General features: G+C 43.8%; 1 protein-coding gene across 1 annotated transcript; it reads left to right on the top strand.

Annotated features, from left to right (window-relative positions):
- The first annotated feature begins 26,276 nt into the window (after window positions 1-26,276).
- Window positions 26,277-59,260, top strand: RIMKLA (ribosomal modification protein rimK like family member A). Its single transcript, XM_043461692.1, has 5 exons — window positions 26,277-26,566; window positions 42,859-43,089; window positions 48,567-48,653; window positions 54,075-54,278; window positions 58,562-59,260. The coding sequence occupies exons 1-5, from the start codon at window positions 26,404-26,406 to the stop codon at window positions 59,050-59,052; spliced, it is 1,176 nt and encodes a 391-aa protein (XP_043317627.1). The 5' UTR covers window positions 26,277-26,403; the 3' UTR covers window positions 59,053-59,260.
- Window positions 59,261-69,523: the final 10,263 nt, after the last annotated feature.

Below are 69,523 nucleotides of genomic sequence, written 5' to 3'. Positions count from 1 at the left end.
TGCCAAGAGATACCCAACATCCCTGCAGGGGAGCAGCCAGAAATGGGCGAAGCGTGTAGACTGACCTTTCCTTTCTCGGTCAGCTTTTCCTGGTCTCTTTGACTGTTTCGTAATTGCATGGAGAATTAGAACTACTAACCTAATCTGTTGGATCATAGACTTTCAAGGGACTTGTTGTCCATGCTGTTACTATGCACTTTTACTTAGACCCCATGTATGAAAGCGCCTAGCCTTCCTAGGAGTACATTTGGGAGCAATGGAGAACTCTAGCTCCAGGAACGTCTCTCAGGTTAGAGGTCACTCTCTTGGCTGCCTGCTTCAGGGGCCAGAGACCTGAAAGTGAGTCTTTGGCATGGCTGTGCCTCCAATTTATGTGGGGAGAAGCATTGCTGGTCACCATGAGGTTTTTGAGGACACAGATTGGGAATTACAGAATCTGGTCAGACTGGAAATGAAATGGGTTTCTTCTTTTGGTAGTACTAGCTCTTAGCAGACCAGAGAAGGTTAGAGAGCTTGTGTCTCAACTCCCTAGATGGTCTTTTTGTGGAATCTGTGGAAATAAACTGGAAGGGTTAGTCCTAGTAGTTTGAGGACAGAAATCACTTTTTTCTTGCTGGCCAACCCTCCACAACCCCTTTTGCTATCACATATACTGGTGTGGCGACACTCAGAAGAGACATCTTGGGTTTTTTAATTCGTCCCTTTATAACTCAATGCTTCTATTGTATTCGGGACTGTACTTGGGAATGTGCACATGGAACATGGATGCGTCCCCTAGTAGTTCTAGCTTCCAGAAAGCTACTCTGTTACACTCTGGGTGTCATCAGAGAAAAAGGCAAATCAAACAAAGGTCTTGGCAGTAAGGAACTGAAAATCAATCTGGTATGCCATCAGGTCTACCCTGGTGCATCTCCACCCCACCTCGGTGCTAGAACTGGGAGGGATGAGTATGGTGCTTGCGTCAGTGAGGGACAGGCTTAGTCTGACCAGGGAAGGAAAGCTTTGGTGGAGAGTCCGTCTACACCCCCATCTAGAGCAGGGAGGGATGCTTCTGGTGGAAAAAAGCCACATCTGTGGATGCTGCTTTTTTCTCTCTTACAGATGGGAGCTAACAGTTTCAGAACCACTCCTTTAAAATGTATTTTAAAAAGCTGGGACAGGTTTGATCCCCCAAACTTTAAAAAGACACACCTGATCTTCTTCTGTGATACTGAAATGGCCACAGTATCCTTTGGAAGACGGGAAATGCTGGCCAGTTGAAAGGTCTCAATTAATACTGTTTTACAATTAGACCAGTTCTGTAGAAAACAAGGGACATGGGTAGAAGTGACATAAGTGTTGGTCTTTATCTCCCTGTGAGCCATGTCAGACTTGTGTCCTAAGGGTGCAGATTTGGCTGTGAAACCGTCAGTTCCCTTCTGTCCTCTTACTTTGCCCCCGTATCTGGGGCTCCCAAATGAACAGGCTGAGAATCAAGGTACCCCTCCAGGAGGGGTTGCCTCAGTCTTGGTAGCATTTCAAACAGTACCAACTGCGGTCGAGACTATCGAGAGGATTCAAAAAGTACATAGAAGCCTTTACGGGACTGCCTTTACTTTATGACCTTACTTGGAGAGATATAATGCATGTCTTGGGACAGAGGCTGACTCCTAACTCTAGAGCTCGAGTTTTGGGGGAAGCTACTACTTTTGGAGATGAATGGCTTGAACATGAGACAAAGGGAAAGAGGGAACACAAAATAGCCCCCCTCCCTACTGGGAGCCAAGCAGTTCCCATAACAGAGCCACTTTGTCAGATGTAGTCTTGAAGGACTCAAGCGAGAGCTGCAGGCTGAGACTTCAGACTATGCTAAGTTGACTGACATAGAACAGGGAGAGATGAAAATTCCTGGTAAATTCCTAGATAGACTACGGGAGGCTCTCCGCAAGTTTACTGACATTGATTCCAAATGTTCAGAGGGAGAAATAATCTTAAAAGATAGACTTCTCACTCAGTTGGCTCTAGATATCTGCTGTAAGTTACAAAAACAGGCGTTTGGACCAAATCAGTCTTTAGAAAAGCTGTTACAGCTGGCTCAGATGGTATATAATGGTAGAGAATACAAGCAGGAAAATAAGAAGCAAAAAAATAACCAGACGAAAGACTGAAGCCCCAACAATGGCTGTTAGATCCACTCTAAAACAGCCTGAAGAAAAATGCCCAGAGGAACCCAGGTGAAAAGGGATGGACTTGTTATTACTGTAGAAAGGAGGGGCATCTCAAGAGGGATTGCACTCAGGCATCTAAGCCACCCTCGGCTCCATGTCCAGTCTGCAAAGGACCATACTAGAGAAGAGACTGCCCTCCAAGGTGTAGGCCCCAGGAGGTGGATTCTTAAGGCAATCAGGACTGACTGAAGGTGCCCGGGGGTCCCCACACAAGCTCCCATCCTAATTACACCTGAGGAACCCTGGGTATTAACAACTGTGGAGGGCCAATCAGTTGATTTTCTTTCGGACACTGGGGCAGCTTTCTTCATGCTCACTGAAGCCCCTGGTCCACTTTCCTCCTGATTCACTACCATAATGGGACTCTCTGGATGAGCCAAATGCTATTATTTCAATCATCCTTTAAGCTGCAATGGGGACTCTATGCTGTTTTCTCATGAGTTTCTGACCGTACCAGAGTCTCCCTCACTCTTTCTGGGGAACGATATATTGAACAAGGTCCAGGCCTCTGTTTTCATAAATATGGAACCCACTCTTTTAATTGAACAAAATGCAAGTCCTAAAGTGTGGGCTGATGGAAACACTGTGAGTCAAGCACAAAATGCTATTCCTGTCATTATCAAGCTCAATGAATCTCACTTATTTCCACATCAAAAGCCGTACCCACTAAAGCCTGAGGCTAAGGAAGAGTTAAAACCCTTTTAACCCATCACTGAAAATTTAAAGGAACAGGGGCTATTAATTCCCTGTAATAGTCCATGCAATACTGCTATTTTGGGTGTAAAAAAAGTCAAATGATAAATGGAGACTTTTCAAGATATACAAATAATAAGTGTCTAATCCTTATATTTTATTGTCTGAAATTCCTAAATGAGCCAAACCTGACTTTAAGACAATTGAGTGGATTCTTGGGCATTACAGGCTACTGTAATTTGGATTCTGGGTTATGGGGAACTTGCCTGGTCTTTATATAAACTTATAACTGAGACTCAGTGGGACCAACCCAGCTTGTTGGTCTTAAAAAGGCTTTTAAGACTCTTCAAACTGCTCTCTTGCAGACTCCTGCTTTGAGCTTGCCCACAGGATCAGAGTTTAGCTTATTTGTTACTGAAAAAAGGTTATGACCACATTCCTTAAGGGTAATTGCTACTATTGTTTTGCTAATGCCTAAAGCTCATAAGTTTACTAATGGGCAAAATCTTACTGTACTGACTTCCCATGATGTAAGTGAGATCTTAAACTCTAAAGTTCAGAGCAACAATGCTCCACCTTTAAAGCTGCTGTAACTCAAAGGGTCTCAAAAGCTCTAGGAATATCACTTACACTGTTCCTGGAGACCCCAATCCTCAGGAAAGTTGAAAAGGCTAATGACATTATTATGAGGCATCTGTGTAAGCTAACTCAGGAAACACAAGATGGTAGGTTTAAAATTTTACCCATACCTTTAATGAGGGCTCAAATGTGCCCCCCCCCCCCAAATGGGATTATCCAATGACAGACTGCTTTTGTACACAGATACTGTCATAGATCCTGAAGCCTTAGAATTAACTATGTGACTCAGCTTTCAGCTTTTCAATCTCCTCATCAATTGAAGGCTTCCCATGGTGGGATTCTCCACTTCAAGGAAAGGACTTTCTTCAGCTGTGCAACTACCTTCACCAACAAAAATCATATGTGGTGCCTCTTCTTGATCTGATGACATCTAACAATTCTAAGATGGACTGATGTAACTATGGACATAATGTAACTTTTAATTTTAATTATGTTTTAGCTTGGCTTAATGACTATTTTGCCTTACATCTGTAACTGTGTAACTGGATTTGTTTCTCAGAGCTTTTAAGTTACAAATGGTTGTCCAGGCTCCTACAGGTGCCACAACCTCCTCCAACCATTACTTGCAGCCCCTGGATCAGAGACCCTCAATGTGATGGTTAGGAGAATATGTTGCCTCAACAATTTAGGGACAATGCCCCTCAACAGAGGGAAGTAGTTATGGGACAAAAACAATGCCCCTTTCCCTTGGAAACATAATTCTCCTAAAAGAAAAAGGGGGAATTAGAGAGTCAATTTCTAGGCAGGTTGATAAGAAGTCCGAGGTTCCTGAGGAGGAGAGAGGGATCTGGGGCTCTCAAAAAGGAGATAGGGCTCTGGAATTCTCAAGGAGGAGGGAAAGACAAATGTCTTTTTTCTCTCTCTCTCTCTCTCCCTCTCTCTACATTCCTTAGTCTTAGTCACATAAAACTTTTTTTCTCTAAGTCCAGAGCTGATGATTGCACAAGAAAAAAAAAAAACAACTCATCTTGCTCAGTTCAGTTAGTTCAGTTGCTCAGTCATGTTTGACTCTTTGCAACCCCATGGACTGCAGTACGCCAGGCTTCCCTGTCCATCACCAGCTCCCAGAGCTTACGCAAACTCATGTTCACTGAGTCAGTGATATCATCCAACCATCATCCTCTGTTGTCCCCTTCTCCTCCCACCTTCAATCTTTCCCAGCATCAGGGTCTTCTCAAAGAGTCAGTTCTTCACATCAGGTAGCCAAAGTATTTCAGTTTCAGCTTCAGCATCAGTCCTTCCAATGAGTATTCAGGACTGATTTCCTTTAGGATGGACTGGTTGGATCTCCTGGCAGTCCAAGGGACTCTCAAGAGTCTTCTCCAACACCACAGTTCAAAAGCATCAATTCTTCAGTGCTCAGCTTTCTTTATAGTCCAACTCTCATATCCATCCATGACTACTGGGAAAACCATAGCTTTGACTAGATGGACCTTTGTGGGCAAAGTAATATCTCTGCTTTCTAATATGCTGTCTAGGTTCATCATAACTTTTCTTCCAAGGAGCAAGCATCTTTTAATTTCATATCTGCAGTGATTCTGGAGCCCCCCCAAAATAAAGTCTGTCAGTATTTCCATTGTTTTCCCATCTATTTGCCATGAAGTGATGGGACCGGATGCCATAATCGTAGTTTTCCGAATGTTGAGTTTTAAGCCTACTTTTTCACTATCCTCTTTCACTTTCATCAAGAGGCTCTTTAGTTCTTCTTTGATTTCTGCCATAAGAGAGGTGTCATCTGCATATCTGAGGTTATTGATATTTCTCCGGGCAATCTTGATTCCAGCTTGTGCTTCTTCCAGCCCAGCATTTCTCATGATGTACTCTGCACAGAAGTTAAATAAGCAGGGTGACGTAGGCAGCCTTGACATACTCCTTTCCTGATTTGGAACCAGTCTGTTGTTCCATGTCCAGTTCTAACTGTTGCTTCTTGACCTGCACACAGATTTCTCAGGAAGCAGGTCACTTGGTCTGGTATTCCCATCTCTTTCAGAATTTTCCACAGTTTGTTGTGATCCACACAGTCAAAGGCTTTGGCATAGTCAATAAAACAGGAGTAGATGTTTTTCTGGAACTCTCTTGCTCAAGGAGAGAGTTGTTTTTCCTTAAACTCTGTACCAATGACTATATAACAACAATGTATCCTGCTTGAGGACATGTTTCTCCTCCTTGAGAACCTTCTGAATAATCCTGTCATCTTAAGATGTATATTATTGGAGTGGGTCAGGTAAGACCTTTCTATTGTTAGTTCTAATCCCATTATCTTAAAATGTATATTGTGGGAGTGGGTCTGGTAAGACCTTGACAACCTTGAGACATTCTTTTGACTTATTGTAATAACCAATTGAAAAAGTATATAACTCCCTTTTCTAAGACTAGTGAGGGGGGCACTCTCCATCCCCCTTCTGATGTTTATGTCAGAAGCTTTCTCTGTCCATTTTTTACTTTAATAAAACTGCTATGCAAAAGCTCTTGAGTGATCAAGGCTGGTCCCTGGTCCTGAAGCTAAATCTTCTTTTTCGGAGATCATGAATCCAACATCATTCACCGTAAGCTATCAGTAGCATAGATTAAGAAAGGCCAGGAGGTCTTGGTAAACTTTGGGCCACATTTTGGTACATCAAGAACGGCCACAACATAATTATTACATTAGTGTTACCACTGATTTTTGTACATCACCTCTCTAGGGACCACAAAGAACTTTACTGAGTGGATATATTACCCTTGAGATGTGATAACAGACCAAATATATACACATATATATATGAAACAAATAATGGGAAACATTTAGTTGTACCTCAGATCTCACACCTAGATTGAAAGGGACATTTGTTAAGCCCATGACTAAATTATTTCACAGTGCTATCTGCCACTGCCCCCGTGCCAGCCATCACACAGCTTTCTGGAAAACAAGTGGCTTTGTAGCCACACCTCTGGTCTTCCACCAGCGTGGGTTCTTTTCCTCATGGGAGTTGGCTCAGTTCAGCTAATATGTGCCTGATTCAGGTGTTTGTTGATGAGTTTCTTAAACACTTTGTGACACTTCCACTGAGACTCTGGGACTAGCATTTTAAAGCTGGTGTTATAAGTTATTTAATTTAAAAGAAGAGACATACAGATCTCAAAGAAGCCCAAAGGAAGCTAAAAAATTCCACCTCTGGGAGGAGCTTTTCCTAATAAGGGAAAGTAAAAATATTTAAAATAAATGGATAAGAAAGCTATGGTACATATACACAATGGAATATTACTCAGACATTAAAAAGAATACATTTGAATCAGTTCTAATGAGATGGATGAAACTGGAGCCCATTATACAGAGTGAAGTAAGCCAGAAAGATAAACACCAATACAGTATACTAACACGTATATATGGAATTTAGAAAGATGGTAACGATAAATCTGTATCCAAGACCGAAAAAGAGACACAGATGTATAGAACAGACTTTTGGACTCTATGGGAGGAGGCGAGGGTGGGATGATCTGAGAGAACAACATCGAAACATGTATATTATCAAGTGTGAAACAGATCGCCAGACCAGGTTGGATGCATGAGATGAGTGCTCGGGGCTGGTGCACTGGGAAGACCCAGAGGGATGGGATGGGGAGGGAGGTGGGAGCGGGGTTCAGGATGGGAAACACATGTAAATCCATGGTTGATTCATGTCAATGTATGGCAAAAATCACTACAATATTGTAAAGTAATTAGCCTCCAACTAATAAAAATAAATGAAAATAAAATAAAATAAATGGACACCAATCTCAAAAGATACAGGCAAAGAGACACAGTTTCCTGATGACTTTTAGAAAAGATACTTTTAAAAGATGACAAAGTAATTCTCTTAAACCAGCAGCCACCTTTATACCTAATGATTCCCCACCAGACACATCTCATTAGAAGCCAGACAATATAAGAATATTTACTCTAACCATCCGATCAGGCTATTATTTCACAGAGCTGAAGCAATCAAAAGAGAATGTTCACAAGGTCCCACTACCACAAATTTGTTCACCCAATTGTATGTATGACTATTACTCTTTCTTGTTTTCTATTATTATTTAGGAACTGCCTATGTTCCCACCTATGTCAATCCTGCCACTTGGGCATCACAGCCCACCTACTCTTGCCCACTTCAGAATATTGCTCGAGCAATTTTCCCCATCTTGCATCATTATTTCCCCCTGTATACACTGGCAGAGAAATAGGCTGTTCTTTTCCCCATTAAAAACATTCTCTTGATTTGAAAGCTCAGTATCATAAAGAAGTTATTGTTTAGTCACTAAGTCGTGTCCGACTCTTGTGATCCCATGGACTATAGCCCATTGGCTCCTCTGTCCATGGGATTTCCCAGGCAAGAATACTGGAACGGGTTGCCATTTCCTTCTCCAGGGGATCTTCCCTACCCAGGGATCAAACCTCCTGCGTTGGTATGGGGAGTCTTTACCACTGGGCCACCAGGGAAGCCATCATAAAGATATTAATTCTTTCCAAATTGATTTAATGATTCAACATAATTCCAACAACAGTATTCACTCTTTTAAAAAGAAGTGATTTAATTTAAATAGTAGGTTATATAATTTTAAATACTTTGTTTTACACTAACGGCTAGTGAGGTTTAAGCGACCTTCCTAGCGTGACATTGCTGGCTAGTCGGCAGTGCGAGGCAGGACGTGAACCAGGTCTCCTAGTTCAGTGTTTTTTCCCTACTTCCTATGCTGCCTCCTCTGTACTCCAGCTGGTATCTGCTGTGTACATTCACTTCCACTGAACATGACCAACTTATTTGATGCTGTCAAATAAAAACCATTCCTAGGAACCTGTATCTGGCTTCAGGATTTAAAAAAAAAAAAATCTGAAGGCTTCAGCAAGGCATGACAAGATAAATACAAACACTGATAATATGTTGTCAGCTTTCCAGGTAAGAAGAGCCACTATTAATTTTTCCAAGAAATGAGTCACCTAACTTTTTCTTTTTACCAAGAATTTAGCTCAGTAGGTACAGGACTGACTCTCAGTCAGCAGATCAGTTTGAAAGGCAATTATGCACAGTTGTTTCATTTCCATTCCTGAAATTATCTTTTATTTCCCTTCATCCCAGCGGTAAGAACTAAGTTCCAGTGGTTAGGGCCATCTACTTCACAGTTCTTACTGTCTCTACACTGTGTGTTAGTCTCTCAGTCATGTCTGATTCTCTGCAACCCCATGGACTATAGCCCACAGGCTCTTCTGTCCATGGAATTCTACAGGCAAGAATACTGGAGTGGGTAGCCATCTCTCCATGAGGTCCTTCTAATCCTCTTTGCTATAGTCAGGAACTCCTCAGCACACATCCCTTCTACACCCCCTCTTACCCTTGTCTTCTCCTTGGCTAGAACCCCCATCTAGTTTTACTGATGGTAACACATAAGGAGGACAAAAAGATGTCTCTGGGAGGTAGATTAGGAACCACCCTGACTTCTTCAGCTTCATGTTCTTCTGCAGAATATCAGGGTCATAGGGCAGCAATATGAGAGACACAGGTTGAGAAATGTGCACATGTGTTTGACCACCTTTGATCTCACTGAGTCATCAGTCCAGAGGACACACCACGTGGCATAAGCAGCCACATTCTTGTCTACTGCTATTGAAGGGAGTGCCCACTGGAATGAAATTGTGATTTGGATGTTGCTACAGTAGAGTGAGATGACACCTCTTATATATTTCTACTGCACGCTCTGTTGTGCAAGTTGAGATGACTTCCAGGTTCCAAAGAACTCAAACCATATCCACAATCCATGTATAGGTATGTCTGAGGAAAACAGGCAGGAAGAGAAGCTGACAGAAACAAACTGCAGGCAGGACTCCAGATTCCTAGGAGAGCAATCATCACAAAGGAAACAGTGTGGTGTGACCAGCCACAAGCAGCACCAGGGCTGCAGGACTGGTCAGCATGGTAGTTCTAGAACCAATATCATATTTATTACCTAAACTTACCTAGACCAGCTATTGCCCATTGGTATCTTGCATAAGTTCTGGGGAGGAAGGTGAGTGGTACATTTAGGCTGCAGGTAAAACTGAAAGACCTGCCTTTAAGAGCTATTACCATCCAAGTTCGCTGATTCCTAGAATGTCAATATTCACTCTTGCCATCTCCTGTTTGACCACTTCCAATTTGCCTTGATTCATGGACCTGACATTCCAGGTTCCTATGCAATATTGCTCTTTACAGCATCAGACCTTGATTCTATCACCAGTCCCATCCACAACTGGGTATTGTTTTTGCTTTGGCTTTACCCCTTCATTCTTTCTGGAGTTATTTCTCCACTGATCTCCAGTAGCATATTGGGCACCTACCGACCTGGGGAGTTCCTCTTTCAGTATCCTATCATTTTGCCTTCTCATACTGTTCATGGGGTTCTCAAGGCAAGAATACTGAAGTGGTTTGCCATTCCCTTCTCCAGTGGACCACATTCTGTCAGACCTCTCCACCATGACCCGACCATCTTGGGTGGCCCCACACAGCATGGCTTAGTATCATTGAGTTAGACAAGACTGTGGTCCTGTGATCAGATTGGCTAGTTTTCTGTGATTATGGTTTTAGTGTGTCTGCCCTCTGATGCCCTCTCACAACACCTACTGTCTTACTTGGGTTTCTCTTACCTTGGACGTGGGGTATCTCTTCACGGCTGCTCCAGCAAAGCACAGCTGCTGCTCCTTACCTTGGACAAGGGGTATCTTCTCACGGCCGCCCCTCCTGACCTTGAACGTGGAGTAGCTCCTCTTGGCCCTCCTGCGCCCGCCCGTGCAGCAGCTGCTCCTTGGAGGTGGGGTAGCTCCTCTCGGGCGGGGCCCCTGACCTCCTGGGTGGGGTAGATCCTCTTGGCCTCGCCCCTTACCTCGGACTGACCTGGGAAAGCTCCTCTCCGCCGCTCCTGCGCTGTCGCAGCCTGGCGCTCTTGGTCGCTACCCCTGACCTTGGGTGAGGGGTAGCTCCTACTACTGTGGACAGGAATGCCTTAGAAGAGATGCAGTAGCCATCACAGTCAACAAAAGAGTCCGAAATGCAGTACTTGGATGCAATCTCAAAAACGACAGAATGATCTCTGTTCATTTCCAAGGCAAACCATTCAATATCACGGTAATCCAAATCTATGCCCCAACCAGTAACGCTGAAGAAGCTGAAGTTGAATGGTTCTATGAAGACCTACAAGACCTTTTAGAACTAACACCCAAAAGAGATGTCCTTTTCATTATAGGGGACTGGAATGCAAAAGTAGGAAGTCAAGAAATACCTGGAGTAACAGGCATGTTTGGCCTTGGAGTATGGAATGAAGCAGGGCAAAGGCTAATACAGTTTTGCCAAGAGAACGCACCAGTCATAGCAAACACCCTCTTCCAACAACACAAAAGAAGACTCTACACATGGACATCACCAGATGGCCAACACCGAAATCAGATTGATTATATTCTTTGCAGCCAAAGATGAAGAAGCTGTATACAGTCAGCAAAAACAAGACCGGGAGCTGACTGTGGCTCAGATCATGAACTCGTTATTGCCAAATTCAGACTTTAACTGAAGAAAGTAGGGATAACCACTAGACCATTCAGGTGTGACCTAAATCAAATCCCTTATGACTATACAGTGGAAGTGAGAAATAGATTGAAGGGACTAGATCCAATAGACGGAGGTTCGGGACATTGTACAGGAGACAGGGATCCAGACCATCCCCATAGAAAAGAAATGCAAAAAGGCAAAATGGTTGTCTGAGGAGGGCTTACAGATAGCTGTGAAATGGAGAGAAGCGAAAAGCAAAGGAGAAAAGGAAAGATATTCCCATCTGAATGCAGAGTTCCAAACAACAGCAAGGAGAGATAAGAAAGCCTTCCTCAGTGATCAGTGCAAAGAAACAGAGAAAAACAATAGAACGGGAAAGATTAAAGATCTCTTCAAGAAAATCAGAGATACCAAGGGAACATTCCATGCAAAGACTGGGTTCAATAAAGGACAGAAATGGTATGGACCTAAGAGAAGCAGAAGACATTATGAAGAGGTGGCAAGAATACACAGAAGAACTGTACAAAAAAGATCTTCATGACCCAGATAATCACAATGGTGTGATCACTCACCTAGAGCCAGACATCCTGGAATGTGAAGTCAAGTGGGCCTTAGAAAGCATCACTACGAACAAAGCTAGTGGAGGTGATGGAATTCCAGTTGAGCTACTTCAAATCCTGAAAGATGATGCTGTGAAAGTGCTGCACTCAATATGCCAGCAAATTTGGAAAACTCCGCCATGGCCACAGGGATGGAAAAGGTCAGTTTTCATTCCAGTCCCTAAGAAAGGCAATGCCAAAGAATGCTCAAACTACCGCACAAGTGCACTCATCTCACACCCTAGTAAAGTAATGCTCAAAATTCTCCAAGCCAGGCTTCAGCAATACGTGAACCGAGAACTTCCAGATGTTCAAGCTGGTTTTAGAAAAGGCAGAGGAACCAGAGATCAAATTGCCAATATCCGCTGGATCATCAAAAAAGCAAGAGAGTTCCAGAAAAACATCTATTTCTGCTTTATTGACTACGCCAAAGCCTTCGATTGTGTGGATCAGAATAAACTGTGGAAAATTCTGAAGGAGGTGGGAATCCCAGACCACCTGACCTGCCTCTTGAGAAACCTGCATGCAGGTAAGGAAGCAACAGTTAGAACTGAACATGGAACAACAGACTGGTTCCAAATAGGAAAAAGAGTACGTCAAGGCTGTATATTGTCACCTGCTTATTTAATTTCTATGCAGAGTACATCATGAGAAACGCTGGGCTGGAAGAAGCACAAGATGGAATCAAGATTGCTGGGAGAAATATCAATAACCCCAGATATGCAGATGACACCACCCTTATGGCAGAAAGTGAAGAGGAACTAAAAAGCCTCTTGAAAGTGAAAGAGGAGAGTAAAAAAGTTGGCTTAAAGCTTAACATTCAGAACACTAAGATCATGGCATCTGGTCCCATCGCCTCATGGGAAATAGATGGGGAGACAGTGGAAACAGTGTCAGACTTTATTTTTTGGGCTCCAAAATCACTGCAGATGGTGATTGCAGCCATGAAATTAAAAGACACTTACTCCTTGGAAGGAAAGTTATAACCAACCTAAATAGCATATTAAAAGTGGAGACATTACTTTGCCAACAAAGGTCCGTCTGGTCAAGGGCATGGTTTTTCCAGTGGTCATGTATGGATGTGAGAGTTGGACTGTGAAGAAAGCTGAGTGCCGAAAAATTGATGCTTTTGAACTGTGGTGTTGGAGAAGACTCTTGAGAGTCCATTGGACTGCAAGGAGACCCAACCAGTCCATCCTGAAGGAGATCAGTCCTGGGTGTTCATTGGCAGGACTGATGCTGAAGCTGAAACGCCAATACTTTGGCCACCTGATGCGAAGAGTTGACTCGTTGGAAAAGACCCTGATGCTGGGAGGGATTGGGGGCAGGAGGAGAAGGGGACGACAGAGGATGAGATGGCCGGATGGTATCACCCACTTGATGGGCATGAGTTTGACTAAACTTTGGGAGTTTGTGATGGACAGGGAGGCTTGGCATGCTGTGATTCATGGGGTCGCACAGAGTCAGACACGACTGAGCGACTGAACTGAACTGACCATCCAAGTGTGTGATTTAGTGTGAACATGGGTTACCTGGGTGTGGTAATGGTTAGTCTCTGAGATGAATCCTATAGATTTTCTTAGTTTTTCTTTTCTATATTGATGAAAAACTTTGCCAGTGTCATAAAAGAGAGAACCCAAAAAGCTTTACAATTTACATAGCTAATTTCTGTATGCTTTTGATAACACAGTCACATTTGTGACAGTTTTTCACTATTTTTCGCCCTGGCATATTGGGAGGGCATATGAGGATTTTATAGTTAGATGATGGGGTGGGGAGCCTGTGATCCTTGCTGTTCTCCCAACATTGTGCTTGTGGTTGGCACCCTTCTGATATAATGGCAAACAGAGGAGAGGGAGCTGTTGGTCTCCTTTTCAAAGAAAAAGGCAAGAGCTGAGCTACTGCAAGCCCTTAGAGAACCTTCATCTGAATTAGAAAAAATCATCTGGGGAGAGTTACAGCTCTAGGGAGCATAGATTGGTGCCCTTGCACAAGCAGAAAAAGTGCTTCATTCTCCTGGAACACACATGAGGGAAGGTGTATAATTTGAGCTTAGTGAACTGCATTTCACACTAGATTTTAGTCCCCACGTGTGCCCTTGTGCACCCAACAACCTTAACAACTGTGCATAATTGCACAACTGTGTGTATTGGTCCCTGTCAGAGCATCTGAGAAGCTCATACGGAGAGGAGACCTGTGAAAAAAATGCAGCATAAGCATTGACCTGAGCGGCAGAGTGGCCAAGAATGGTCCAGCTGAGCGGTACCAGGGTTAAGTGGTAGTCTAAGGGAACCACTGAAGCAGAGATCCACACAGAAGGTAAGTGGTGGTCAGTGTGGAACAGTAAGGGTAGAAACAGGAACAGTATGAAGTGAAGCCTGGGTTGTTCGGTGGGAACACTTAAGATATTTACTGGGGACTCTCAGGCATTACACATGAGAATGTGGTGATTATGTCTTATATTGTTTACCAAAACCTACACAAACTGTGTGAGTCTGGTGAAGCTCCTAATCACACCATCTGACTTCACAGTCATGGTGCCAAGCCAACCAAGGTACCACAGAGCCTTGGCCAGAAGAAGGGGTAAGTTGATCAAATTTCTTTGGGGAAGTCTTTTGATTTAGAGGTAGAAAAAAGGGCATCTAGTCTTCCAGATAAAGCACACTGAGACTGTGAAGAGATCTAACTTCCTTGCCACGTGGAAGAAGGTATATCCTGTAGAGGAGAATGGGATCAACACACAGTAAGAAGAATGAGAGTAAAAGTTAGAGAATGAGAGTGAGTAAGAGAGAAAGAGAGATAGAAAATGGAAGGGAGAGGGGTTGAGAGGTGAGAAAGACCAATTTGGAAAATGTATTTTAGTCCCTAGATCTAACTGTGACTGAAGTCTACTCCTACACTTCCAAGGACTGAAAGCCAGGATATCTCCTTTTCACTTACACTAGTTTAAACTGGATTTCTGACATTCTAAATGAATGACTTCTAACTAATACAGGCAGGGAAACTTGGAAGGGCTATGAGCCTTGAGTTATGCAACTTGAGCTATGCAACTACCTCTAATTCAAGAGACCTTTTGAACCTGGGAACTTTCAATGCATTACAAATTGCCAATACATCTTCATCTCATCAAGAACACTAGAGGGGGTGTGGCCAGGATGGCAGAGTAGGAAGACCCTGAGCTCATCTCCTCCCATGGACACACCAAAATTGCAACAATCCACAGAACTATTGATGAGAATGACCTGAAGACAAGCAGAACAGATTTTCCACAACTAAAGCTATAAAGAAGGAACCACAATGAGACAAGTAGGAGGGATGGAGGTACAGTGGAGTCAAGACTCAGACAGGTGAACCACAAATGGGAGGATAATCACAATTGCAGAGATTTTCCCCAAGGAACAAGGGAACCAAGCCCCACATCACGTTCTCCAGATCTGGGGTCCTACACTGGGATGATGAACCCCTAGAACGTCTGGCTTTAAAGGGGGCTTGAATAAGGGAGAGTCAGAGGGTTGTGGGGAACACAGGTTCTACTCTTAAAGGATTCCTACAAAATCTGATGCTCTGAGATTTAGTATAGAGGTACCAATTTGAAAGGAGCCTGGGTCAGACCAAATTGCTGATCTTGGAGAGCCTCCAGGAGAAGCAGGAAGCAACTGTGACTTTCCGTAGGACAGAAATGTTGGTGGGAGCCATTTTGGGGAGCTCACTCTAACATTAAGATACTGGTGCTGGCAAGCACGATTTTGGAGTCCTCTCTCCCCCCTATTAGCACTTGCCTACCAGCCAGTTGGTACCAGTCCTGGGGCCCTTTGGGCTACCAGATGCCCCAGGATCCAGCCCTGCCTACCAGTGGGCTGGCAGCCTCTGCATGAAGCAGCACCAATATGCCCAATATGGCACTTACCAATATGCCCACAGCAGTTGACCCTTTTAGGACTTCTCAGGTGGCACTAATCGTAATCCACCTGATAATGCAGGAGATACAAAGACATGTAGGTTCAATTCCTGGGTCAGGAAGATACCCTGGAGAAGGACATGGCAACCCACTCCAGTATTCTTCCCTGGAAAATTCCATGGACAGAGGAACCTGAGGGGCTACAGTTTATGGGGCTGCAGAAAGTTGGACACAACTGAGTGACTAAGTACATACACTCATACACAGTTGACCCTTTCACACAGCCCACATAGAGGGCACCCCTAGAGCATGGTGACTAAAGAGGCAGTGCTGCAAAGGATGTCTCCTACAAAAGGTCACTTCAAGATTGGAAAAGAAAACCAACCTACCTAATACATAGACATAAAAACAGAGAATTAGGCAAAATGAGGTGACAAAGTCTATATTCCAAATGAAGTGAAGTCGCTTAGTCGTGTCCAACTCTTGGCAACCCCATGGACTGTAGCCTAATAGGCTCCTCCATCCATGGGATTTTCCAGGCAAGAATACTGGAGTGGGTTGCCATTTCCTTCTCCAATTCCAAGTGAAGGAATAAGATAAAATCCCAGAAGAACGAAACGAAGTGGAGACAAGCAATCTACCCAATAAAAAGTTCAAGGTGATGAGCATAAAGATGTTCAATGAACTTGGGAGAAGAATGGATGAACACAGTGGAAAGGTTAGCAAAGAGTTAATAAAATACAGAAGAATGGATGAACACAGTGGAAAGGTTAGCAAAGAGTTAATAAAATACAAAGAAGAACCAAACAGACACAAAGAATACATAACTCAAATAAAAAGTACGTTAGGAGGAAGCAACAGTAGATTAGATAATACAGAGGACTGGATCAAGAGTAAAAAAGAAGACAGAGTAATGGAAATCACCCAAGCTGCACAGAAAAAACAAACAAACAGAATTTTTAAAAGAATGGTTTAAGAAACTTCTGAGAAAACATCAAGTATACATACTAACATTCACATTATAGGGGTCCCAGAAGAAGAGAGAAAGGGACAGAGAACTTATTTGAAAAGATAATAGCTGAGAACTTCCCAACCTGAGAAAGGAAGCAGATATTCAGGTTCAGAATCAAAGAGAGTCCCAAGTAAGAAGAATCCAAAGAGATCTACTCCAAAACACCATGTAATTAACATGGCAAAACTAAAGATAAAGAGAAGATGTTAAAAAGCTGCAAGGGAAAAGCAACTAGTTACATATAAAGGAACTCCCATAAACCCAATGAATTTTCAGCAGAAACTTTGTAGGTAAGTAGGGAGTGGCACATTATATTTGAAGTGATGAAAGGGGAAAACCTACAACCAGAAATACTCTACCTAGCAAGGCTATTATTCAGATTTGAAAGTGAGATAAAGAGTTTTACAGACAAGCAAAAATTACGAGTTCCACATCACTAAACTGGTTTTACAAGAAATGTTAAAGTGACTTCTCTAAGTACAAATGAGAAAACTAAAACTAGAAATGTGAAAATTTCAAAAGGAAAAATCTCATTGATAAAGGCAAATATACAGTAAAGGCAGTAGATTAACCAGTTATAGAGCTAGTCAGAAGGTTCAGACAAAAGTAGTAAAATCATGTATAACCAAAATAAGTAGTTCAGGGATATACATTCAAAAGATGTAAAATATGAAATAAAAATATTAAATGTGGGGCCGGGGTAAAAATGCAGGGTTGTTAGAATGCATTCAAATTTAAGAGATTATCAACATAAAATAATCACATATACATGGGTTGTTATATACCACATGCGTGCGTGCATGCTAAGTTGCTTCAGTTGGGTCTGACTGTGTGACCCTATAGACTGTAGCCTGCCAGGCTCCTCTGTCCATGGGATTCTCCAGGCATGAATACTGAAGTGAATTACCATGCCCTCCTCCAGGGGGATCTTCCCAACCCAGAGATCGAACTTGTGTCTCTTACATCTCCTATACTGGCAGGCAGGTTCTTTACCACTAGTACCATCTGGAAAGCATGGTAACCACAAATCAAAAATCTAGGATAGACAGACACAATAAAAGGAGAAAGAAATCCAAACATAACACTGAAGACTACAGTCATCATACTAAAAGAGAAGAGTGTAAAACAAGAAGATAGGACCAAAAAAGAACTACAAAAACAGAAAACAGTTAACAAAACAATAATAAGGACAACATCAATAATTATATTTAAACGGACGAAATGCTCCAATCAAAAGACACAGAGTGGCAAAAAGGATGAAAACAAGACCCATGTCTATGCTGCTTACAAGAGATTCACTTCAGATTTAAAGACACACAAAGACTGAAAAGTGAGAGGATAGAAAATATATTCCATGAAAATGGAAACAAAAAGAAATCTGGAGTAGCAATACTGATATCAGATAAAACAGACTTTAAAACAAAGACTAGAACAAGAGACAAAGAAGGACATTACATAATGTAAAGCGATCAATCCAACAAGAAGATATAACAACTGTAAATACACATTCACTCAACATAGGAACACCTAGATACATAGTAAATATTAACAAACATAAAGAAAAATTGACAGTAACATAATAAAGCTAAGGGGACTTTTAACACCCACTCACATCAATGGACAGGAAAATCAATGAGACACTGAACTTAAATAACACATTAGAATAGATAGACTTATTAAATATCTGCAGAAACTTCCATCCAAAAGCAACAGAATACACATTCTTTTCAAGTGCACATGGGACATTTTCCAGGAAAGATCATAAGCTGCCTCACTGAACAATAACAAAATTACACCAAAAAAAATGAGAGATTAATTCCTAAGATCTTTCTGGTCAACCCTTTTGGAAAATAAAGAACATTTACCAAATGAGTATCCCTCTTAATATATTGGTTTTGCATGCTCAGATATTCATATTTTAAAGATACATGTATTTAAAGATATACAAATAGATACCTTCAACTAAATAAAGTTTATACAGATTGCATTTTGTTTCAGTGATACGTCACAAAACTGAGACTTTTATTCCCATCTTGGACCAGTTAGCTTCAAACAGAAGGTATCAATGACAATTATTAAGCCTAACATGGGCAAACTTATTCATAAGTCAGGCACAGTAAAGTCTTAGCAGGATGAACCAGTGATAAGGGGCAAATATCCAGAGCCCACTAGGAGCAGAACTGGGAGAAACTAACCTAGCCGTGGCTGTCATGGCCCCAGTTCTGTGTTAGCAGTTGGCCCCTAAGGAGTAACAAAACAGGTCTTCGGGCCCCCCGAGGCAGGAATTCACAAAATCTAGGAGGATCGGTATCCTAGACCAGCAGGGGTTTCAGGCTAGTGCTTCCATTCAAATGGAAAAAATGCCCACTTACACAGGTTGGCCATTATGGATGAAAGCTACAACTCAGTGGACATGCAGGGATCAGGCAAAAGTGCAATTTATTTTACCCACTGGTGGGTAAAAGGAATTTAGCTCAATTAGGTGCTAAGGATATAAATGAGACTGAGACATAGCATATTTGCTCTCAAGTTGCTTACAATCTAGATGGAGACAGAGTCATAAAGAGGTGATTTCAAACTTGTGTAGATAGTGGAGGAATTTGACAGGAGAGAAAAGGAATGCATAGCTTGTTATGAGAACACAAAGGAGGTTCACTTATGCCAAACAAAGTAAGGTTTAGGAGGACTTCTTGGAAAAGATGCTGCTTGAGCTGGTTGTAGCAGGCAAAGAAAGATGAGCAAGATTGACCATGAAAAGCCATGTAGGTCAGACACACAAAACCATATTCAGGGCAGTTCAGGTAATTTGATATTATTAGAGGGGAAAGCCAAAGATCCAAAGGGTCACTTATGCCATGCGAAGTTTATCTCATGCAGGGATAGGGAGGTATGCTGGAAACTGACCATAATCCCCACCTCCAGTTCTCCTCTTCCTTTTAGTAATAGATACCCAAGGCTTCCCTGGTGGTTCAGACAGTTAAGAATCTGCCTGCAATGCAGGAGACCCAGGTTCAACGCCCTGCAGAAAGGAATGGCTACCCACTCCAGTATTCTTGCCTGGAGAATTCCATTGACAGAGGAGCCTGACGGGCTACACAGTCCACGGGGTCGCAAAGAGTCAAACACGAATGAGGAACTAACACTTTCACTTTTGCACTTTCCCCTCCTCCTCCACTGAGTTTTAGGTGAGCGCATATCTGTCCAATTAAGGAATATATTCCAGCCTCCCTTGCAGTGGATGTCACCATGGGACCAAGTTCTTGGGCTGTAAATGGAAGTTAGGAGCATATTGTTCATTTACAACATTAAAAGGAAGCTACTTGTCTCCACTTTTTCTTTTCCCTCACCTTCCAGAGGTCTGAAATACAGGTGCAGTTAATAAAGCCAGCCTCAAACATGCCAACAATGACCACCCCCCGGAGCAGGGAGCATACTATGATGAAAGCAACCTGGATCCCAGGTTGAACAAGGAGAGAAGAGCTACTTCTTCATCCTGGACATCACCTTACTGGACTATTGAGTGAGAGAGAAATAAATTCCTTGTAGAGTCACTGTCTTTGGGGCCTTTGTTACAGCAGTATAGCCTGTATCCTAACATGAGAGGGAAGCAAAGAGAGTGCTGAGGCTTCTAATATAATTCTTGACTTGTCAGAAATGGTGAAGGAGCTAGAAAAGGCTGAGACAACAAACATCTATCTTTAATGATTATAGCTGAGTGAGACTAGGGCTGGCCAAGAACAAGATAAGCAAATATGCAGCCTTGCCTCAAGAGAGATAGAGAAAGCCCCTTGAAAACTATAAACTTCTCCCCGACTCTGAGAACCTAGTTCATCCACAGCATGACAGCTGCTAGCAACCACCCCACTGTTTTCCTTGCACTCTGCCCTGCAAAGCTGTATCTATTCTCCTCTTCAAAAGCTGATTAAAAAGAAAAAAAAAAAAAAAGTTGATTCCAACAAGCTTCTAATGAAGACTTCATTGACTAACCCCACTTAGTCATTTTGTATTAACCATACTTGCAACAGGGAAAATTTATTTGTAACCCCCCTGTATTTCTTGAAGAAGATGGGTCTGCTAATTGAAAGGCCTATTTTGCTAAACAAGTAACTTGTCAGAAGTGAAAGTCTGGAAGTAGAAGCTGGGATAAAATGCATTCCTCCCAATAATAAAAGGTTGAGGAATCTGCCTAGGGTTCTGGGAGGCTGGGCAGTAGGGTGGAAAAAGATCCCTAGTGGGAGAAGCAGAGAGTACTCTGGGAAAAAGAGGCACGTTGTAGGCAATTTTCAAGTGAATTGCTACAGTTTACATGATGTACATCATGTCTCCCCTTCAGTAAATTCTGCCTTATTTCCTAATACCCTGGTGGGAGAAGGAATAAATGGTTAGCAGCTTGAATAGAGGATGCAGGAAAAGCTGACATCTGGATTACTAGACCAAGAAAAGTGAGAATCAGTGCCAGTGGTGAACAATTCTAGAATTTGAGACACTTTCCTTTAGTTATCAATTCAATAATTTTGAAATTATGTATATTGGATTGTCATAATCTGAGACTTACCATTCACCCAATAATTAATGAGAGCCCATGAATAGAATAAAATTAATCATATTTTATAATTATAATTAAATACATATTAACTCTAATTAAAGGAAGCTAGCAGTTATTAATTGCTTATGAGGATTTGGAAATGGAGCACTTTCTTCTAGGTGAGCGTAGGGTAAATTTTAGGAAAGATCACATGGAAGAATTGCATCTGAGCTGGGTCTTGAAGTGAAGATAGGCATTGGTCATGCAAAGGCTTTGCAGAGGAATGGAATATTATGAACAATCTGACCAAAGCCATACTTTTTTCCCAGTAACTACTTATCAACGCTCACTCTATGCCAGGTACCAGGCTAGGTCCCAGGGATAAGAAGATGAATTTGGTTTCATCGACTTCTGTTAACATGAAAGAGAGAAAGTCTGAGTCACTTAGTTGTGTCTGACTCTATGCAACCCCATAGACTGTAGCCTGCCAGGCACCTCTATCCATGGGATTCTCCAGGTAAGAATACTGGAGTGGGTAGCCATTCCCTCCTCCAGGGGACCTTCCCAACCCAGGGATCAATCCAGGTCTCCCACACTGCAGGCAGATTCTTTACTGTCTGAGCCACCAGGTAAGCTACTGCCAATTTTCTATTTGTTCTGTTACTGCTCTGCCACATCTATCAGGTCTTCTTGGACACATTTTTTCTTGTGGCCAGTTTTTTCTCTCTTGAACCTATGAGTGTGTGATGCTTCTTTTGCTCCTTCAATGTCCTACTTTCCATTTATCTTTTTAACCTACTATTAATGATCATTTCTCTAATTTATTGAGGTCAATTAAATCTTCTAACTTGGCATATCAATCTGTTTGGGGTCACATGTAATATTTATGAAGACTTTCACTTTCTCTCCACTGTGCAGACCCACATTTCAGTACCCTGTTGTGCCAGTATATAGTAAAGGTTGGAAGTGAGACAAGAAATAGGGCTCCAGAATCCCAGGTCACAAAAACCTAGTACATCTGTAACTGACCACAATTTTGTGAACTGAAATTGCAGTGATGTCTCTTACATGACAGTCATAACTTCATCAACATAAACTTGAGTACCTACCACATGTGGAAACATGATGCTCAATGCATTGGCCTTTGTTCCTGAGAGGCTTACAGTCTAGATGAGGAGGCAAATAGACAACGAATACTCATTTGTTTACCCCTCTTCCTAATGGTTAAAAGAGAACAAAAGTGAGAATGTGAGAACAAGAAGGAATTCCCTTTTCCTCTGCCCTACCCTGTGACTAGCTACCTTCAGAAAGAAGCAGTTATTAACCCGATTGGTCAGAGCCCAGGACACTAATGAGTCCACACTTCAACAGTGGTTGGGATCACTTTATTTTGAGGGGTCACATGGTCAGAAGTGCTGCTCTTGCTCCAAGTAGGACCAGTTCACTTTCTATTTGATGCACACCTGGATGAATAAAGCCGGTCTGCTAGCATACCTGATCATCTTCTCTCTTTCTGCAGGCATGCTTATGCATGATAGTCCCCAAATCTAGAGGGTGGAGGTGGAGCAGGGAATCACGAAGCTTCACTTCAGCCTTAAACCTAAGCCATGTGATTCAGTCTTTTGGCAGAGTTCTTCTCTGGAGGTTATTGGGTGCTAGCTCAGCTATGAATAAAATGATCCTTTGGTTCCTATTCCAATTTCTTTCTTCTATATAGTTCCCTCGGGAACTCTAAAGAGAGGAGAGATGATCAGCGGAGTAGGATTTGCTTATTTCTCATCCTTGAGTGTGGCAATCCACATTGTTGGTCACAGTTTTGTGTTCTTTGTTACAAATTTTTGCTGCTCTTTCCAGGAAAGGATCATACTTCCCTAACCTTAGACTTGGTCCTACTGATGTCAGATTTGACCAGGTGAACTTGTTCTGACCAACAAAATGTGAGCTCTAATATGTAAAAGTGCCAGGCAGAAGTATCAAGAATCAGCATGTGATTCACTATCATCATTTTCCCCCTTTTCATGAGACCAACATTGTTCCAGATAAAGCTTACTCTAGGGCTTCCCTGGTGGCTGAGTAGTAAAGAATCTGCCTGCCAATGCAGAAGACATGGGTTTGATCCCTAATCTGGGCAGATCCCACATGCAGTGGAGCAACTAAGACTCTGTGCTACAACTATTGAGCCTGGGAACCACAACAACTGAGCTCATGGGCTGCAACCACTGAAGCCCACATGCTCTCTAGCCTGTGCTCTGCAACAAGTGAAGCCACCGCAATAAGTCCACACACCACAACTAGAGAGTAGTCCTCACTCTCAGCAACTAGAGAAACGACGTACAGCAATGAAGACCCGGCAGAGCCAAAAAAACTAACTAAATAAATACGATTTTTTTTTAAAAAAGCTTACTCTATCAGTCTGAGTCCCAGCATGAAGACAACCTCAAACATGCCAAACTGATCTGTTATGGGCATGTTTGGCATTTCAAGAAATAAAACTTCATTGTTGTAAGCCACTTTGGAATCACTTGTTACCACAGCCTGACCTGGCTTTTCCTGATACATTTTCCTTGTTACCCATCTGTATCAAACACCATTGTTTGTCCTTCCAACATCTATCTTCCGTCCTCTAAGAGAACCCCAATTTTTGCCTAGGGATTCACCTAACTCTAAATGTGCTTGTTGAGGATGGTGGGATTTCAATTCTCAGCCACAGAGGGAAATCATGATTAAATAATTCATGATGGCTTCTTACTCCCTGCTGGTGACTGGTTCAGACGTGGGAAGAGCGTGAGAAGTCTGCTTATAGGCTTCTGAGACAGGTTTTCCCTGCTAACTAAGAAACACATGGGAAGAAACAGTCTCTCTACTTCCACTGGACGTGCACGCATGTGCCAGCTGGACTTACGGCAGCCATTTTGTAACTATGAGGGACAGTGGCCTTAGGTAGTCAGAGTGGAAAGATGGAAAGAGTTTGGGTACCTGAGAAGGTCACTGAGCTGTTAAATGAACAAACATTTGAACTACCTACCTCTAGATCTTCTGTTACATGAGATAATACATTTTCCTTATTGTTTAAGATGGCTGAATCAGGAATGAAGGGGAACAGAATGTGTTTAGCTCTAGGGACAGTGAGGTGATCGCAGGACAGCATGTTTTTTTTTTATTGTTGAAGCTCAGGAGATGTCAGGGTTAAAACTGAATCTGGGAGTCATCTATGAAGAAATATTGTCTGTGTGCTCAGTTGCTCAGTCATGTCAGACTCTTTGTGGCCCCATGGACTGTAGGCCACCAGCGTACTCTGTCCACGGAATTTTCTGGGCAAGAATACTGGTGTGGGTTGCCATTTCCTATTCCAGGGCATCTTCCCGACCCAGGGATTGAACTCGCATCTCTTGCATCTCCTACATTGGCAGGCAGATTTTTTTTTTTTTTTTAACTACTGCACTGCCTGGGAACATAAGCTTAGCTATCTCCTAACTGGATATGTTACTATCAAGGGCCTCACTTATCATCGATCCTAGAAAAGAGAGATCACAGTGGTGATAGCAACCTTCTAGGGAGGGTGAGCAAAGACAGTGAAGAAGCGATGATAACATCTGGATCCCCAGATTCTGTTCTCCTCAAACCTGGGTTTTCGAGAAAATTGGAGATCTTAGTATCCATTTGCATATAAATTAAACATTCTCGACTTATGAAGATGACTATGAAAATGGATTGTAAGCAATTCCTAAATTTACTGACTCATACACACATTACCGTTCCAGACAACTATGGTTCTGATCATCTTATAGCCATCCTATGTATGATACTGCAGAAGCCAAGGAGAAAGCATTAAGGTCTGCAAAATATACACCATGGGACATTAAGGAAATGGTCAATGTAGAAGATAGAGCCTCTAGTCCCCAAGTCGATCTGTGGTTAGAAGATAGTTTTGAAAGTTACTAAGTCATGGGGCACTAGGTTCCTGCTACTTTATTAATTCTTGATAAAGAATTAATTTTTGAAATTCTACTTAGAACTTTTCCAACGGCATAAGGCACATCAAGACATCAAGTGGGTAATAAATGAACACACCTGCAAACTACATATATATAGTGAAGCCTATGCCTTACCTGAGGTATCTTAACCCATTTCTAAATTGTTATTGCTTGGTCTGCTTTGAAATTCCTCTTGCCTCCCTAAGCCAAAAAACAAACAAACAAACAAACAAAAAGGATAAATATTTTAATGAGTCGGAAGAGCAAATGCAATCTCCAAAGATGGCTAACTTCAGTCCTGCAGTTATTTAGAAAGGAAAGTCTGGCTACAAACACTGTTGTTTGCTGGCAGAATTTGCAATTGGCTAGGGCCAAGGACAGTGTTTAATGATGACTCAGTTGTATGGTCTAGAGGGATGGGGGAAGACCAACTAGTGATCCTTCTGACGAAAAGGACTCATATCTGTTTTCTTCACATTGAGGTTCTACAGACCCAGAACTGCTGCAACCTGGGAGCGGGTGTCCGAGGGAAATCCGGAGACCCTGAGAAATGCACCTTCAAATTATCTGGACCCTCAGCCCAAACAACCCAACTCCCTCCTTCTCTCCCCCCTCCCCAGCTCCAGGCCACGATTTGGGCAGAGGAGTCCAAGGCCAAGGGGCTAACCGGGGGCCTAGCTGGATGACCTTCGCCAGGCCCTGGAGTCTCCCTTAGGAAGTCCTCGGGGCCCTGCTCGGGTTCCGTAGGGGCCGCCGATGCACCCAGCCCCTAGGTGTTCGGGATGGCCTTTGGGAAGCATCCTGCTGCCCGCTGCGGACCATTAGTCCGTCAGCCGGGACACCCTCTCCGCTTCCCTGGATAGCAGCCCGACCCCTCCCGCTCGGGTCGCCCCACCCAGGCCGGCAGCGCCACGCCCACCGGGGTCCAGCGCGGGGCAGGGATGCCCTCGCTCAGCCTCGCCGCCGCCTGTCTCGCTCAGGGCTCCCCCCGGCCAGCAGCCCCGCTCGGGTCCCCTCCCCCGGCCGCCGCAGGCCCCGGCCCCGCCGCCCTTCCCGGGCGCCGCCCGCCGCGGCCGCCTCTGCAGCTGGCCCCGTGGCCGGCCCGCGCCCGCCGCCGCGCGCTGATTGGCTGGCCGGGGCCGGCGGCGGCGCTGAGTGGCCGGGCAGATTCGCTGGGTCAGGGCTGCAGAGGCGCCTGGCGCACCGGCGGGAGCGGAGCCGCGGCGCGCGCTCGCCGGGACGCCGGCCGCCCGCCCGCCAGCCCGAGCGAGCGGCCCGGGGCGCCTAGGGGGCCCGCGCCCCACCGGGCGCCGCCGCCCTGGCCGCCATGTGCTCCCAGCTCTGGTTCCTGACGGACCGGCGCATCCGCGAGGACTACCCGCAGGTGCAGATCCTGCGCGCCCTCCGGCAGCGCTGCTCCGAGCAGGACGTGCGCTTCCGGGCGGTGCTCATGGACCAGATCGCCGTCACCATCGTCGGCGGCAACCTCGGTGAGCTAGGTGGGCCCGGGTGGGTGGGGTGGCGCTCCGGGATCCCCGAGAGCCAGCGAGTGGGCCCGCGCATCGGGCCTCCCCCGGCCAAGTCTCCTTTGGGTCACCCAAACCTGCCGCTCTCCCCCGAGAGACCTCTTCGGGTTAGAGAAATTCCCTAACCTTGGGAGCTTTCTTGACCACCAGCATCTGCCCTGAGGCCAAGATTTGAGAACGGGGTTTAATTCACTTAGGAGACTTAGTCTGGAAGGAACTTGAATTCACCTGAAGTCGCCTGGAGGTCCGAGGAAAATGAAGCTAACCCCAAATTAGCAAATTCTGCTCGCTTCAGTACCCTGCCAGTTTAGATTTATAAGAGCCAACACTAAATTTACAAAATTGCCATTAAGATGAATGTTTTTAAAAGTTTTCCAAGAGTGTCTAAGCATCAGCAGTGCACTGCATAGACCATTATTCCCAAGCTAGGAACCTGCAGATGGGGAGAAATCTGAGAAAGATTAGAATCACCTCTTAAGTATAAAGTAGGAGAGGAGACCTTTGATGGGTTTTCTTTAAACTGATCTTCCTCTCTGAAAGTATTAAATTCTGATTTCAGAAAAGTCACGATTTCAGGTAGAGACCATTCTGGCTGCATTGATTTCTCCACCACTGAGTTCGAGAGATTTGGAATGTAGGGAATGGGAGGGGGGCAGTAAGACATGGTTATCAGCTGTGACCATGACCTCAAAAGGTTGTGTGTTTTTAGATATTCTTAATTATTCTAATATAAACAGTTTCTGGCTTAAGAATCCTAGTTTAGGAGCCTTCCCCTGGCTTGCAGTATTTGAGTCTCTGCAGCCTCTAGTATGGAGGTATCCAGAGGGGTCCAGGACCCAAGGAGCTTTGGGCCCACTGAGAGTGCTTCTTGGAATATCATTTATATTATTTCAATCATGCCTGGTTAAATAAACTCATAATTTGTTACTTTTCTTTGGCAGGGGAAAAGGGTCCCAACTTCTGAACAGGCTACATACACATGAGATTTTGAATATGACCTATTTCTAAGTGGACCATATCTGTTCTAGATGTTTCATCCATAAATTAATCAAAAACCTTCATAAGTGCTATCAGAGTGAATAGTCTGTTGGAGAAATATACTCCAAACACTGGGTGTCATATGCATTTAGTCTAAAAGAGTGGCTGTCAACCATAAAGGGCTCCCTCTCTCTAGTCTCAATTTGCTAAAAATTCTCAGTTAACGCTGAACTGGATTCCTAGACGAGGAATCAGCAGAATTGGATTATTACAGTTTTGCTGCTAACAAGTATCTTGGCTTTGCCTTGGCCGGGTCTCTTTATGTTTTTGAATCTCAGCTTTCTCATTTATAAAGCTAAGGGTTAGGGTTCCTCCAGCTGTAAAATTATCTGTCAGTACTATACTTAAATGGAATGATCTGTCATATTTTCCTGATCTAGATCTAGTATATACATCTTTCCACCCCTAAGAGTTTGCTCTTTTTTAATTTTTTTTTTCCAGCCTGTAAAATTGCCTTTTTTGAGATACAGGCACATCATTCTACATCATTTTCCTTTTTATAGACCCATCATGCATTCCATGAAAGAGTAGGGGAATGCTCTCTGTTTTGTATCTAGAACCCCATTTTAAATAGTCAGTCATAGGAAAATAGAAAATTAAATTCTAATGCTGCAGGAAACATTTCCACTCTTTTGTTTAGTGTCTTAAAATTTTGCTGGAATTCATGTGTGAATGTATCTGTCTATTCAGAAGCCAGTAGTTACTTCTTTCTAAACTACAAGAAGATCTACGTAGTTATTTGCCTAGTCGATCAAGAACATGAACACAGGTACTTTTTGAAGCAGTTTTAATTTTTTGCTAATTCAGTGATTGCCCCACACAAGTCACAACGCATAAAACAAACCTTTTAGATCACTGTTTCTGCTGTCTAAAGCAGTCAAAAGACTTACTCGGTGCATGGTGCATGGGGGGATTAATTAAAGCACAAGTAAGTGAGTTCCATGAGAATACTGGGCTCCTTTGCTTTGCTCAGTGCTTTAACAGTGTCTAAATAGTGCCTCTCAGGTAATAGGCACTCAATAAATGTATTTAAATGAATTAAGATATACAGTCTATTTCCCAGTTTCTTCTAGAGTCAGTTATAGAAAACTGTTGGTAATTTGTTAAGCCAAAGTATTCCTCTGAAATAAACTCTAGAATTTACTGGCTTTGAAATCCAGAAAGAGCTACAATGGTACTGATGTCCTTGCCTATTTGAGAATTATTGTGGGAGCTGGGAAGGAGTTTGGGATCATCCATTCTGACCCCTTCATTTTATAAATGAAAAACCTAATGATCAAAGAGATGGAGTGACGTGCTCAGTGCCATCCAGCTAGTTAGCAGCAAATGAATGCTTAACAACCAGATCTAATTCCCAGCCAGTGATAATGGAATAAGTGTATCCTTGGACATCTGCAACCTATAGTATTGCCCAAAAGTTCAGAGTTTTCTGTAAGATGTTATGGAAAAACTCGAATGAACTTTTTGGCCAGCCCAATACTTTTCTCAGTAGATATGAAACTGAACAGAATTACATTAAATTGAGGCTAGACAGTGATGTTGCAGAGTAATGTGATAGTTTAGGAAGTTAAAGTGTCACCTTTACTCAGGCTTCATATCTTTGCTTCTTTCCATTCTTTATTTAGATTCATGTGGGAGTAGATAAAGGGGTCATTTTGAGACAAGAATGGGCAGTGACTCCACCAGTTCCTTAAATTCATTGCCCATCTTGCCTCCATGGAGGCTAGTGGGAATCCAAATCCAGAGATAAGAATTTCAGGTTATATCTGAAGTAGAATTCAGACAAGAGGATCAAAGTTTTGCGTTTAAACACTGCAGTTATTTTAAACAGAATAATACAAGTAAACTGAAGAAATGCTGCAAATACGAGGTTTTATGGTTATTCTTTTTAACCCAGTGGTCTGCTCTACTGAGCGTAGATTCGGGTGGGGAGACTACTGGGAAGACTGAATGACCTTCAGGTGACTGAAGCAATCCTGTAGAAAACACTTTCCCTTCACCTTCCTGCTGGATGTAGCATTATGAGAATCTGTGCATCGCCATGTCCTTCTTAGAAACCACAAGTTCTTCATTCGTTCAACACATTTTTATTAATTATTCTCAATCCTGAGGATACAGTGGTGGTGAATATGGCACCAAAATGCACGTAGGAATATTCAAAACAAAACACATGGAGTTTTTATCATATGCCATAGGCCAAGTTTCTTTTTACATATTAATCTGATAATTATGTGCCCAGTCAGAGTGTCTGGGCATATGGTGCTGGTTGGCAGTTGGGGACCAACACTGAGTAATTCTGGGCTCAGCACTTTCTGTTTCCTTTGCTTCCACTGCATCCCATGCATCAGCCCGCACTGACTTCAACTTGCCCCTTGCACTGAAATTGCTTCTGCCTGAGATGCTCGTCTGGTCCAGCTCCCTGCCCCATGGGGAACTCTTATTCACCCTTTGTTTGTTTTTTTGTTTTTTATTATTTTTATTCACCCTTTATATGCAGCTCAAGTCTTTTCTTTAAAGTCTGTCTTGACTCCTTACCTGGCCCCCAAGCATCTCTCCCATCTGCTGCCAAATAAGATAGCATTCATTGTATTTTATTGTAATTTACCTATTTACAAAGTTCATCTCCTCTCACCCCCTAAATGACTGGATATTGCTCAAATGCATGCTCCAGAATAGGTACATAGTAGACCTTCAGTTGACATTTGTTGGATGACTGAATGAAGTGCCTTTAAAGGCTAATACAGCTATGTGAGAGGCTAATGCAGGTATGTGAGACTTGTGCTGTATTTAGCTGCTGTGTCTGGGATTTCATGATTGGATGCATAACTGTTTTCGTGATGAGGATGTTTATTTATTTGAGGGCAGAGTCACTGGTGCAAATCAAGTATTTTGACCACGCACAGGACTTTACAAAAGTCTCAAGAAACAAGTATAGCCCCAAACTCAGGAACAGAAACCAAGACAGAAGAGATGAGTTGACCTGGAAATGAGGATGTGTTACAGTTTGGCTCCTAGGAGCAGGATGATTCAGCATTCTTCCCTTACTTTCAGAGCTAAAACCTTGTGGCTGCATGGCAGTTTCTAGGTCAGGTTCTTTACATTAAGGTGTTTTGGGAGATTCTCACGTGGTTCTTTGTAGGAATCAGGTGTGTAAGATTTAAAATGTTTGGGTGGGGAGAAATCTTAATTAAATTTGAATGAGGAAATGGTCTTATCTCAGCCTTCCAAAAGAGAACAGGGGCCTTGCAGAGAAAGGATGGATTCCCATTACTGTGCAAGAAGACACTAGCAAGAAAGGGTACCAGGCTCAACTTTGTGCACAAAGGTTAATCTTTAACCTTAGTCCATGCTAAAGGCCTGTGCCTGACACCCTGTAATCTGAATAAACCAGTATCCAGCACTAGTGGAAAGATCAGGGAGTGGGTGGAAGCACCGACCATATAATGTTTCCAGACTGACGTGAGTGCTGAATGGATATGCTTTACCCCATGGGTCCACACTTATTACTGTGGGCTGACCTCCAGGACTGAGGATGGGTTGAAGTGTGGTTTATGTTGATGTTTCTAACAGCTATTTTTAGGGACAGCTCATGAACTGTGTTGGAAAATGTTCTAGAACTAATAGATGGGGATCCTTAGTGGGTCTCAGAGCCCTACTTTATAGGTTTCTGAATCATCCATTGTTACTACCATACCCTCCACCAGATTGGTTAAGCTTGCCTGATAGAAGGGATACAGCCATCATCAGAGAGGTCCAGGTCATCTACATCCATCCATCCCCCTTGTCATCCCCCTTCTTAGTAGAGAGTCCACTGACATCCAGGTACATTACTGCTAGGCTTACCCCGCTCCACCAACTTCTCCAGTAGATAGGTGGGCCATAGGACCTATTTCCCAGAGAGACTTCACCTTATTCGAATTTTATATTGTTTTGTTACAAAGCTACAACAGGACCCAAAATTCTCAATCTAATTCTACTTGATCCTTCACTATTAAAAAGTAACTCAAGATTTCGTTGTGAGGAAGGGATACAATTAAGTTACTGTGCATCGAAGAATAAACAGGAATAATGGTTCCTTATTCTGATAACTCTGGTATTGTTATTGTCGTTGCTGCTGTTTAGTCGCTAAGTTGTATCCAGTTGTTTGCTACCCCATAAATTGCAGCGTTCCAGGCTTCCCCGTCCTTCACTATCTCCCAGAGTTTGCTCAGATTCATGTTCATTCAGTCAGTAATGCCATCCAACCGTCTCATTCTGTCGCCCCCTTCTCCAAATAGTTTAATATCGTTTATGTGTCAGTTAGTCTTCACAACGATCCTGTTCATTCCTTTACTTCGTTCCACAAATATCATATGGGTGCCCACCCTGTGCCAGCCCAGGTGCTGTGCTAAGCGCTGGAGACACAGTGGAGAGTAAGAACAGACACACTCTCTGTCGTCATTATGATTTTGTTCATTCATTTGCTCGATAAGTATCTGTTGACTGCCTACTATGTGTGGAGTATTGATCTAGGCATCAGAACAAAACAGAAGTCCCTGCCTCTCGAGGAGAGGACATTCTAGATGGGGAAACAGAATACAAACGAGGTAAAATATATTAGCATTTGGTGAAAAGAGCTAAGGAGGAAAGAAAGAAGAAGGGAGAAAAAGCAGCACATTTCTGGGGGCGAGAGAAAGGGTTGTAATTTTAGATAGGGTGGCTGGAGTGATCTTCACCCAGAACAGGAGGTTCAAGTAAAAGACCTGAAGGAGATAAGGGCACAGGCTGTTTGGGATATCCAGGAATAGGGGGCTTCAGGGAGAGGGAAGAGCAAGGAAACCAGTGTGGCCGGAGCAGAATGAGTTAAGAATGAGCATCAGGAGAGGAGGTCAGAGAGGTGAGGGTGGGAGGGGAGCCCGTATATAGGGCCTTGTGAGTCATGGATTTCTTTCTACCTTACCCTGGAGTGAGCTGGGAATCCACTGAAGAACTCTGAGCAGAGAGGAGATGTGACCGGCCCTATGTGCACAGAATCACACTGGCCATAGTGTGAGAACAGACTGGTGGCAGCAAGGGCAAAGGCAGAGAGATCGCCTGAGGGGGTGTTGATGCAGCTCCCGTGAGAGATGAAGGATGCTGATCGCTGGACTAGAATGATTTCGGGGGGAAGGGGAAAAGTGACTGGGTATATTTTGAAGACAGAGTTGTCAGGATTTGCCTACTGGATCAGACATTGGACATGTAAGAAAGACTAACCAAGGAGGCCTTCAAAGTTCCAATGTCTGTCCTAAGCAGCTGTGAGAATCAGGTTTACTGTTTACTCATATGGAAAGGGTGTGAGGGGAGTAGGTTTGGGTAGGTGGTGAGGATCAGGACTGCCTGAGGTGCCCATTAAACATCCAAATGGAAATGGTAAGTAGGCAGTTTATCATATCAGTTGTAATTCAGGGGAAAGTCCTGGCCTGAGGATAGCAAAAGTAGGAGCATCTCTATACACCTATCCCAGGAGTGACTACAGAGAGAAAAGAGATCCAAGGACTGAGCTCTGGGACACTCCACTGTTTAGTGGTTGGGGAGAGGGAGAATGCATGCTAAGTCACTCAGTCTTGTCCGACTCTTGCAACCCCATGGACTATAGTCCACCAGGCTCCTCTGTCCATGGGATTTTTTCCAGGCAAGAATAGTGGAGTGGGTTGCCATTTTGTCCTCCAGGGGATCTTCCACACTCAGGGATCGAACCCACTTCCCCTCCACTGCAGGCATATTCTTTACTGCTGAGCCGTTGGGGAAGCTCTGGGGAGAGGGAGAGGACCCAGCAAAGAATCCTAAGTAAAAGAAGTAAACCCTGGAGAGTGTGGTGTGCTGGAAGCTGAGTGGAGAAAATATTTAAAGATAAAGAAGGAAGACATGATGAGACTCTTTCAGCTGTGGTTTGTAAATCAAGTAAGATGAGGACTGAGAATTGACCATTGGATTTAAACTGTGGGCTTGGCATTAGTGACTCTGATAAGAGCAGTTTCAATGAAGTAACAGAACACAGTGAGTATACACACTGTCTTAGGAGTTTTATTATAATGAAAAGGTGAAGAATGGATTGATAACTTGTATGGACTGAATTGTGTTCTCCCAAAATTCATATATTGAAGCCCTAACCTCTGATGTGATGGTATCTCGAGGTAGCGCTTTTGAGTCATGAGATTTAGATGAGATCATGAGGGTGGGGTCTTCATGATCCGATTAGTGCCTTTATAACAGGAGTTGAGAGAACTTGATCTTTGTCTCTTTCTCCTTGCCATGTGAGGATACAGCAAAAAGGCAGCTAACTGCCAGCAGGAACAAAACGCAATAATGCTGCCACCCCAATATCAGACTTCCAGTGTCCATAACTGTGCAAGATAAATGTCTATTGTTTAAGCCACCCAAGCTATGGTACTTTGTAATAGCAGCTTGAGTTAAGATATTGCTCAAAGATGAATTTGAGAGGCTTTTATTAAAGAAGAGAAATAACACCATATTTTATGTTAGTGTGAATGATCTGATAGAGGGAAATGGAGATTTAGGAGGAGGAGGTTAATTGCTGGAGCAGTGCCTTACATGCCTGAGAGGGGTTGGGATCGGATGCATATTTCAAGAAGTTGGCTTAAGCTAGGAACAAGGACACTTCAGCCACTGTATAACAGAGGAGGTAACCTATTGACACAGGTACAGGCAGGTGGGTAGATATGATAGTGGAAACTTACAGAGAAGTTCTTTTCCGATTGCTTCGGAATCATTGAAATAGGAAGAGTCAGAATGAGGAGGTAGGAAGAAGTAAAGATTTGAGGCAAGAAGACAAAGTGTGAAATAGTTGTTTGGGGTTGAGGGAGAGTGAATGAACTAGGGAAATAGAATAGCTTACCAGGCAGCAGTAAGCATACCCTTGAAACCAGCCAACAGGTTTGTGTGTTTTTTCTCCAGCCATGCTCCATTGCATAGGAGGACACATGAAGTAGGCAGAGTGGGATCAGGGTTACTGGGATTGTGGTTTAGCCAAGCAAGAAATGGGTGCAGGGACATGAAGGTACATGTGTGGTCCTTCACTGTGGAATTTAAATAGTATAAGGGAGGAAGTGAGGGCATGAAGGGGGTGAAGGGCAGTAAAAAGATGGGGGATCCATGCATGGGAGTTCCAGATGGTATCAAAGTGTGGCTGGAGTTGGAGTATGAGAGAGTGAGCTGGAAAGATAGGAGGCAGTGGTTGGAGATGGGAGTTATGATCACTGCATAAAGTCTGGAATGTAACTGGGAGTGGTGGCTGGGCTGGGGTGATGGACAGGATCCTTGGAGGAAAGGAAGTCAAAAAGTGGAGAGACCTGGGCATTGGAAGAATTCTTTTTTTTAAATTTTAATTAATTGACTTCTTTCTTTGGCTGCACTGGGTCTCAGTTGCAACACATGGGATCTTTGATCTTCCCTGCAGCATGCAGCATCTTTAGTTGCAGCATGTGGGATCTAGTTCCCTGACCAGGTATCAAACCCAGGTCCCCTGCATTTGGATATTGAAGTCACCAGTATCTATGACAGTGCAAGAGAGTCAGTGACTCTGGAGCTAAAGCTTCAAGGACAGGGGAGTGACTGGGAGCCTTAGAAGACCTGCACAAGTAGGGAGATGTGGTGGTGGTGGATGAGAGTCAGACTGGGTGTTTTAGGAGGAGAGAAGGGGGATGGTCAAGCCACAGTGAGAAGCAAGGAGCATGTCTCTCCTACCTCCAGGCCCAGTGACCCCAGGCATGAGAGAGAGAAAACCTCCGTAGCTTGGGAGGGAGTAAGAAGCAGTACCACTGGGGAGAGGCAGGGGTCAATTAGACTCAAAGAAAGGAGAGGAAAGGAACACTCATGAAAAGGTCAAGGATAGGGGATTTGCCGCCCACTGAGTCCCATTGACTGAATCCCGTAGGAAACAGGGGAGATGGAAGGTGTGAGTAGAAAAGGCAGTGTCAGAACTGGGCTGGGTGTGGATCAGAGTCCAAGGACATGGCCTTGGAGACTGGAGTCTTGAGAGACTGATCTGAAAGGGGGAAAGGGCTTGATGAGAGTTGTCTTTGTGGTTGCAAGAAAGATTGTGTTGGTGAGGTGAGGGAGAGAGGAAGGTTTTCAAGTTCTGTTTTACAGAAGAGGAAACTGAGAACCAGGGACATTTTTTTGTCTTGCCAAGCTGTTCAATGACAGCACAAATTAAATCAAGTCTCTGACTTAGAGGCCAGGACTTTATCCACTTTGCCATAATTGCCTTTCATCTCTTGTGGCCTCAACTTCCTGAAAGGCCTTTGCAAATAGCCCTGGGATATTCCTAAACTCAGCATGTATGAGTTGCCATGCCTTTGCAACAAGAGATAGACATCAAGCTTTTATTAGTTATACATGTTTCTTCTGAGCGAGAAGCACTGTGAGTTGACATCTTCTTTCTGAAACTTGCCTTGATTCTCTCAGAAATAATCACCTAGCTGTTCCCTCCTCCTCTGCTGTCACTGTACCGATATATATGCCGGCTAGAGCACTTCTAATATTGTATTAGAATCTCCCCAGCCCCTGCCCAAACCAGGCTGATAACTCTTCTTAATACCCAGGTGCTCTGTAGAACCTCACAGACATTAATTACAGTTGTCTCTCTTCTTTCTTCTTAAATCCCAGGGATGTTGTCTCACTCACACACCTCAGCCCCTGTGCCCAGCCCTTGAGACCGTGCCTGGGTGCATGTTCCTTCACTGTCAGGGGCTCTCCCATGGCGCTTGGCCCTTACACTTGATGGCACCCCTACCCCACCCCCTGTCTTGCATCTAACCATCAGTACATGAATCTCTGCCTGAGGGCTTTCTCTGGTTACAGGAGCTCACTTTGCCCGCACATGTATGGTAAGCCAAAAGGGCCAGGGAATTAACACCACACCCCTGGATCAGCTCTCAGCCGGACTTAGTATACAGATAAAATTATAAATCACTAGCTCCCTCACCCCTTGGGTGTGGTAACCAAAGAGTGTGCACTAAACCATTTCTTATTGTTGCCCAGCAGGATTAAGCTCTGGGTGCCAAGGTCATCACTCACTTCCTAAGACACCTTTTATTTGCAGCATTGTCTTTTCCACTCCCCTCCCAGTGTTTCCTGAAATTACCACCCTGATGATAAACCTCTTGTACTTCAGTCCTTGTCTCCAGGAGTCCTGCTGGGGAAACCCAAAACCAACACTGGGTTTGGCCCAAAGTAGGTGCTCAATAAGTCTTCACTGAATGACTACGTGCAATGATAAATGTGTGTTGAGTGACTGAATGAATTACAGTGATGTCAGTATCTTTCTCCATAAGGAGACAATAGACTGGTAGGCAGAGACCACGTGGCTCATCTTTGTATTCCTGTGTCTGACTCATCGCAACAGTTCAATAAAGGTTGAACTGAATTACATGACCTCAAAATAGCATCTGGTGGAAAGAGAAGGTGGCCACATAATGACTGTGGGTCTTAATGAGGTGGAGGTGAGATTTTCTTTGAGCATTGTAACAAAGACCTTTAAAAGGGAAGGAAGAGTGGCATAGTAAGAATAAAAATAACTTCCATATGAGGAAATGCTGGGGGTAGGGTAGAAAAAGACTGGAGAAAATGTGGAGAGTGATTTGGATGAGCCAGATCATGTTTGGGATGACACATATTCCTCCTAACACGACATGGTAATGTGCAGCACTTCATGGATTATTATCCACTTACTTTTTTTATAGGGTTGATTCCTTTCTGAGCCTTGCTGCCAACCGTGGCTAGTAGTAAACACAATCCTACTCAAGTGTAGTGGTTCTAAAAACTCCCGTGAGGTCTTTTTGCTGGCTCTCCTGCGATGGTGTTCTGCTCTTTTTCTTACTTCTGCCACTTGCTTTGTACATGAAGAGTGTTTTTTTTCCTAGCATACACAAAGCCAGTTTAGGGTTTTTTTTTTTAATCAATTATTTATTTTTTGTCTGTGCTGGATCTTCGTTGTTGCATGGGCTTTTCTCTCGTTGTGGCAAGTGGGGGTCACTGTGTGTTGCAGTTGTGCGATCTTATTGTGGTGGCTTCTCTTGTTTCGGAGCATGGACTCTAGGGCACGTGGGCTTCGGTAGTTGTGGCTCCTGGGCTCTAGAGCACAGACTCAATAGTTTGGCACACAGGCTTTGTTCCTCCGCGGCATGTAGGATTGTCCCAGATCAGGGATCAAACCCGTGTCTCCTGCTTTAGCAGGCAGATTCTTGAACACTGAGCCACCAAGGAAGCCCTGCCAGTTTAGTTCTGAAGCTTGCATTTTCGTTGTGAAGCCGGGGATGTATATGTGTGTATGTGAATGAGTGCTGTGTGTCCACACACCTAAAGGGTCATGACCCACTGGGCATCTGCTGCTGCTGAGTCACTTCAGTCGTGTCCGACGCTGTGCGACCCCATAGACCGCAGCCCACCAGGCTCCTCCGTCCATGGGATTTTCCAGGCAAGAGGACTGGAGTGGGGTGCCATGGCCTTCTCCGCACTGGGCATCAGGTCTGTGTAAATGCAGACTTTTAATAGTCAGTCCAGTCCAGGGATTCATATACAAGATGTCATTTTTTTTTAATTAAAGCATAGTTGATTTACAATGTTCTGCCAATTGCTGCTGGACAGAAAAATGACGGAGTTATACACAATATACATTCTTTTTTATATTCTTTTCCATTATGGTTTTGAATATAGTTCCCTGTGGATACTCCCAATATCCACAGGGTATTGAATATAGTTCCCTGTGTGATACAGTAGGACCTTGTTCATTCATTCTAAATGTAATAGTTTGCATTTACTACCCCCAAGCTCCCAGGTCATCACTCTTCCTCAGCAACTACGTCTGTTCTGTTTTTTTTTTTTTTTTTAACGAAACATCTTTAATTTAAATACAATAATACATATGAAAGTTCTTACCAAAGTCCCTCAAACACAAAATGTTAGGCAAATTCAGATCTGAATGATTTTACCTTTTATTATCCTTGACTCTTCCCTGTATTTGTATGAATGATTGAAAATAGGTTTTAATATTTAGAGCTCTGCTTTCCAGTAATGAGTTATTTCTAAAGCTATTTCTCTGTATTATTATGTTCATTTCTCTGCTGTTGTACATATAAATGCAAAAGTCTAGTTTTGTAGAATTAATTTAATCCAATATATAGGTTAGAAAGAAAAACAGGCTCAATTCTTTGGAAAAGTTACTCATTTTTCTGTCTTGTTTTTAATACATTAAAAATATTTCCAAATAAAAAGAATAGAGTCAAAAGGAAATCAGAACATAATTGCACTTGAAAGTATATTATTTTTTTTGGAAGTAACATGGAGGCAATTTTGTGGTTTCAAAAAGTTGATTTAAGCGAGGTTGGTTATTCGTCATTGTACTAACTAGTTTGGGGTCTGATCATTCTCACAATCTTATGGACCTGTTCGGGGACAGAGTGATCATTTTAATTTTTTTTAAAAAAGTGGTTCGAGGCTAAATAGTAAATCTCAAGCCCAGTCTAGGAGCCTGAGAGACCCCAAATATCCCAGAAGCAACTCAGCTCCTTTCCTTCACCCTGCCGTCCAGGTCAAGGTGATACCCAAGAGCACTCAGGCACCTAATCACATGAAATCCCTTGTTATTGAGGGAACGAGCCCCTCCTGGTTCAGGGCTTTCCGCCCATCCCTTGGCAGCAAAGCAGAGGCCTGCCCTCTCTGAGTTCTGCATCAGCCCTTCATTCCCTTGGCTTAAGGCCCATAGATTGCAGCTGGAACGTTAATGATCCCAGGAAAGGTGACACATTAAGCTCCATCCTTTCCTGAGAGGAGATATTTATGGGGAGAGGGAGAGAGATTGCTAAGTGGTTAAAGGCTCTAGAATTCACTGACAGGTTTGCCGAGCACCAGTCTTAAATCCAAGCTGTTCTTGGCCGTGGCTGTGCGGAACTGCCGTTCCTGCTGACGGATGCCATCACAAGCTGCAGACTCTTGTCTCCTGCTTCTAGAAATGTTTGATTTGGACAAGGTGCCGTGACATGCTGTGCTCAGTCGCTTCGGTCATGTCTGACTCTGTGCGACTCTGTTGACTGTAGCCTGCCAGGGTCCTGTGTGCACAGGATTCTCCGGGCAAGAATACTGGAATGAGTTGCCATGTCCTCCTCCAGGGGATCTTCCCTACTCAGGGATCAAACCCACATCTCCTGCATTACAGGCAGATTCTTTACCACTGGCACCACATGGGAAGCCCAAGGTACAGACAGCAAAGAAAATGGGAATGATCAGGGGGCAAGTGATGTTGCCCCGTGGCATGGATGCTGGAGTTGGGTCAATGGGCAGAGAAAGAACTGGTTGTACTGATGTTTCCCCTAAATCCATCATGCTCCTCTCTGCACAGAGCTGGAGGCCAGCACAGTCAGAGACCACATCTGTCTAACTGCTTGCGAGGGCCTTTTCAGCTCCATGTTAACCCATTCCATTCTTCGTTTATTAAAGGCTTCAGTTGGAATGAGCCAGGCCCAAAGATTTACCTTTGGAGAAGAGAGATGAAGTCCTGGTAAGACTTCCTAGGTGTACGTTGAATCTGCTTGTCGAGGCTGAGCTGTCTCTGTCCACTTGTGGTTGGTATTTCCAGAAATGACTGAATTCTTTTCTTCCCATTTAGAAGTGTAACTGTTTGTCTGTGGTCTCGTGTTGAGATTTAAAAGCCAGACGTTTCTGCTGCTTCTCATCTCTCTAGGTCACTTTTCTGTTGCAAAGCCATTTTTCTCATCAGGTGGTGCAAATCTCCATAAAGTGTCCTACCCTGCTCCGTAGAATGTGCAGTAAAAATGCCAGTGCCTTGCATATGCATAGCATTTTGTAGTTCTCAAAGCATTTTTGCATATATTACCTCATTATGTAATGTCGTTCTGGGCTGTTGCTTTTCCCCTGACTGTTCTGTATTTACTCACCTTTTTCACCAACTTGAATACCTTTCTTTCTTCTCCTACCAATTTTCAGGATATTACTCAGGGTTTGCTTTTTCCCCCTTTCAGATTATTTTCCCCAGGGGCTATTAGTGGCAAAGGAAAAAGCACATATAAATGATACTGTTTTCTGATGGCAAAGTGAAGATAACCTGAATGCTCTTTAGACATCATCCCTGAGAATTACGTTCCAGTTCCTTGGGTTCACGCTGTCAACAGAAGTACTAAAAACAATTTAACTTAATGACTGCACTTACTCTCTTTGCTTTAAATTGGTGAAACATCTAGAATGGGAGGAAACTGTGCAAGTTAGATCCATGTAGTTGTTTTTTTGGTTTGGGTTTTTCTGTTTGGTTGCTGTTGTTTTGTTTTGCTTAGAGTTTTTGTATTGATATTATTCATCCCCGAGTAGAGAAATAGTAACTTCCTTAGTAACTTTTATTTTGTTGAAATTAATATGGTGGTGCACTTTTATCACTTACGAAATCAAAGGTGCTTTAGGTTAAAGTCTATAACATGGTTCTCAAACTGTGTTTACAAGGTTTTCTGTGGAGCCTGTTAGAGACTCCTGTAAGGTTCATTAGGGCAGACCAAATCATTTCTTGAACTCACGTCTCATTGCCCTCGCTGGTCCGCTTCTTGTCCCTCTCACTGTATCCCCCAGTGCTGAGTGCACTGGAGATGCCCAGTGACCTACTAAGAGTAATACAAACCACAGGCTGCTGCCGCTGCTAAGTCACTTCAGTCGTGTCCGACTCTGTGCGACCCCATAGACGGCAGCCCGCCAGGCTCCCCCGTCCCTGGGATTCTCCAGGCAAGAACACTGGAGTGGGTTGCCATTTCCTTCTCCAATGTGTGAAAATGAAAAGTGAAAATCTCTCAGTCGTGTCCGACTCTTAGTGACCCCATGGACTGCAGCCCACCAGGCTCCTCCATCCATGGGATTTTCCAGGCAAGAGTACTGGAGTGGGGTGCCATTGCCTTCTCCAAACCACAGGCTATCAGGGTTGAAAGAGATCAAGCAGGTTGCTGTGAGCTTATCTAACCTTGACATTCCTTCTGTGCCATCCTTGAATGACCTAATGAGCCTCAGCCCATTCCATCCTAAGACAACGGAAAAGTATCCCTTTTGTTGAGTCCAAATCTATCTCTATGTAGCTTCTATTCAATTAAACAAACATGGAATGCCTACCACGCGCCAGATACTGTTCTAGGGGCTGGGGTCATAGCAGTGAGCAGTCAGACAAAATAATGCTCTTATGGGATAGCTCCTCAGCTCTTTCTCCTGAGGTCACAGAAGACAAGCCAAGTAATTCTTCTGCATGGAACCCTACAGACTATTGAAGACTTCACTCCTGTTCCTCTGACTCTTCATCACAAGCTGTTATTCCCAGTTCATCCAGTGTCATGCAGGTTTAAGTCCTTTGACTATACAGATTAATTGTTTTGTGATGCATTCTAGTTTTTCTTAATATTGAATTGACTTTTAGTAGATTGATTATTTTTTTTTTGTTATAAAGATAATATGCAGTTGGAGACATTTTGGAAAATATGGATAATTATAATATAGGAAATCATCTATAATCCCATTACTCACTGTTAAAATGTTGATATACCTTTTCTAACTTGTATCGATAATTTTATATCTTTTCTTTTTCACTTAACATTGACATTTTTATATTCATTATATTCATAATATTCCAGATGACTTTTCAAGATGAAATCATGCGAGTAGTAAAGATAATTTAAGTGACTTATACTTCATTCCCTGTCATTGTCTCCACCCTCCTAAGCCTCTATGTTTTAGGGACTACTATTAATAGTTCTCCTGGAGAAGGAAATGGCAACCACTCCAGTACTCTTGCCTGGAAAATTCCATGGACGAGGAGCCTGGTAGGCCACAGTCCGTGGGGTCGCAAAGAGTTGGACACGACTGAGCGACTTCAGTGTTCAAATGTCATTAATAGTTCTACATGGAAGGAGGTACTGGACTATTATCTCCTATGGATTTTTCTGACTTGGATTAGTCTCGGTATGCTGCCTTCCTCCCCTGCCCCCACTCATTCTTTTGTATTTCCTCAGTGTCATACTCTGCCCATTTTCTTGGAGTATAAGATGGACAGTAGCATCTCATTACAACAGGATATTCAAGTGCCATTTTCAAGGCTCTTCTTTCCGCTAACTTCAGTCTTGAGGAGTCTGTTGGAAGCAGTGCTTCTGGTGGGATTAGACAGCCAGCACACATCTCACTTCTCCCTTTGCTTGCAGGCCTACAGCTGAACCAGAAGGCGCTCACCACTTTCCCAGACGTGGTGCTTGTCCGCGTGCCCACGCCCTCCGTGCAGTCGGACAGTGACATCACCGTCCTGCGACACCTGGAGAAGCTGGGCTGCCGCTTAGTCAACCGCCCACAGAGCATTCTAAACTGCATCAACAAATTCTGGACATTCCAGGAGCTGGCTGGGCATGGGGTCCCCATGCCAGACACCTTCTCCTATGGTGAGTGTCCTAAACATAGAATTGAAACTTGTTTTTCCAAATTGCCCACATCGCTTATGTTCTCTCTCCCCAGAAGCCCTCTAGTAGCTCTTGTTGGCTTTCAAGGTGAATCTGCTCATCTTAGTTGAGTCAATACCTTGAGTATTTATCATAGTCATTCCCTCTGTCTGAAATGTCTTTGCTCCTTTTTCTCTGGAATTCGCTCATTAACCATGTAGCTGGGACACACTGCGTGCCAACTACCACACTAGGCACTCTGCTCTCACAGGAAGTAGGAGAGTCCTGCTCTCAAGGCGTTTCCAGTTCATCTGGGGCAGAGGACTGCAAGTAAACAGGCAATTTCAGTGCAGTGCAGTAAGTGCCAGGATAAGAGTAAGTGCAAGATGGTACGGGTTTACATAGGAGAGCTCCTAATTTAGTTTAAGATATTGAAGACTTCCCAAAAGAGATAAAGCTGAAGTTACCAAGCTAAAGCAAGGTGGGCAAGGGAGCAGTCTAAGAAGAAAGCAGAATATAGAAAGATTTAAAGGCAAGAGAGAACATGACCAATTGGTGTTATTTTGAGTAATTTGTAGAACATCAGGGAACTAGAGTTGAGATACATGGCTAGAAGGATAAGAAGTTGCCATCTACAGTATATGAATGAGGTTGGGGTAATCCTGAGACTAACAGGAAGTTATAGGAGGGCTTTAAGCAAGGAAATGGCCTGATCAGAGGTCAGAATATCACTTTGGCTATACTGCGGAGAAGGAATTAGACCAGAGGTAAAGTAGAGACAGGATATATAGTGGTGAAAGTGAAAGTCGTTCAGCTGTGTCCAACTCTTTGCAACCCCATATAGTCCATGGAATTCTCCAAGCCAGAATACTGGAGTGGGTAGCTTTTCCTTTCTCCAGGGGATCTTCCTGATCCAGCAATCGAACTGAGGTCTCCTGCATTGCAAGCGGATTCTTCACCAACTGAGCTATCAGGGAAGCCATATAGAGTGGTAGGCTTTATAAATGATGCAGGTGAGCAATGATGGTCGAAACTAAGGTGGTTAGAGTAGGAATGAAGTGAACAGATTCAAGATTTAAAAAGGAGACAGATATGAGGACCTGATGATTGATTGGGTGTTAGGAGGGTGGAGAGGAATCAAGAGTGACTCTGGTTTCTGCTTGGGCCACCAGATGTGAAAGCAAACACTCAATGAGTGTTCCAGGGAAGAGGAGAAACAGACTGGTGGGTAGGGCAAGGCATTATTGGCAGAGATTATTTGAGTTTAGGACACATTCTGTTTGAGGTGTCTATAGTATATGCAAATAAAAGTATTCAGTAGGCAGCAGATAAATGAATCTGGAGCTCCTGAGAAAGATGTAGACTATGGAAGTAGATATGGAAACTTCGATTATGTCCAATGAAATCACAAGAATGGAGATTACTCAGGGAGAACATGCAGAATGAAGAGAGGCCTGAGCTGCGTGAAATGGTTAAATGGTAAATTTTGTTATGTCTATTTTACCATAATAAAATAATAACTAATAAAAGAGAGTTTGAGAGAGAATCCTTTCAGTTCAGTTCAGTTCAGTCGCTCAGTTGCGTCCGACTCTGCAACCCCATGAATCGCAGCACGCCAGGCCTCCCTGTCCATCACCAACTCCCAGAGTCTACTCAAACTCATGTCCTTCGAGTCGGTGATGCCATCCAGCCATCTCATCCTCTGTCGTCCCCTTCTCCTCCTGCCCCCAATCCCTCCCAGCATCAGGGTCTTCTCCAATGAGTCAACTCTTCGCATGAGGTGGCCAAAGTACGGGAGTTTCAGCTTCAGCATCAATCCTTACAATGAACACCCAGGATTTATCTCCTTCAGGATGGACTGGTTGGATCTCCTTGCTGTCCAAGGGACTCTCAAGAGTCTTCTCCAACACCACAGTTCAAAAGCATCAATTCTTTTGCACTCAGCTTTCTTTATAGTTCAACTCTCACATCCATACATGACTACTGGAGAAACCATAGCCTTGACCAGATGGAACTTTGTTGGCAAAGTAATGTCTCTGCTTTTTAATGTGCTGTCTAGGCTGGTCATAACTTTCCTTCCAAAGAGTAAGCATCTTTTAATTTCACTGCAGTCACCATCTGCAATGATTTTGGAGCCCCAAAAAATAGTCTCTCACTGTTTCCACTGTTTCCCCATCTGTTTGCCATGAAGTGATGAGACCGGATGACATGATCTTAAATTTTCTGAATGTTGAGCTTTACGCCAACATTTGCACTCTCCTCCTTCACTTTCATCAAGAGGCTCTTTAGTTCTTCTTCACTTTCTGCCATCAGGGTGGTGTCATCTGCATATCTGAGGTTATTGATATTTCTCCCAGCAATCTTGATTCCAGCTCTTGCTTCATCCAGCCCAGCATTTCTCGTGAAGTACTCTGCATAGAAGTTAAATAAGCAGGGTGGCAATATACAGCCTTGACATACTCCTTTTCCTATTTGGAACCAGTCTATTGTTCCATGCCCAGTTCTAACTGTTGTTTCTGACCTGCATAAAGATTTCTCAAGAGGCAGGTCAGGTGGTTTGGTATTCCCATCTCTTTCAGAATTTTCCAGTTTATTGTGATCCACACAGTCAAAGGCTTTGGCAGTCAATAAAGCAGAAATAGATGTTTTTCTGGAACTCTCTTGCTTTTTCGATGATCCAGCGAATGTTGGCAATTTGATCTCTGGTTCCTCTGCCTTTTCTAAAACCAGCTTGAACATCTGGAAGTTCACGGTTCACGTATTGCTGAAGCCTGGCTTGGAGAATTTTGAGCATTACTTTACTAGCATGTGAGATGAGTGCAATTGTGCGGTAGTTTGAACATGCTTTGGCATTGCCTTTCTTAGAGATTGGAATGAAAGCTGACCTTTTCCAGTCCCGTGGCCACTGCTGAGTTTTCCAAATTTGCTGGCATATTGAGTGCAGCACTTTCATAGCATCATCTTTTAGGATTTGAAATAGCTCAACTGGAATTCCATCATTTCCACTAGCTTTGTTCGTAGTGATGCTGTCTAAGGCCCACTTGACTTCACATTCCAGAATGTCTGGCTCTAGGTGAGTGATCACACCATCGTGATTATCTGGGTCATGAAGATCTTTTTTGTACAGTTCTGTGTATTCTTGCCACCTCTTCTTAATATCTTCTGCTTCTGTTAGGTCCATACCATTTCTGTCCTTTATTGAGCCTATCTTTGCGTGAAATAGTCCCTTGGTATCTCTGATTTTCTTGAAGAGATCTCTAGTCTTTCCCATTCTGTTGTTTTCCTCTATTTCTTTGCATTGATCACTGAGGAAGTCTTTCTTATCTCTCCTTGCTGTTGTTTGGAACTCTGCATTCAAATGGGTATATCTTTCCTTTTCTCCTTTGCTTTTGGCTTCTCTTCTTTTCACAGCTATTTGTAAGGCCTCCTCAGACAGCCATTTTGCTTTTTTGCATTTCTTTTTCTTGGGGATGGTCTTGATCCCTGTCTCCTGTACAGTGTCATGAACCTCCGTCCATAGTTCATCAGGCACTCTCTATCAGATCTAGTCCCTTAAATCTGTTTCTCACTTCCACTGTATAATCGTAAGGGATTTGATTTAGGTCATACCTGAATGGTCTAGTGGTTTTCCCTACTTTCTTCAAGGTTGTAATTAAGGGATGATTCAGGGTCAAGGAACGGGTTTTGTTTGTTTAAGATGGGAGACAACTGAGCATGTTTTAAATGCAGCTGCCATTCTGAACTGAGAGGTTGAAGATACAGCAGAGGGAGGACACTTAATGTTGCAAAATCCCTGAGGAGGTGAGAGGGAAAGGGGTCTATGGCCCAGATGCAGGGATGGCCTCAGATAAGAAAACTCCTTCTTGGGACTTCCCTGGCACTCCAGTGATTAAGATTCCATACTTCCAATGCAAGGGGTGCAGGTCCGTCCCTGGTTGGGGAACTAAGATTCCACATAACATGCAGCCATAAATAAATAAATAAAGGGCCTTCCTTGCATTGTATTCTAGGGAAGGACAAAAGGACGGTTAGGGAGGAGTTACCTTTATCAGTGAGTATCAGGAAGGTAGGAGTTCTCTTCTTATAAAATGTTTTCACTGTGATGATGCCCCTGTTTACCTGCATTGCCTCTGTATGCTGCTTTACATTTTTAAAAATCATTAGCACTTTGGTGACAGGTCTTATTAGTATTTCAGAGTATTTTACTTTGCAAAAAAATTGATGAACTGTAACACCTGTGGTAGGAAGAATAATGGTCCTTTAAAGATACAAAAGGGCTTCCCTGGTGGCTCAGTGGTAAAGAATCTGCCTGTAATGCAGAAGCCGTGGGTTTGATTCCTGGGTAGGGAAGATCCCCTGAAGAAGGAAATGCCAACCCACTCCAGTATTCTTGCCTGGGAAATACCATGGACAGAGGAGCCTGGTGGGCTACAGTCCATGGGGTTGCAAAAGTCAGACAAAAGTTAGCAACTAAACAACAACAAAGATGCAAAGGTGTAGGAAATCAAGGAAGCTTATAAAACAATTTAGAAGGATTTTAATACATATTAATATTCATAGGTTTTAAATGAAGGCTTAAAAGTGTATAGTGGAGCCAATTCAGTCATGCCTTAACCTTGGATGAGACAAATCCCAGACTTGGTTTCTTTAGATAATGATTTTCTACCTCTGTAGAACAATCTACTGAAAGCAGCTTAGAAAACACCCGTTTACCAACTCCCAGTTTTGGAAGGTCTGAAGTCTAGCTATGGCATAGCCAGGTGCTATACTCAGGTCTCACTAGGCTGAAGTCTGGGGTCTTCCAGGCTCACTGGTTGACATTCAGTTCCTCATAGCTGTAGGACTGAGGTCCCGCTGTCCGCTGCCTGTTAACTTAGGGCCATTGTCAGCTCCTAGAGGCGCCCGCCTGGCCCTGTCACATGGACTTCCCTCCACCATGGCAGTTCACTCCCCTAAGGCCAGCAGGAGGGTTTCTCTGCTGCTTCACCTTCTTTTACAGGGCTCCCCTGATTAGGACAGGGCCCACCAAGAATATCACCCTTTTAATTAATTCGAGTCAACTGATTATTAGCCTGATCACAGGAATGCTGTCCCAGCATAGTCACTGGCCCCTCCTGCACTTAGGAGGGGGGTTATACAGGGCACCTACACCAGCAGGTAGGAATCTCGGGGGCCTTCTTAGAGATCTGCCTACCCCAGCCATGATAAGGGGAAAAAAATCCCTGCCCTGCCCGTGGGCTTGTCATGACGATGACATGGACTGGAGCTTGTGAAGCCTCTGCCACGTAGAAGCCCATGATAATGCCGCTTACCATATCTCTCTGCTCCCACCTTTTGGATGACAGATACAAAATGCATAGTCTGTCGGATGGAATGGGTTCAAATTGCCTTAATCAGAGAGACGCGAGGCCTCTAAAGAATTCCCACAGAGCCCCGCAACAATCACCCTCACCTTCCCTGACTTTTGCTTTTCTTGGCAGGTGGACATGAAGACTTTTCGAAGATGATCGATGAAGCCGAGCCGCTGGGCTACCCGGTGGTGGTGAAGAGCACGCGGGGACACCGGGGTCAGTGCCCTCTGCCCCGGCTTCTGATTGGGCGGCAGCTCTGCCTGGCCGAGACCCTCGCCCCGGAGCTGCAGGAGCGCTGCTCGGAGAGACGGAGCGCCCCCTGGCGGAACTTGTGGTGTAGTCCTTAGCTCTATCCCCACTGTTCTAGCTGTGTCCACACCCTCGCCGGCCGTTCCCTAGACTCGCGCAGTAGACTCCTGACTTGGTTCTGACTGGTTTCCCAAGCTCCACTGCCAGTGCATCCTCTTGTCTTTGTGGAAGCAGTTTCTCTGGAGCAAAGATCTCTTCTTGTCACCCCTTTGCTGAACAACCTTCCCAAGAGCTTGTGTTGCCTGTTAGACACAGTTCCTATTCCTCACCCTGGAGGAACAGTGTCCACCTTCCTTGGCAGCCTTCTCTGGCCCCCTGAACACTCCATAATCCATTCTAGACCAGACTGTGTCTCCTGCTCTCTTAAAAAATCTTTGTTCTCTTCCCTTTTCTGGGAACCCTGCCTTCCTCTGCTCCAGTGAGCTTCTGCCTGTGCATTAAAGCCAGCTTCACATCATTTCTTCTCCCTCCACAACCCTGGTCTCCTTCCCTCTCTTCCAAAGTTAATCACTCTTCCCTTTGTGTTTCCGAAGCGCTTCATCCTTGCCTCCAGCATAGTACTACACTTTACGACAGGTATAGATTTCTGTGCCTTTTCCCCTTTTTGACTGCAGCTGCTCAGAGGTGGGAACTTGGTCCTGCCCATCTCTGTCCCCAGGACCTCCTACAGTGCTCAGGACACCGTAGTTGAGAGGATGTGTGCGGCTGAAAGCAGTTCCCCTCCCCTGTGGTATGTGAGCAGGTACCTCCTGATGATACCCAGATGGCATCCTTTACTGCTCAGGGCATCTGGAGTGACAGGAGGTACCCTGGGTGGACACGGAACGAGCAATTCCCATGAGCCTGACACACACCCTGCTCTTGGTCTTCGCTGTGTAGAGGGTAGAGACGTTGCATTGCAGGGTGATGCACTGTGGCATGCAGGTCCTTGCGCCTGTTTCAGCCTCACGGAGGGAGGGGTCCGCTCTGCCATGAGGCAGGGAAGGCTTCAGTGGAAGGAAAGGAGACTTCAGTTGGAATGTGGAATTTGAACTGGGTAAGCAGCATGCAGAAGCCGGGGTGGGCAAAGCAACCTGGGGGAAGGATTGAGGAGTAAGAGAAATGAGTTGGGATGGTGAGGTGGGGCTCTGAATACTGTTCGGATATAATGCAGTGCAGAAATGCAGTGTCTCAACGAGTTTTTTATTGTGGTGAAGTATACATGAAATAAAATTCAACTGATATTTATTGAGTGCCCTCAAAGTGCCAGGGGGACACAGAAAGGAACAGAACAAAACTTCCTGCCCTCAAGGGGCTCACGTTGTAGAAGGGTAAGACAGACAATAAATAAACTAAATAGCAGATGTAGTACTTTTAGATATTTTAAAAATTAAGAGATAATTCATAAAAAATGTACCATTTTATGTTGTACAATAATGAGGATTTTAGTATTTTTACTCTTCAGTACAACCATTGTGTAAGTAAATGTTAGTCACTCAGTCATGCCCAATTCTTTGCAACCCCATGGACTGTAGACTCCTCCTCTGTCCATGGAATTCTCCAGACAAGAATAGCAGAGTGGGTAGCCAGTTCCTTCTCCAGGGGATCTCCTGACCAGGGGATCGAACCCAGGTCCCCTGCGTTGCAGGCAGATTCTTTACTGTCTGAGCCAGCAGGGAAGCCCCCACTACCTAATTCCACAATATTTCCATCACCTCCGGAAGCAACCTGTGCTGGTCAAAGGTCAGTCCCAGTGGTGCCTCCCCTGGTCCCTGGCAACACCTAATCTGCTTTCTGTCTCTATGGATTTGCCTCCTTTGGATGTTTCCTGTCAATGGAACCATACGATATGTGGCCTTTTGTGCCTGGTTCTTTTAATGTAATGTTTGTAAGGATCATCCATTTTGTAGAATGGATCAGTTTTTTATCCCTTTTTATGACTCAATAGTATTTTATATGGATATGCCACATTTTGTTTATCTGTTATCCATTGATGGGCATTTGGGTTGTTTTACTTTGTGGCTATTATGAATAATGCTGATGTGAACTTTCGTGCACATACGTGTGAACATATGTTTTCATTTTGCTTGAGTATATATATACCTAAGAATGGAATTGCAGGGTCATATGGTAACTCTTGTGTTTAACATTAGGGAAACTACCAGTGTTTCCCTACAATGATGTTCCACAACAGTTATGCCATTTTATGTCCCTACCAGCAATGTATGAGAGTTCTATTTTCACCACATACTAAATAAAACTTTTATATTAGGTATATTAATTGGCCTAGGCAAGTGATGTAAATGGTCACCATAGCTCCACCATAAAAACAAGTCACAAACTAAAAAGAACAAAAATGCATTTTTGCCAAGCATTAGTAATGTATAGGTCTATTTTACAGATTTATTTTTAAAATCTTTTTTAAATTGAGGTATAATTGACGTGTAACATTATATTAGTTTCAGGTGTACATCATAGTGAGTCAGTATTTGTATATACTGTGAAATGATCACAGTAAGTTAATATCTGTCATAGGTGCAGAATTTTTTTTCCTTGTGATAAAAACTTCTAAGATTTACTCTCTTAGCAACTTTTAAATGTGTAATTTGTTTTTATTATAGCCATTCTAGTGGGTGTTTGTGGTATCTTACTATGATTTTGATTTATTTGTATTTCCCTAATGACTAATGTTGAACATCTTTTCATGTTATTGTCCATTTTGATATCTTCTTTGGAAAGATGACTTTTCAAATTCTTTGCCCATTTTCAGTTGGTTTACTGATCTTTTTATTAAATTTTTTAGAGTTCTTTCTATATTGCGGTTACTACACTCTTATCAGATACATAATTTGAGCATGATTTCTTCCTACTCTGTAGGTCATCTTTTCACTTTTTTGATAGCATCCTTTGATGTACAGAAGGTTTTGATTTTGATGAAGTTCAATTTTTTCTTTAGATTACTTGTGCTTTTGATGTCATTTTGTGCTTGCCTAATCCAGGGTCATACAGATTTACACCTGTTTTTCTTTCTAAGAGTTTTACAGTTTTAGCCCTTACATTTGGAGTGCTTGATCCATTTTGAATTAATTTTTGTATATGGTGTGATGGAGTCAAATTTCATTCGTTTGCCTGTGGCTATCCAGTTTTCCCAGTATTATTATTGAAGAGACTGTTGGTTCTCCACTGAATGCTCTTGGAACTCTTGTCAAAAATCCGAAATTGACCATCTGAATGAGGGTTTATTCTGGGTTCTCAGTTCTGCTTCATTGATCTATATGTCTATCCTTAAGCCACACTGTTGTGTGTGCATGTGTGTGTTAGTCACGAAGTCATGTCTGACTTTTTGCAACCTCATGGATGGTATGGAGCCCACCAGGCTGCTCTATCCATGGGATTCTCCAGGCAAGAATAATGGAGTGGGTTGCCATTCCCTCTCCAGGGGATCTTCCTGACCCAGGGACCAAACCCGGATCTCCCACATTACAGGCCGATTCTTTTACCATCTGAGCCACCAGTAGAAAGTTTTGAAATTGGGAAGTTCAAGTCCTCCACCTTTGTCCTTCTTTTTCAAGATTGTGTTGGCTATTTGGAGTCCCATAAATTTACATATAAATTTTAGGGTCAGCATATCAATTTCTGCAGTAAAAGGAAGTTGGAGTTTTGGTGGGGATTACATTGACTCTGTAGGTCAATTTGAGGAGTATTTCCATCTTAACAATATTGTCTTCCATTTTTTTGAACGTGAAATGTCTTTCCACTTATTTCAGTCTTTAATTTCTTTCAAAAATGTTTTGTAGTTTTCTGTGAATAAGTCTTGAACCTGTTTGGCTACATGTATTCCTTTTGATATATTGTAAGTGGAATGGTGTTCTTAATTTCATTTTCAGATTGGTTGTAACACACAGCATCTGAGGAACAGTGGATAGGGAGTGAACAAAGTTGTAGCAGTTGTTAGACCCTGGTATATGGAAATAAATCTCAAGAAGGCAGTGGACTCATCATGCAAGATGTGCCCTTGAGAAAGTTACTAATCTTGTGGGCCCTAATTTTCCTTTTCTGTCAAACAAAAATAGCTATAGTTGTGCTAATGCCTTCACAGAGCTAGCATGAAATATGAAGGATATAATTTAAAAATACAGAGTGTTTGGCACACAGTAGATGATTAAATAATCTTAGTACTCTTCCCCCCACCCCACCCTAGTTTTTTCCCTCCTTGCTTTAAAACTGTAGCTCCTTAATTAACTGCAGACTAAGCCCCATATTGGAACGTCTGTGCCAGGAACCAAGGAACCTGTTTTTAGCCCCCATTTCTGCTGAAAATCCTCCCAGTGCCTATCATTGAATCCCTGCCATCTGCTGCCAGATGCCAGATCTCCTGGTGCCAAATGTCCAATGACCAAGCCATGTTTTGGAGGTTACTTTTTTATCTTATTTGCCACTGGGGACTGATACCCATCCCTCTTTTTTTTTTTTTGAGACTTCAGAAATGTCCCACTCTTTTTAAGGTAGTAACAGATCTTAGGAAGACCATCTCTTTGTTCCATACTTGCTAACAAGGTTCAGGGTACAGTATGTTCATGTCAGATTTGTAGAGGAAATCCATCAGGCCCCCCTGCTCAGATCTGTTAGCTAATGTGCAAGTGGAAAAGCAGATGTCAAGTAACTCAAAACGTAAGTGATTCAGGCAGAAAATAAAAAATTTGGAATCAAGTACGAATGCTTTCCCCAGATATCAATAGAAGTATGGGTCATTCCTTTTAGAAGTAAATGGATATAGCCAAATAATACATTTCTTATGTTTGAAAGTTCAGGACATCTGGCAGTGGCTACTTCTTGAACTCCCATAGTATTCAGCACTGACCTCTCCTAATGCCATATCAGGCTCATTGTCTTTTGTGGTCTGTCTCCATCTCAACTGGGAATTTCTCTAAAGTATGTTCAATTAATTATGTTCCATAAACATTGATTGACATGGTGTAAGTTTTGGGGATTTAAACAAAAGTGAGTGAGACATGGACTGTCAGCATCCTCCAGTTTTGGACCCGAATTAACTAGATTCTTAAGATTTTATTTTGGCCTCTTCTGTGTGTTTCTGGAATACATTTTTATTTCATTTTTTGGGGAAAAAAAAAACATTGTGAACAGAGAGGGAGGTGAGTAAAACCCAGGGAAAATAAAATTTGATGGCCATTTGAGAAGACACAAGAGTCAACTCAGAGAAGCTGAAGGGGCCAGAGTGAGGCAGGTTGGGAAAGAATGGTTGACTCTGGACCGGGAGGTGGGATGGCAAGGACTGTACTCAGAGGCGTGTCTAACTCCTCTTTTTGCTGTTTGTCTTTCTTCTTAAAGGAAAAGGTGTTTTTCTCGCAAGAGATAAACACCACCTCTCAGACATCTGCCACCTGATCCGCCACGACGTGCCCTACCTGTTCCAGAAGTACGTGAAGGAGTCCCACGGAAAGGATATCCGGGTGGTGGTGGTCGGCGGCCAGGTGATAGGCTCCATGCTTCGCTGCTCCACAGATGGACGGATGCAGAGCAACTGCTCTCTCGGTGAGGCACCGAAGCTCAGAGTGGGACTGTTGGTCGGGGGAAGCCACCAGGGTTTTTCAGCAGGATGTTTTGTTGTTCAGTTGCTCAGTCGTGTCCACCTGTTTGTGACCCCATGGATTGCAGCGCACCAGGCTTCCCTGTTCTTCACCATCTCGGGATGTTTGCACCCAGTCAGGGTGTCTTGATCCCTCCTGTCCTGTCAGACCCTCTGCGAGGTGCCAGGGTCACAGAGAGGAATTAGAAGCAAGCCCTTTCCCTTAGCAGTAAGCAGTCCAGGTGGGGGACAGGTGGGTATAAGGGCCGTGATGGAGGTCAAACCAGGGAACGTCAGGACACTGCAATGTGAACTGCCTTTAAACAAGGGAGCAACAGGAGATCTGGTGATTGAGAAAAACTGATGTCTGGAAAGAGGATGGATTGAAGGCATAGGAGGGAGGCAGGGGAGCTGATTTTGGAAACTGGCAACAGCTCAGGCCGAAGTAAGGAGAGTCTAAAACTAAGGCAGTAGGGTATTCCTTGGGGTTCCGGTGGTTCAGACTCTGCGTTTTCACTGCTGAGGGCGTGAGTTCAATCCCTGGTCTGGGAACTCCTGAGAGCAATGTGTTATGGCCAAAAACAAAAAAATAGAAGGAAAGAGAGTGAGAAGTAAACCAAGGTAATGGCAGGAGACAGAGCATATGCTTTTACCTTGCATTGATAATTGAAATTGTATTTCTTTTTTTTTTTTTCCATTTATTTTTATTAGTTGGAGGCTAATTACTTCACAACATTGCAGTGGGTTTTGTCATACATTGATATGAATCAGCCATGGAGTTACATGTGTTCCCCATCCCGATCCCCCCTCCCACCTCCCCCTCCACCCGATTCCTCTGGGTCTTCCCAGTGCACCAGGCCCGAGCACTTGTCTCATGCATCCCACCTGGGCTGGTGATCTGTTTCACTATAGATAATATACATGCTGTTCTCTCGAAACATCCCACCCTCACCTTCTCCCACAGAGTCCAAAAGTCTGTTCTGTATATCTGTGTCTCTTTTTCTGTTTTGCATATAGGGTTATCATTACCATCTTTCTAAATTCCATATATATGCGTTAGTATGCTGTAATGTTCTTTATCTTTCTGGCTTACTTCACTCTGTATAATGGGCTCCAGTTTCATCCATCTCATTAGAACTGATTCAAATGAATTCTTTTTAATGGCTGAGTAATATTCCATGGTGTATATGTACCACAGCTTCCTTATCCATTCATCTGCTGATGGGCATCTAGGTTGCTTCCATGTCCTGGCTATTATAAACAGTGCTGCGATGAACATTGGGGTGCACGTGTCTCTTTCAGATCTGGTTTCCTCAGTGTGTATGCCCAGAAGTGGTATTGCTGGGTCATATGGCAGTTCTATTTCCAGTTTTTTAAGAAATCCCCACACTGTTCTCCATTCTTTTTTTTTTTCTTTAATTGTGTTTTTCTTCTGTATTTGTTGTTATTAGAAAGCTGCAGTTTATTTGGGTCAAATGCATAACCCCATCCCATTAACCTGTTGATAAGGCTTGTTTTCTGTTGTGGCGAATGGAGATGGTCCCGAGGGCATGGAAATTCTTATGTTCATTACAGAAAGCTACTGTCAACTACAGTCATGAGTGGAATTTGTTGGCAATGTGAAAAAATACCCAGTTGTTATTTCCTAAATGGCCAGATGAGTGTATCAAGTCTGGTGACTAATGAGGAGGCCGAAACACCAGTCCAGTCCTTCAGCTGGAGTGTGGTTGAGCAGTCTCCCAGAGTGGGCTCCAGGGTAGATGCCGATAATGTAAGGATTAGTGAGAGACCTCAGCCTCAGGAAGCTTATAGTCCAGTAAAGAAGAAGACGTATAAACAGATTGTTGTAAGGTTCAGTGACTAAAGTGCTGTGATAGAAGCAAATGCTAGGCTAAGGTTGACACTGTACCTAGTATATTATCTCATTTAATTTTCATGACACTCCTATGTCTTGCCACAGTATCAAACCTTATGTATTAACAGTTTGTCTTTTTCAGTTGCTTCACAAAATTAATTCTTTAACTGGAAAATACCACAACTTTGTAATTTATTCATATTGCTTTTTTTTTTTTAATGAACTGTTCTAAAGCTGCTTAATAACCTTTTCCTCATGCAATGTAATAAGTGGTGGAGAGGCAGAGTTAAGGTATAAGTCATCAGTTTATGAGAATACAAGTGTTGTGTTTTTAAATTGTCATTTTTTTTTAACCACTTGATTTATTTGTTTTGGCTATGCTGGGTCTTCGTTGCTTTGCAGGGGCTTTGTCTGGTTGTGGTGAGTGGGGGCTACTCTTCCTCTCAGTACACAGGCTTCTTGCTGCAGTGGCTTCTCTTGTTGCAGAGTACAGGCTCTAGAGAACGGGCTTCAGTAGTTGTGGGCACAGGGTTTAGTTGCCCTGAGGCATGTGAGATCTTCCTGGACCAGGGATCTAACCCATGTCCCCTGAATTGGCAGGCGAATTCTTATCCTACTGGACCACCAAGGAAGTCCCAAGTGTTATCTTTGCAGGAAGACTAAAGGGAGACAATTAAATCAGAGGTCTTAGCTTTTTAACAAGTACGAGTAAGCAGACTCTCTCTTGGTATGGGATTTTTGTATCACAAGCCTCTCTCAGAAAGTAATAAGTTAATTTTGTTTCTTCTAATGCATCCTCAATGTAGAAAAGTTAGGAAATATGGCACAGTCAAATGAAAAAAAGATATTTATCATTAATCCCACCATCTAGAGACAACCAATGTTAACATTTTGGTGGTGTTGTTTCTGACAATGGTTTGGTTGTTTTTTTTTTTTTTTTTTGGCATAATTATGGTCATACTGCACAGCCTTTATACCTTTCAAGTGTTAATATTTTCCCATGTGATCTCAAACTCACCATCATTTTTAGTAATGGTTGTAAACTATGCTCCTTTCTTCTGTTGTGAGCTACTTAGATGATAGTATTTTATTTACTCAGTAACAAATATCGAATGATTACTATGTACCAGCATTTTTATTTTCCAGCATTTTGAATAACTCTGCCATCAGCATATTGGTGCATAAAGCTTTTTTCCCTATTATATAAGATTATTTCCTTCGTGGTGGATTGACTGGGTCAGAGAATATAAACATTTTTTTAAACTCTAGAGAAGAGTATTATTTTCATATCACTTTCTCAAAGAGTGTCCTGATTTCCACGCAGACCTTTTGTGAGTAATAAAAATGCCCATTTCGCTACCTCTCACCAGCATACCCCCCTTCCTTTGAAAGGTCATTTGATTCATCAGTTGGTGTCTGGTATTGTTGCCAAAATTTGGCCTCTGTACACTGGGGCTGGATTAAATCTCAGAGACAGAGTTTTGGGAGAAGTAGAAAGCAATTCTATAGGTAACTCAGTTGGTAAAGATCTGCCTGCAATGCAGGAGACCCTGGCTTGATTCCTGGGTCAGAAAGTTCCCCTGGAAAAGGGATGGGCTACGCGCTCCAGTATTCTTGGACTTTCCCTGGTGGGTCAGATGGTAAAGAATCCACCTGCAATGTGGGAGGCCTGGGTTCAATCCTGGGTTGGGAAGATCCCCTGGAGGAAGGCATGGCAACGCACTCCAGTATTCTTGTCTGGCGCATGCTATGGACAGAGGAGCCTGGTGGGCTACAATCCATAGAGTCAGAAAGAGTCAGACTCAACTGAACAACTAAGCATAGCATAGCACAGAAAGAAATAGCTTTATTGCTTTGCCAGGCAAAGGGGGCCACAGAGGGCTAATGCCCACAGGACCGTGTGTTCCACCCTGGAGGGGGTAGTGAGGAGTCTCATAGTGTTCAAGGAGCTGGGTATGATCAGCTCATGGACATTCTTCTTATTGGTCAGTGATGAGATAATGGGGACTCAGCATCATCAGCCTTCTGGTTCCTACTGGTCTGGGGTCTACATGCTTGTGGACAGCATACAGTTAACTTCTTTGACCTGGTGAGGGTTTCAGTATTTGCAAACAGCTCAAAGGACATGGCTCAGAATATTATCTATAGTCCTTGAGGGAGAGCTAAAGGTCCTTGCTTTGTTTAATGGCTCAAGTATTACTATTTTGTCTTGCTGGACTGTTTTCCTTTCTTTCTGCGTGGTCTCACTTCTCTGATTAAATTTATTCTTTGACTAAAGTTTTTCTACATTCAAAAGGCAGGCAGAGAACGTGGGTGGGGGGCTGTTCTGGGAAGCCCCCATAGGGTCCGGCTCAGTTACAATGTCACCGTTACACCACTGTGATTTTCCCACAGGTGGTGTGGGTGTTATGTGCCCACTGACAGAGCAAGGCAAGCAGCTGGCTATCCAGGTGTCCAACATCCTGGGCATGGACTTCTGTGGCATCGATCTTCTCATCATGGACGATGGCTCCTTCGTGGTGTGTGAGGCAAATGCCAACGTGGGCTTCCTAGCCTTCGACCAGGCATGCAACTTAGATGTGGGCGGGATCATTGCAGACTACACCATGTCTTTGCTGCCCAACAGGCAGACCGGGAAGATGGCCGTCCTCCCAGGCTTGTCTAGCCCCAGGGAGAAGAAAGAGCCAGATGGCTGTGCTTCAGCTCAGGGAGTCGTGGAGAGCGTCTATGCCATCAACAGCGGGTCTACCTCCAGCGAGAGTGAGCCTGAACTGGGAGAGATCCGGGCTTCCTCAGCCAGCACAGCGGGGGCCCCGGCCCCCATGCTGCCTGACCCCAGCTACAACATTAACACCAGGATTGCTTCAGAATTAAAACTTAAGTGAATTCCTGCTTTTTGGCAGCACTGAAACCAAATCTTACTGCTTCCCTAGTAGTTTTGAGCGAATAAAATCTGGACTAGTGTGATTTCATTTGCACAGAAACTAGAAATCCCATCTGGGCACTCAGCATTCTTTCTAACGATGATTTAAGCAAATGGCCTAGCTTTGTGGTTTTTAGAAACACTAATATAAAAACCCTCACCGAGAACAACATCCCGACTGATTGATTTGAGACCGATGTCTGCCGCCAGCACTTGGATGTTACGGCTGACTTGGGGCACTGACTCTGTGCTGTGCTTTGGCTTTTAGCTGTGGAACCCATTAAGCTGGAACTGCTCCTGGAGATACTGTACAAAAGAGCAACTGCCCGACAGAGACATGTACAGAAGAAGTGGAATGTGACTGCAGTTGTGTGCTCTTCATTAAGAGTGTGTGTGTGTGCCTGTGTGTGTGTGAGAGAGATGCTCAGAGAATACACAGTCCCATTGCTGTTAAAGAATCTGTCTCTGCTACCCATCAATCACTGTCTTGATCATATTTCTCTGACACTCAGGATATGGTGTTTCAAAGGGAGCTTCCTCATTAGCATCTTCAATGAAGCACTTTGTAGAAAGTGAAATTGAGTGTCCTTTGACTTCAGTGGTTGGCAGACATCCTGCTCTGTAACTGGGGCTTTCTACAAACTGCTTTGCCAAATATATAGACCCTGCTTCAACTAACGCCAGCCCCAGCAGCCTCTTGCACCTTTGCTGCCTTTGGCCTCAGCTGGAAATGCATTTCAATGAGCTAGTGGCCACACACTACCTTCCTTAAGCGTGCACTAGAACACCATGGACTTCTTTTCAGTGGACTCCTGTTCACTTGACATCAGAAGCCAGTGGGTTTTTAATCCTAGAGAGCTACTGAAAATGAATCATTCCCCCACTTCCTCTGCTGAAACTTTGTGTACTTAGCTATAGGAGATTTTCTCACACGAGTTGGTGTTGTGGGCCTGTTGGGTAGATAGAGCCATTGGAAACACACTCCAGTCCCCTTGACATACTAGTCTTACCCAGGTTCCAGAGACCTGTCTTTACTCACTTTTCTACACTGGGGAGACTCAGGTATCAAGGATAACTCATTGCACATCTTACGGGGGGATGGTGAAGGGAAGTGGATAATGTTGACATGACACCAAGTGCTTTCCATTTTAACTCTTCTAGCAGTAGATGATGACCCTTCCCTTGGGAGAAATCACAGAGATGGAGTTTTCCGTTTCTGCTTGTATGAAGTATGGCAGAAATGAACACGGCTACCTTTTTAACCAAATAAACTAGAACATATGCACTCAAGAGTCGCCCTGATCATACTTACTTCCTTGGGAGACCTTACTCTTGAGGTGCAATGTTCCATGTGCCAAGACCACATAGACTTCCTCTTTGGAATTATCTTTGAAGCCATGCAAGAAAAGAGGCCTCACCACCTTGTAGTCAGACCTCATTTTTTACACTACTCCTCCCCAGAGGTCATCCCAAGCTCCATCAGTCATTTTACTTAATCAGACTTATCTTCTAATGCTCTTTGGCTGTTAAAAAATCATTCCTCAAAAAAGAAATCTACCCTTAAAGGACAAAGACCATTAAGGAAGCTTACAGGTGGATAGCTCCAAGGAGGGTTTCTAGAAATGTTCTGAGTAAGGCCAGCTTCCCTCGACTAAACACACGTCTTCCCAAGGTGACTAGTTTGAAGGCAGCAACAACCCATTTGGGTGTATGAATTCCTGAACTTCTTCTGTAATGTAAAATGTGTGTAAAGTCAAACTAGTCTGTTTTCTTTCACAACACATTTAAATGGAAACTGGCTTTGAAAATACTGTGGCTAAAATCAGATCCCACTAAGTAACAGTTGTACAACTGAAAACGGGCACCGTGTAATGGAGACATCGCACTCCACAGTAGTAGTTTAAATACAGTCAACATAAGGTGCATGCCACTGAGCTGTAACCCCAGTCATGTATCTGTAGAGTTGAAAAATGATAATCCTTCACCTTTATATAGGTTAAGACATGTACCTTACCTTTACCACTCAGGGTGGGTTTAGAAGAATGGTTCTAGGTCTGTTCTCGTTGGAACTGGCCAGATGTTTTCTATGTAAACCTCTGAACCAAGTGATGACCTTCTGGAAACTGCATCCACTCCTTCCCACACTTTAGTGTAAGCTCAGTCTCTCCATTTTATCTAAGGGGGTGATAGTGGGCCCCATCCTGAGCAGAGCAGCTAGAGGATGCTTCCAGAGTGGTCAAAAGGGCCTGTTTTCCAGCTGCCAGTGACATCTGTAGTCATTGGCATCATTGCTCGGAACCCAGCCCCGTCTAGAAACAGAGGAAGCTGGGGCACAGCTGGGTCGTAGCCTCACTCCAGGATTTCCCACTTTGGCTGTGGGCCCTGTGAGCCTCGGCCAGATGGCTGGGCTGCCCTCGTCACAGCTGCCCACAGGGCCTGCTGGAGGGAACATGGGGCACAGAGCCAGCTCCTCGTTCTGACTCTCCCCTTCAACAGCTGATAACCCTATACAAACAAGTTGACTCTGACCTCGATTTTTCCATTCTTCTGATAGGGGATATGCCTATTTTATTTACCTCTTGAGGGCGGTGTGCTTTGATGTTGAAGTGATTCAATTAATGAGACTGCATTATGTGGGAGGTGGTAGAGAAATGCCTCCAGCATCTGGTTTTTAACAGTTTCCTATCACCCCTCCTCTGGGAGGAGTTGAAGAAAGAGACCATAAATTCTTGGTATTAGCACACCAAACAGTGGTGGGGGGCCTGAAAATGGATGCAGCTTCTCAGAGGTCTTATGACCTGAAAGGAGTAATGTACTCAGCCTTCTGGATGTATTGTATATAACCTGAAACTCTTGACTGGTATATCAACTCACAGTCTTCCTTCTGTAACATAAATTGCAGTGTCTGTATACAGTCTTCCCATTATCTGGTAGTAGCATCTTGAAACTGGTCAAAACTTGAATGCCAATAGCTCAGTCACTCAGAATATATATGATTCTGCACTTGGGAAAAATGTCTTCCTGCTGTTTGTCTGATTGCTGAGGGGTATGGGTATGCCTCCTCAAAGGTGGATTCGGGACTTTAGGTCTTGGGGGTCTGATCAACAGTGTAAGTGGATCATAAGTCATTAGTCACAATTGCAGACTCAGTGCTCCCAACTCAAAGGGGATTCCATGACCACTGGGGAAAGGATGAGGAAGAAGGGGAAGGGATGAGGAAGAAAGAGAAGGAGAAAGGTCTGGAATAGTTTTGTGACATTTTGGTGGAAGTGGTGAGTTGGGATCATCTGGAACTCTAGTGGGAAAAGGAAGAAATGGCTCTTTGGTGAGTTGTTTGAATGAAAGAATCATGAATATGCATTGATTAGAGTTAGGGATCTAACCTACTGATTAGATTAGAAACTATTCTGTATAAAGAAAATGAGGTGCATGGATTTCCATCTGCCTTGGTGGAAGTAGTAGAGACACATCCCTTTTTAAAGTCCTGATGAAGGCTGGTCTTGAGAATACTCTTAATGTAAATCAGAGGAAGATTGAACCAGCTAGCTTCAATCACTCACGTAAGAGCTGACGCTCCTAGAAGTGAATGACCAAGAAAGCCATGTGCAGGCGATCACAGAGCCATGTCAGAGGGTGAATCCAAAGTCAGCAAAATGGCCTGATACTGCCTATGCACCTGAAGGTGAGCTGGCTTCTATCTGCTGTTATTTTATGCTGATGTTTTGTAAAGAGCCCTGACAGCAGCCCTCTTCTCACTCTCCCTGGAGTTAGCATTCCTAGACCTGCTGCTGTAGCCTAATATTAGTAGAAAACCTGGGGCTGATTATGGCTGCTTCTGAAACTCCAGTTTAGACTGTGGCTTAAAATGTTGTCACCTAGAAGACCCCCAGTTCAGGAATGTGTTGTCTTAATCCTTTCTTAAAACTACGTTTTCTTTCCAAGTCTGTGGCTAGACTGCAGCCTGCCCTTCTGAAACACACATCTGAGTTTGAAAACCTTGTCCCTTCAAGCCTTTTCCACTTCCTTCTCCAGATGCAGCTCCCACACTGACCTGTGGCAGTGTCCCAAGCCCTGTGCTGGCATCCCAGCCTTGTTGGGAAGACTTGCTCTGCCGTTTCATGCTCACTGGGGCTCAGAGGTAAAACTAAGAAGGTCACCCACCGAGCCAGATTTGAGGCCACAGGAGGAGCAGGGTTTTGGAACCAGTTCTGTCCCCATTCTATAGGTGGAAATCTGAATCCCGGAGACCATGTTCACTTAGCTGGTCAGCAGCAAGGCTGGGACGCAGGCAGTCTGGTTCCCCACTGGTTTGGCATACTGCCAGGGGTGTGTCTGTTCTTCCATGGCACTCAATATTTGCTGCCGTCCTGGAGCCAACCTGTACCCATCCCCCTTCTGCTGAACCTCTTCTCTGGATCAACATGGTGTGAAGGATTCAGCTCCTGGATGTGACTTTCAGGTAAGAGCTGCAGAGGTGTATATGAGATTTCCAGGTGCGTGCTGGCTTATCACCTGTGCTTTCTGTGCACCAGCCAAGAGCACATAGCCCCATCTTACCGCATCAGTGGTGGGATGTGAGAGAATGCCGCTGACAAGGCTTCCTTGGCCCCAGTTTGATTCATGTTCCCTCACTGAAGACTGTCTTGGATTTCCAGAGGCCTTAGTGGCCCTGCATGGAGTTCCGAGGGCACGAAGGCCCTAAGCGTCTCCTGTCAGGCACACCTAAGGGGGGATCCTGATCAATAAACATGTTTGCAACCAGCGGCAAAGTCAAAGGTTTCCTTCCACTCACAGGTCCATAGGACATCCCCCTTACAGCCAGCCACTAGAAGAGATTCTTGCCTGCTGTAGCTGGTGTGTCAGCTGAGGACGCCCCCTGCTCCTTGAGATCCAGTGTAGTCTGCTAACTGGGCCTTTGGAACTCCGTGATTTCTGAGGGGTTTATATCTTGGGCAGTTACTGCTGACTCCAGACTTCTGCTTCCTCATTTTAAGCGACAGTGGTGTCTCATCTCTGCACTGCCTCAGCTGAAATGTACAGTTCTCACCCCTACTTCCACGCACACCAAAATTCAAGTGAGTCAGCATGGGCGTGGGTGCCTATGTGTGTTTTGGTGATGTGGGAGGAAATGGGAGCCTTTACAGCAATCAGACATGGAGCCCCCATTCATAAAACACTCCTTTGATACACTACAGAAGAATCCACTCACCTTCCACCCCACATGATATCTGTCTCCTTTCTTGTGTGCATGCGGGCTAAGTCAATTCAGTCATGTCGGACTCTTTGTGATGCTATGGACTGTAGCCCATCAAGCTCCCCCGTCCATGAGATTCTCCAGGCAAGAATACTGGAGTGGGTTGCCATTCCCTCTTCTAGGGAGTCTTCCCAACCCAGGGACAGAACCCACATCTCTTACATCTTGTGCATTGGCAGGCAGGTTCTTTACAACTAGTGCAACTTGGGAAGCCCTTTTTGGGACAAACCAAATCCATTTATGTTCTCATGGATGGCAGCACAGTCATTCCTTTTTTATTTGATTTTTTAAAAATTTGATTCCTGCCAACACCCCTACCTTCACGATTTTACTTTCCACCATGGGTGGCTTATTAGATGCATTTTCCTGAACAAAGATCACTCACTCCTCAAGAGGAACTCAAATGCTGTCCCTTAGGGTGATACACTGTTCATTCCCACTACCCTAGCCAGGCATGGCAACCACCATAATCACCACTAGCTGTCAGGGTCATCATGCTTTATGGAAGCCAACACAGATTGATGTAAACAGTGTTGGTTTGAGTTACCCAGGTTCAAATCCTTGCTTGATAACTTACAGCTTATGTGACCTAAGGAAAGCCACTTAATCTTGCTTAACCTTTGCATCATCACCTATAAATGTGGTAGATAAACACAGTCTTGAATGTGAAGCTCTTAACCACAGATCTGGCTTTCAGCAGTTTTCCTCTTCTTGCTTCCTTCAGTGTCAGCAATCACAAACAAATCCCGCTTGTGATCATGGCTCAGTGCCAAGGGATAAAAGCTGGCAGACAGCAGCTTTACAGCTGGGAAAAGAGATGCAGGAGAGGGAGGGGACAGGGCTGGTGGCTGCTCAAGCGTGCTGTGGTTTAGGCTTAATGACTGAAAGGTCCCATCTATCCCCGAGATTCTGTGATGCTCTAGTGTGAGATATAGAGGGTGTATCTGGCTTAGAAAACTCCTAGAGGAAAGGCTGCCACAGACAACTGGGAGGCTGGAGAGCAGAGAAGTAGCATGACCTTGGATGATTTAGCACCTGGCTTCTTTGGCTCTTCCTGTATAAGGTTTACTGGCTTTGCATCAAATGGAAGGAGGAGATGCCAGGGATTTGAATTAAATCTGTCAAACAGAGGGTGAGGGGAGTCAGAAGGCTGGGGCTGGAGGGTGGGCTGTGTAGGGAACTCTGATAGCCCGATAGCACCATCTGGACTTGGCAGGGATGACAGCCTTGACAGCAGATGAAATTAGCCAATAAAGCAGCTAAAATTCTGCTGCCCTGGGCCTGGCCCCCGTCGGACCCCCAGGATCTCCTGTTTAGAAGGAACACTGATCCTACTATCTGGAGAGAGCATGAGTCTCTTAGTCTAGAACTAATAAAGGTCTTTGTAGTGGCAGGACCAGGCAGGTGGCTGATTTGTTTAGTCCCACCCAGGTGTCCCCAGAGTACCAGTGGTGTGCTGTACCAGATTGGACCAGCCCATGAGAGTGGATTGTTACCTTTTCAGGAATTTCGTGAGCTGGTTGTTCAAGGCAGCCATCATGGAAGCCTGCCAGGCTCCTCTGTCCATGGGATTCTCCAGGCAAGAATACTGGAGTGGGTTGCCATGCCCTTCTCCAGGGAATCTTCTTAACCCAGGGATTGAACCCAGGTCTCCCAATTGCTGGTGGAGCCTTTACCAGCTAAGCTACCAGCTAAGTACCAGCTAAGCTAATTAGGGTTAGGGTTAGGGTTAGGGTTAGGGTTACCAGGGAAGCCCAAATTAAATATATATTATATAAACCTACAATTAAAGTATATTTAAAGCATAGGTAAAAAATAATCAAAACTCATCACTTCCTAATTATTTTACTACCTTTTACCATTGTCTGTGCTCCTGAGGTTACTGACATCTATCGTGTTTGTATAGTGGAAATGCCACAGAATGGTGTGCGGCTGAGCATCTGTACCCAACTGCACTGTTCAGTGACATCACACTGGTAATCTGAAATCAACCATGGTGGGGATATCCACCCGCACAGAGACGGGCAAACACAATATATCATTTCCCCCCCGGGGAGATGCCTGTTAAACATTTATCAGCACGCCAGTGCCAGTGGGTAATCAAGAAAGAAATTGATAAGCAATCCCACTCCTGAGCATACACACCGAGGAAACCAGATCTGAAAGAGACACATGCACCCCAATGTTCATCGCAGCACTGTTTATAATAGCCAGGACATAGAAGCAACCTAGATGCCCATCAGCAGACGAATGGATAAGAAAGCTGTGGTACATAAACACAATGGAATATTACTCAGCCATTACAAAGAATACATTTGAATCAGTTCTAATGAGATGGATAAAACTGGAGCCCATTATACAGAGTGAAGTAATCCAGAAAGATAAACACCAATACAGTATACTAACGCATATATATGGAATTTAGAATGATGGTAACGATAACCCTATATACAAGACAGAAAAAGAGACACAGATGTATAGAACAGACTTTTGGACTCTCTGGGAGAAGGCGAGGGTGGGATGATCTGAGAGAACAGCATCGAAACATGTATATTATCAAGTGTGAAACAGATCGCCAGTCCAGGTTGGATACATGAGACAAGTGCTTGGGGCTGGTGCAATGGGATGATCCAGAGGGATGGGATGGAGAGGGAGGTGGGAGGGGGGTTCAGGATGGGGAACACATGTAAATCCATGGCTGATTCATGTCAATGTATGGCAAAAACCGCTACAATATTGTAAAGTAATTAGCCTTCTACTAATAAAAATAATTGGGGGGAAAAAAAAGAAGGAAATTGATATACTGAAGAACTGAAACATCTTGGTTCCAGGGAGGTAGCATGTGTGATGGATTCCTCAGAAGCCAGTGTCATAATGTGCAGAACTGACTTGAAGAAAAACGCTTGAAAACACAGCTTCTCTGCTTGTTCTATTTTTCTGTGTGTTTTCACACATGAGAAATCTGTTTGGTTTGCTCCTGAACTTAGGAGTTTTTTAGGCTGTGTGTCTCCTGTGGGCTCTACTTCAGCTAAGTTCCTCCCAGAAAAGTGAATTGTAGTTTTTCTTGCCTAACTGGCAAACGGAAGATGTGCCACAAAGAATATATCTCCAGATTTCCCTGGTGGTCCAGATGTTAAGGATCCACTTTCCAAGGCAGGGGATGAGTTTTGATGCCTCGTCAGGGAGCTTAGATCCCACATGCTGTGAAGCAATTAAGCCTATGCATCGCTGCAACTACTGAGCCCGCGTGCTGAAACCAGAGTCCATGTGCAGCAATGAAAATTCCTGAACAATGCAATGAAGATCTTGCGGGCTGCAACTAAGACCCAATGCAGCCAAATAAATCAATAAATTTTTTAAAAGAATATATCTTAACTAGTCACCCAAAGAGCTCATTTCCAAGTGGTTTGAACAGTAATAACAATGTTAACTTCTCCCACAGAGAAGAAATCATTTCTAAATGACTGTTTTGCTGGTTTTGGTTGTGATTAAAATTATTGCCGTGGAGCAGAATGGTTTGTTTGCCTTTGTCCCCAAATCTCTGTCCCTTTTGGTGGTTCTTTTTCAGTAAAAGTCACATGCTGAATCTACATTTTATTATTTTCATATCATAAAATGAGGAAAAGTCTTCATTGAAACTTTGTCCTATTCACTTGCACGCCAGCTGCATTCTGAAAAACCATAATTTTCCTTTCAAACGCAGAGGCTGTCTGAATTGTAATGTTGCCAACTCTCAACTGTCAAGATGATGGAGGAAAATACTAATGCAGATGGTATGAGCTTGTCGTGAGCCCGCTCAGCATACTCTCCTGGACTGACTTTAGAATGAAGATGCAAATAGCAAGTGAGAGCTGAAAGCCATTGGGAATGGCTCTGTGGTGCAGGAAGGGTCCCAGGGCGCTGGAAGGATCTGGGTACCGACCGCAAGAGCCTTTAGAACTTGTTTGCATGACATTTCCAAAGACTTCCTGGGAGAAACAGTGATAAGAGCTTTGGGAACTAACTCCAGGCAGCACCAGGACTGAGGACCTTGAATGAAGGCTGTTGCCCAACTGGTGAGGGTCAGGGAGACCCTCGCCCCCGCCACTGCCTAGGAAGAGAGGCACGGGGATAACGCTTCTAGGAAGAGAGGCATGGGAATAACGGTTCTAGGAAGAGAGACACAGGGATAACTTCTTTGTTGCAGGCAGGCTGCTGCTCTATTGTGCCACCCACATTGTCCTTCAACCAAACACTGGGGAACGTGACCCGAACTTCTTTTTCATTTTATACGAAATTCTTCAAACGACATAAAAGTAGAGAGGCTGGTTTAGTGAATTCCTCTAGTTTTCAATTATCAACATTTTCTATTTTTACTGTATCTACCGATTTCTTTTCTTAAGCATTTAAAAACAGTTCTTACGCTCCATATCTTTCCCCCCCTGCATACTTTAGCAAGCATCTCATTTTTAAGACAGATTTCCGAGACTTCCCTGGTGGTCCAGTGGTTAAGAATCTTCCTTGCAACGCAGGGTCCGTGGGACAGGGCCACTAAGCCCACTGGTTGCATAGCAACTAGAGAGCCCATGCATCAAGTCAACAAAAATTTCCTCATGATGCAACGAAGATCTCGTGCACAGCAACTAAGACTCAACGCAGCCAAATAAATATATTTTTTTAAAGTCTATTCCACTGGCTATCTATTTTACATATGATAACATATATGTTTCCATGCTACTCTCTCAATAGCCAGTCGGAATTTGCTGCATATCACAGGGAGCTCAAACCAGTGCTCTGTGACAACCTAGAGGGGTGGGATGGGGTGGGACCTGGGAGGGGGATTCAAGGGGGAGGGGACATATGGGTGATTCATGCTGATGTATGGCAGAAGCCAACACAATATTGTAAAGTAATTATCCTCCAATTAAGAATAAATACATTTTTTAAAATGTCTATTCCACTTTTGAAAAAGAGAGATTCCCTTATGCCTGTACCACATACAACAAAATTAACAGTAATTCCTTGATCCTGTCTAATACCCAGTGCATAGAAACTTCCCCCCGTTATCTCAGAAGAACTGGATTTACTGCCTTGTGGACCAGTGTGCTCAATGGGGCCTGAGGTCCCCTGGGAAGAGTGGTACCTGCTTTCCCACCATCCCTTCTGTGGCTCTGGCAGAAACCACGCTGAAGAGGCCCCA

The sequence above is a fragment of the Cervus canadensis genome, chromosome 2, assembly GCF_019320065.1.
Source record: "Cervus canadensis isolate Bull #8, Minnesota chromosome 2, ASM1932006v1, whole genome shotgun sequence".
Lineage (NCBI taxonomy): Eukaryota > Metazoa > Chordata > Mammalia > Artiodactyla > Cervidae > Cervus > Cervus canadensis.
This window is presented reverse-complemented; position numbering and strand designations above follow the sequence as displayed.

Excerpts from the sequence above, each read along its gene's own strand:
- RIMKLA (XM_043461692.1), top strand. The coding sequence starts at position 26,404 with ATGTGCTCCCAGCTCTGGTTCCTGACGGACCGGCGCATCCGCGAGGAC. Across the intron at positions 43,090-48,566 it reads GCCAGACACCTTCTCCTATG|GTGGACATGAAGACTTTTCG; the intron begins GTGAGTGTCCTA and ends TTTTCTTGGCAG. Across the intron at positions 54,279-58,561 it reads GCAGAGCAACTGCTCTCTCG|GTGGTGTGGGTGTTATGTGC; the intron begins GTGAGGCACCGA and ends ATTTTCCCACAG.